The following is a 72,089-nucleotide window of genomic DNA, read 5'->3' as shown; positions in this document are numbered from 1 at the left end:
GGTACTATCTACTACACAAGTGCACCAACGGGCCCTTAGCTTAACTGTGACTGCGCAGTCACCCATTGACTCTCTGCAAGAGTGCGGGACATTGGGTGGGGATTCTCGGGACACTGGGTGGAATCACCTGGTGTTGGGGAAGCGTCCTGCGTGACGCAGTAGGTGTCTCCTCTAGAGAGGGACACAGGTTATATTGTGGTACTACCGTGATACGTTGTTTGCATGTTAGTAAAGTCCTTAGTTATTATACCTCACCGTGTATGTTATCATTGATTGTCCTGCGAGGAACCACTCCCTCTCTGGTGGGAGCCATCGCAGGTGGAGGCGCTGCATCATTGTAAGTATTATCCATAGTATAAGTGCCCCAGGTTCCCCGTGGCGGAAGCTCAGCCCTCCTGTGAGCCAACAGGTTATGCACCACACCTGAGTAACAATATATGTTCCTGCACCCACACAGTGTAATCTGCGATTGGGGGGGGGGAAACCCGTTACACACATATCCAGCCTGAAAATAACTTTTCGTAAAGAATGTAACATTCCTATTGTCTTCCCTAATGAAGTCTAACCATGCTAATAGCAAAGAAATCACAGTTTTAATTTGTTGGGGGGAAATTAGTTACCAATTACACTTTTTAAGGGCTTTAAATGGAGAAATGTTTGTCAATCAAGGGTTTTCTTTACCCTTATCCCATCCTGTCCTCATTAGAGATATGGGGAGCGGAGGAGAGAGGGGACTCTGTCTGTACAAAGTCTTGCTAAACAAAGTAATCAACAGACTAAAGAGAGCAGCGAGAGGAAATCAAACCCCCTCCCATGTCTCAGCTCCTCATGTTTACATAAAAAATTATGTAAATTGTAGTTTTCAAATTTAGGTAAAATAAAAAATGCATCAATCACCCAGATGTAACTCCTTAAACCACAGCTAGGTGGCACCGACGCATTGCCTGATACAAGGAATTTATTCCCAGTACAGAAGTACACTAACTTTGCCTTTACAGTAAATAAATAATTCATGTGTCCATCGATCCATCACGCTCTGTGTCTCCTACAACCATTTGCGTACCCGTCCATGTTATACATTGATGGAAAGCTCTTCGGACTTAAATTCCAGGAATGTTTCTAGTATATTTGAAGTATATAGAAGTGGGAGGATTTATTCATATTATTTTGTATTACTTTCCTAATATGTTGAAGGCAGACTTCAGTGCTGCGGCTTGCCTAATTTTACCGCAAAGGATCAAGCCCTTAAAGATAAAAATGTATGGAACTGGATGTGTATTTTTGGAAGGATGGTAACCACCTTCTACTGTTCTCAGCTCCTCTGTCAATGGCACAATATCAAATATATTTAAGTTAGCAAGTCGTCCTCCCTGGGAACTAGAGAGAGAAGCAGGAGGCATTCAGCTCAGAGTACACGGTGAAAATGAATGAAATTAGGAGCTAGGAGTTGCCTGATCTGGGGTTACCTTGTTGTGGCGTTTGATCCTCATGTCTTGTCTCCAACCAACATAAATATTTGAATTGTAAGGTTTATGTAATTGTAATGTCAACTGTAATATCAATATTAGTTTATTTGTCAAATAAAGCAAATTAAAAAAAAAAGTAATAATGTTAGCATGCTCATTTTTACCTTCTGAGCAGCACGTTTCTGGGAAAGGTTTCATATTCTGTGGCTTTCTTTGTCTGGGAAAATGGTTTGATTACTGGAAGGTCAAAGGGATGCCACATTTCATCTGTTAAAATATAGGACGGCATCGTCAGTTACCACAGGGGAGCGCAAACTTTTAGTGCTGCACCCCCCTGTCTCTCTCCACCCCGGCTCTCGCGCCTCCCCCCACCTATCTTCATCTGCGTCAGATGTCGCTGCGGGGTCATGTGACGTCACGTGACCCGCGGCATCATTTGACGCGTATGACGTCACTTCACATGGTGACGCAACACAGCCGGCTGAATCCCGGTAAGTAAACAGTTGCAGGGGGTCCCACGCGATCCCCCGGCATTTAATTTAAATGCCTGGGGGAAGAGCGCGGGGCCTCTGCAACTGCCCGTGCCCCCCCCCCAGCAAAATCTCCCGCTCCCCCCTGTGGATCACGCCCCCACTTTGCGCACTGCTGAGTTACCATACGAAAATGGCTATCACCATTTTGTGAGACATATGAATAGTGCCAATTTCAATGGAGGTTTCTGTCCGATAGTGCCCTGATCGGCACCATCACAGTTTAATGATTAACCCCATATTCATGTGACCATGAAACTCCACTTTCCTGACAGGGCATCCATTCATCACAATCCGGCAATAATACTTCAACAGAATCACCCATTCACCTACACCAGCGTTTCCCAAATGGGGTTCCGCGGAGCAGTCCCATGGGTTCCACCATGGCTCTCCTCCACCCCCCTCCCCACCAACCCCTCCAGCCCGCTCTCCGGTCAGCACGGCAAGATCGCACTCTAGCTGTGCAGCACTTCCAGTGCCTGCTAGAGCATGTGCGTGCAGCCCTGACTGCCCTGACCACCTCCTGCCGCCTCCTCTTTCCCCCATTGCTGCCTCCATGGCCCCCCACCGCCTCTTGCCCTGCTGCCTTCTGCACCACCACCTCCTCCCTTGCCGCCTCCTCCTCCTGCCCCGCTGCCTCCTGCCCCGCCGCCTCTGCCTTCGCCCCCCCCCGCCGCCATCAACTGCAGGGCAGGATATGAGGTAGGCATATAGGTGTGGGGGGGGGGAGATCTATGGTGGGGAGATCCATGGTGGTGGAGGGTGGGTGGGGAGATCCATGGTGGTGGAGGGTGGGTGGGGAGATCCATGGTGGCGGAGGCTGGGTGGGTGGGGAGATCCATGGTGGGGAAGGGTGGGGAGATCCATGGTGGTGGTGGAGGGTGGGTGGGGAGTGATGTGAGATGCAGGGGGGTATATGAGGATGATGAGGGGTGCAGGGGAGAAATATGATTATGATGAGGGGTGCTGTGGGAGATATGTATTTTAAAAATGTACTGGGGCAGTGGGGGACTTTTAAAAATGTACCTCTAGAACCTTCTGCGAAATGACACAGGTTTATTCTTGTAATAGTTGACTATGCAACAAGATATCCTGAGGCGTTTCCCCTGAGAACAGCAATGGCGAAGCAAGTAGCCAACAAGTTGTTGGAGCTGTTCTCACGGGTTGCACTTCCCCAGGTTATGTTGACAGACCAAGGTACAAATGTATTAGCTAAACTAATGCAAGATGTCTTAAAATTACTAGAGGTCAAGTCTGTTCGGACATCGGTCTACCATCCACAGACTGACGGATTGGTGGAAAGATTTAACCGAACTCTAAAAGGGATGCTGAGGAAATTTGTAAATTCAGAGATGAGAGCCTGGGATGAACTTCTCCCTTTTCTGCTGTTTGCAGTGCGGGAAGTTCCCCAGGCCTCCACGGGATTCTCTCCATTTGAACTGCTGTATGACCGCCAACCCCGGGGTATCCTAGACCTCCTAAAGGAGTCCTGGGAGGAACAGCGGTCCCCTTCTAAGAATAACCTGCAATATGTATTGGACCTTATGAAGCGCCTAGATGTGGTCGGGCATTTTGCTAGGGAGAATCTTAGATCAGCCCATGACAGTCAGGAGAGACATTACAATCAAAATGCTCGTATGAGAGTGTTTCACCCAGGAGATCAGGTGATGTTGTTGTTAGCCAATTGTGAGAGCAAACTCTTAGCCAAATGGCAGGGCCCATTCGAAGTACTCCGCCGCACGGGTGATGTGGATTACGAGATCGCTCAACCAGGGTCCAGGAAGAGTAAACAAATTTACCATGTGAACTTGCTGAAACCCTGGAAGATGCAGCGGTCTCTATTCAACCACCCGGTGGAGGAGGAAACGGACTTGGGTTCTCAGCCCCACGGGTGAACATCGTGGCTCACGATAAAATCCCAATGGGTAGACAGTTGTGCTCTGAACAAAAAGGGGACTTGTTAGAAATAATTACATAATTCCATGATGTTTTTTCTGATTTGCCAGGGCAAACTAATTTAATTTCACATGTGATCGAGACAGCACCTGGGGTAAAAGTACGTTCCCGTCCTTATAGGTTGCCTGAAAGTCGTAGGGCCCTGGTAGAGTAGGAGGTACAAGAAATGTTACACTTAGGAGTGATTGAGGAATCATGCAGTGAGTGGTGTAGTCCACTAGTTATGGTCCCTAAACCCAATGGGAAGGTAAGATTTTGTGTGGACCTCCGAAAGGTCAATGCGGTATCCAAGTTTAACGCATATCCGATGCCAAGGGTGGATGAGTTAATTGACGCCCTTGGTAACGCGGAATATATATCCAAGCTGGACTTAACAAAAGGATACTGGCAGATACCTTTAGAGGAAAAGTCCAAGTGCAAAACAGCCTTTGCCACTCCCTGGGTTTATACCAGTTTGTGACAATGGCATTTGGACTGCATGGAGCCCCAGCCACATTTCAGAGACTCATGGATAAAGTGCTGAGACCCCATAGGGCTTTTTGCCGCAGCCTACCTAGATGACATTGTCATTTATAGTAAACACTGGCGGGCCCATCTAAATGGGCTGAAAGCGGTCCTCAAATCCCTAAGAGAGGCAGGGCTCACAGCCAACCCTAAGAAATGTGCCTTAGGAAACCAAATACTTAGGGTATGCAGTGGGAGGTAGAAAAGTAAGGCCACTAGCCGACAAGGTAGTTGCCCTGAAAGAAGTTCCGACCCCCCAAACAAAAATGCAGGTACGCTCTCTGTTGGGTTTAGCAGGGTACTATCGGCGGTTCATCCCCAACTACTCAGAAGTTGCAGCCCCATTGACGGACCTCACAAAAAAGTGTGCCCCTACACAAGTGGTATGGTCCAGGGAGTGTCAGAGAGCCTTTGAGGACATAAAAAGGTGTCTATCAGAGGGTCCCATCCTTAGAAGCCCAGACTTCAACAGGCCTTTTGTAGTGCCAACCGATGCATCAGAGATAGGGCTAAGGGCAGTGTTGTCACAACAGTTTGAGGGAGTGGAACATCCGATTCTTTTTCTGAGTAGGAAATTGTTCCTGAGGAAAAAAAACTACTCAGTGATTGAGAAGGAGTGCCTCGCAGTAAAGTGGACAATCGAGGCTTTGAGGCATTACCTGGCAGGAGTCCATTTTACTCTGGTGACGGACCATGCTCCATTGAAGTGGTTAAATAGTATGAAGGACTCCAATGCTAGATTGACCAGGTGGTATATGGCCCTCCAACCCTTCTTATTTGAGATTCAGCACATGCCTGGAAAAGAAAATGCAAATGCTGACTTCTTTTCTAGAGAAGGGGTGGATGGTCCGGCTTCAGCCGTGCTTAGCCCCAGCCACACACTAACAGGGGAGGAATGTGACAGGGTGAATGAACTTCAACTGCCATATACTTGGCAAACCTATGTTTAGGCTTGCAGTGCAGCAGTGACGAGGTTGAGTTTCAGTTGAGAAGGGCTGCTTAATTAGTCTGACCCCAGCTGCATAATCAAGGTGTTTTAAAACACCCAGGCTGTACACACATGCAGGCTAGCTGGTCAGGAGACAGGACTGAAATACTGAAGAGATTACTGCTATAAGGTCTGTTTTTCAAAGTACATGTGTGATGAACTGCCTGTGTCCTGCATGCTGAAGAGAAGCTGCCTTGTTTTCTATGCTAAAGAGAAGCTATTTTGTTTTTGTCTGTTGAAGAGAATCTATTTTGTTTTTGTATGCTGAAGAGAAGCTATTTTGTTTTGTGTGCTGTATGTTTTTAAGGCTCAATTAAGAAGCCTTATCAAGAGTACCCGCGTGTGTGGTTGCATGAACCCTGCAACAACATAGTAACTTTAAAAAATGATGTAAAACTAATTGTAGTTGTCAAATTTGGAACAAATGTATCAATCACCCAGATGTAACTCCTTAAACCACAGGAAGGTGGCGCTGATGCATTGTCTGACAAAAGGAATTTGTTCCCAGTACAGAAGTACACTAACTTTGCCTAAAAATAAATAATTCATGTGTCCATCGATCCATCACGCTCTGTGTCTCCTACAACCATTTGCGTACCCGTCCATGTTATACATTGATGGAAAGCTCTTCGGACTTAAATTCCAGGAATGTTTCTAGTATATTTGAAGTATATAGAAGTGGGAGGATTTATTCATATTATTTTGTATTACTTTCCTAATATGTTGAAGGCAGACTTCAGTGCTGCGGCTTGCCTAATTTTACCGCAAAGGATCAAGCCCTTAAAGATAAAAATGTATGGAACTGGATGTGTATTTTTGGAAGGATGGTAACCACCTTCTACTGTTCTCAGCTCCTCTGTCAATGGCACAATATCAAATATATTTAAGTTAGCAAGTCTTCCTCCCTGGGAACTAGAGAGAGAAGCAGGAGGCATTCAGCTCAGAGGACACGGTGAAAATGAATGAAATTAGAAGCTAGGAGTTGCCTGATCTGGGGTTACCTTGTTGTGGCGTTTGATCCTCATGTCTTGTCTCCAACCAACATAAATATTTGAATTGTAAGGTTTATGTAATTGTAATGTCAACTGTAATATCAATATTAGTTTGTTTGTCAAATAAAGCAAATGAAAAAAAAAAGTAATAATGTTAGCATGCTCATTTTTACCTTCTGAGCAGCACGTTTCTGGGAAAGGTTTCATATTCTGTGGCTTTCTTTGTCTGGGAAAATGGTTTGATTACTGGAAGGTCAAAGGGATGCCACATTTCATCTGTTAAAATATAGGACGGCATCGTCAGTTACCACAGGGGAGCGCAAACTTTTAGTGCTGGACCCCCCTGTCTCTCTCCCCCCCGGCTCTCGCGCCTCCCCCCGCCTATCTTCATCTGCGTCAGATGTTGCTGCTATTTTGTTTTTGTCTGTTGAAGAGAATCTATTTTGTTTTTGTATGCTGAAGAGAAGCTATTTTGTTTTGTATGCTGTATGTTTTTAAGGCTCAATAAAGAAGCCTTATCAAGAGAACCCACGTGTGTGGTTGCATGAACCCTGCAACAACATAGTAACTTTAAAAAATGATGGAAAACTAATTATAGTTGTCAAATTTGGAACAAATGTATCAATCACCCAGATGTAACTCCTTAAACCACAGGAAGGTGGCGCTGATGCATTGTCTGACACAAGGAATTTGTTCCCAGTACAGAAGTACACTAACTTTAACTATATATAAATAATTCACGTGTCCATCCATCACGCTCTGTGTCTCCTGCAACCATATACGTACCCGGCCAAGTTATACATTAATGGAAAGCTCTTCGCTATTAAAATCCAGGAATGTGGGGCGCGTGCGTGACGTCGACGCAGATTCACGTGTGCTAGGGATGCTCCGTGCACTCTGCCGCAAAATACAGATATAAACCCCTGATCGGTGGTTTTCTTCGGCCCATGGGCCACAGCAATGGCCGGGGATCTGGCGGGGATGCTCCCTAAGAGGGATCTGAAGCCGGTGACCCCAGATTTGTCCCACTACAGCTGTGGACAGCCAGTGGCAGCAGACTCCAGGAAGAAAAACAAAGATGGCGCCGAGGTGAACGCTCGGGAGTGCACAGCATCGTGCTCATGCAAGGGAGCAGAGAGGCAAGTTGCAGAGAAGGAAGGGGACACAGAGCAGGGCAACTCTGAGAAACTCAGCAGAAAGAGCAATCACAGGAAAAGAGCCAGAGATGAGAGCTTTCACTGAAAGGGAGTATAGCATGGCAGAGGGGGATACAGTGATCACAAAGCAGGACCTCCGGAATATGCTTAAGGAAATGCAAGCTGGCTCTCAATCCGCTTTGGATGGAGCTGTAAAGGAATTTAAAGCAGAAGTCTCTTTACTGAGCTGGAAGATAAGATGGATGTTGCCTTACAAAATCAGGTGAATACTGATGACGAGGTCCTACGCCTCAACGAAGAGATAACAGCTATGAGAGACGGTATAGACGACCTGGAGAACAAGGAGCAAAGGCAGAATCTACGCATTCGCCATATCCCCGAGTAGGTGTCCGCGGAAGCCCTCCAACCATATCTTAAGAGACTTTTTTTTTCAAATGACCCCCAACTACAAGATGGTGATCTTCTAATGGATAGAGCCCATAGAGCCTTGGGTACGAGATTTGATGATCCCAAAATAAGCAGAGATGTGGTTCTGAGGCTGTATCAATATGCAACCAAAGAAAAGATTATAAAGGTTGCAGAAACACAGGCTTGATTGACTTTGAAAATTATTCTATTCAGATTTTCCAGGATCTGTTCAGGTTGACAACAGCTTATATGGATTAGTGGACCCATTTCTAAGCTTGTTTCTTGTTGCCTGGCAACCTCATAGGAGATGAAGAATGGAGGCTCCTGCTGATGATGACGTCACGCGCAGCCTTGCGTGGAGGGAGTAACGGGCGAAGAGTACCGCCCCACGCCTGGAACAGATGAAGAAAAGACAAGCGTCACCAGACTGGCAAAGTGGAGGAAGAAGGCGGCACGATAACGCAGTGAAGGGAACGCGATGACGTCACACACATTACGAGATCATAACGGCTGGAGGCATTCAACGATGACGTCTTGGATATAGCGAGATTTGGAGAAGGAAGTTATTGAGCAAATGGGGAAGGAAGATTCAGCCCAAAAGATCATTGTGAAGCGATGTATAGATGGTGACGGATGATGATGACATCATTCAGGGACAATTAAGGACACCTGCGGTGGGGTCTATATATGGGACTTTTATGTGCTTTTTATTTATTATGCAACTTGTTTTTGAGAAAGGCCCTTGAAGGCCGAAACGTCAACTTATGGCTATCATTAAATCACTTTTCTAGCAGAAACCCGTAGTGCCTAGGTCTTTCCTTACATACGTGTCCTCCTGCAAGACAATGACTTGTCACTAGTTCTACAGTCTATCCCTAACATGGTATGTCGTTGACCTCGCAACCTTAGGGATAGCCTGGTGCATAGTCATTTTCAACAAAGAACAACAAGGACATGGCTTGGTCCTAAACCATGCGGGTGATGTGCATGCGGACACTGCAAGGCCTGTTCATCTATCAAAGTTACTAAAAAATTCTCTGATTCCAGAAACTCGGTGAGCTATAAAATAAAAAGATTTATTAATTGTCTTACAACAGGTGTGATGTATCTCCCCCTCATGTCAGTGCGGGGAACAATATGTAGGAGAGATCCACAGACAATTAAAAGTCTGGATACTAGAGTATCATAGCTCTGTTTGTAATAAACTTGATACACCAATCGCTAGACATGTGAATGAGATGCACCTGGGAGATACTGCAGTCCTTCGATTCATGCGCATCGATCAAATACCTTGGGGTCCTCGTAAGGGTAACTGGGATCGCAGGTTATTACAATGTGAGTGTAGATGGATCCATACTCTTAAGAATATATACAGGGTTCCCCAGCACACAAAATAAGAAAAACAGATACAAATGTCAATGAAAAAAGGCAAGGATGTATTGAAAAATAATAGCAGCTACAAAGTCAACCCCAATACAGGGTCTGGAGAGTACCTCTCATGGAGAAAAACAACACACGGGGAAAGGAGGGGTGGAGGGGAAACAAGGGGAACGAAAGACTAAGAAAACAACGAGGGAGAGGGAAAACAACGTACAATACACGTAAAGACCGAGGTGATAAAAATGTAGGGGGGCATTTTTATCACCTTGATCTTTACGTGTATTGTACGAGCCAGCTGTGCTGAAGTAGGGATATCCTGAAAACTTGGCCTGTTTGCGGCCCTCGAGGACTGGAGTTGTGCAGGCCTGCCTCAGCACCACATGACTATGGGGGAGATCGCCGACCAGGTCTACAGACTGGCCTCCCTCCCCCGGCCCACGGATGCCAGTGAAGGCTTGTGCCGTCCTGCACAGTTGGCACCCAGCTTCAACCTACTAATTTGAACAGAACCGGCCCCATACCACAGCTTGCGCCTTCAGCCTGCCAATCAATTCTTGGGACTCTACCCGGGTCCAATCGATAAGTTGGAGCCCATTTCTTTGTACGTTCTATGCATCATTGAACTGGCTAACGCTGCAGTTTTGCTACCTGGATGCCCCACTAGGGAGACCTTAGTAATCCCCATGGTGAACGCACCCACCCTGAGCTGTGACTTTGCATAAACCCTCTTATGCCTGCGCCTGTAGGACCCGCCTTATATTGCTTATAAATATTCCCAAACCATTGTGTGACAGATGCATGTAATCCTTCCTGTGCCAGTTATCGCGATTCATCTTAATTTCTGGGGTGCTTTTGCACTTTTTCCCCGTAAGAAGAGAGGATGAATTGGCCTATGGCTTTGTTGAACTTGTTTTCTAGATTTTTCCATCCCTGCCCACCTCCATGTGAAACAAGTAATGATCTCGTACCAAATTATTGAGACATTATTCCATAATCTGACACAATCTGCCCGCATTGTGAAAATTAATTCTAAAGATTTGTGATTGGCCAGGTCGGTCCCATCTAAATACAGTACAAGAGGATAAAATTGGGCTTGCATCTGTAGCTTGCTAGGGCTACATCCAGTGTTACCAGCAGTTCCCCCAGCAAATAGCTCTGCTTCCCAGCCATCCCACATTCATCCTTTCTTCCAAACCCATTTGAGGGCCAAACCCTTGGACCCTTTCCCTGGCCCAATGCATGAATGGCCTTTAGCCAAACCTCCCGGTTTCTCGCGCTCTTGGCTGGTAGGAAGACAGAAAAGCATGTTAACATCACTTTATACATTTATGATGTCCTGTTCCTAGAACGTATGTACTTCCTAAAGGCATTGAATTTTCACCTTCCTAGTTTTTTATGTGCTCTGCTGTAGAGCCCTGTTCTGCCGGGGCTGTTGCGGCCCCAATCCTGAAAGAGTGCATACCAAGTGCCTTGGGACTCACGCCATGCACTAAGGCACCATGTGAGCACATTCTGAAATTGATACCTCGTGAGGGGGGCTATGTCCTGGTGGATGAGGAAATCCCCTCTCCCCCCGTTTTGGGCCTGATTTGGGCATATCTTATTGTTGTTATTTTTTCTGAGATGCACCCATGCCCCCCTTCTTACCGGATCAGTTTTTGACCTATGGATCCTACATGCCACTGACTTCCCATTTATGATGATGTTTGAACTAAGCAGGTCAGAATTCTCGCTAGTCTTTGATGTTGCCATTAGCTCACTGACTCTGCAAGCACTAAAAAAAGCAATTGCAATTGGTGCCCTGAATAAAGCGCTGTCGGCACTGCTTGCACATACTGACTTTGCTGCCTCAACCAGTGTCGCCAGCTTATCTATGGTTATTGGCTCTCTCTTGTCCAATTTCTTGACCTCTCCTCTAACCCATCCCACGAGTATTCTCCTTATAATGAAATCCTTGGTTACGTCTGTTTGCTTGTGGAATTTGAAAAATAAAAATAAAGATGACGACACACAGGTGCCATGCGCAGAGGTAAGTTTTCCAGGTGTGTGTATGTGGGGTGGGGGGGTAATGACCTCCATACCAGGTCCATTAGTCCAATTGTCCTATTTGCCAAAGGTGACGTGAGCATGTTAAAGCTGGTGCATCCAACACTGGGAGTGCTCGCTTAAAGGCTGACCAATTGAACCATGACAGAGCTTTGAAATGTATGTTATTCCGTGAAGAATACTTGACTTTTCTCTGGTCAGGACTGAATGAACATGCTCAACCTAGGGAGAATTTGGCCATCGCCCTGAGTTCACAAGGTCTCAGCAAACAGGCACAAAAAGCGCTCGGAGAAATGAAGATTTCAGACACAAAGCAGTTCTGCTTCTTCACTTCTAATTTTATTAAGGCTGCAAGCAGTTTTTATAGGTATTCACAAAGGAATTTCTAGGATATAACAGAGAATACAATCAGCATTATTTCTGGTGGAAACCAGAATTTAAGGTCTACGTGTTTTCCTTAGCTTGTTATTTGTAAAGAAGACCTTGTTTATGTCCACCTAGCTGGGGTCTTCAGCTGTGGCTTGTTTACTTAACAAACATCTCAAAAGAAAAGATAAGGCTTCTTGCTGAGTACAAAACTGGTTCAGAGTTCAGTTTTCTAAAAAAGGATTAAGGTAAAACTGGAACTTACAACAACACAAAATGGAAGACAGAGAACATGAAGGACAGATTAGTAATTTTAACCCTTTCAATCCGCATGCAAAGTAGAGGCCTGTTTACTCCAGTGGTTGCTCTTTCTAACCTGCTGAAGACTTTTTCCCATCAGTATGACCCTGCATGTGATGTTTAGGAGTCCCAGCAGCTCCTGCATCTGCTTAAGTGTAACTTTTTTGGCATCCTTCCACTCGCCATTAGCCTTTCAACTGTATCCTCAGACAGTCACGATTTATTGGCCACTGTATCGATTTCTATGCCCAGGAATGATAATGTGCTAACTGAGCCATCCGTTTTATTCCCTACTATGGGTAGCCTCATTTCTCGCACGAGTTCTACTCTGTTGTTTAAAAGCTTTTGGCATTCTGGTGAGCTGGGTAGACCCACTAGGAGGAAATCATCCAAGTAATGTGCTATTGTGTCTACCCCTGTTTTTTGCTCTATGCACCAGTGGATGAATGAGCTAAAGATCTTGAATTAAGAGCATGAGATGGCACAACCCATGGGAAGACATTTGTCTATGAAGTAAGAGCCCTGGAATTGGCAACCCATGAGCCTGAAACTGGCTGGGTCTAGAGACAGCAGCCGAAAAGCGGATTCAATGTCAAGTTTTGCCATCAGGGCCCCCCCCTGCTGCATTGTTTAATTATTTATATGGCCCTGTCAAATGGTTGATATTGAACCCGGCATGTTTGCTGGTTAATTGCATCATTAACAGACTTGCCCTTTGGGGAAGATAGATGTTGTTTCTGGTGCTTTTTCGGGTAACTACTCCCTATTGGTGAAATGACCAAATTGGATATTGGAGGTGTGTGGAAAGGTCCCGTCATGCGGACCAGCATCACTGCCTTATCTATTCCTTCTGAACTACCTGGCTTGTGTGGTAGTTGATTTCAGGTTGTCACCTTCCATGTGACTTGCACTTCGCCCTGCACTGGGATGGTAAAGCTGTCCTTGAAATCTCTCTCCAGGAAAACTGCCTTATCGGGATAGAGGGTAGATGTTGAACCATAACATCATGCTCTCGTCACGAGTGAGGCACAAGATACATTGAAGAGAGAGTTGGTTGATGCTTGCTGTTTTTCTTCCAGAGTAGAGGAGTAGCTATTTTAGTAAAGAGGGGAATCAATGGCAACTCAAAATATACTGATGATGAGGGCAGAGTAGTTACATTAGAACTCATGCTCTGCAAAGTGTATGCCCCAAGTATCTAGTATATGACAAGTTGTTTGTTTTTTGATGTATGTGATTGTTAAGTTGCAGCAATGTTCCTGTAATCCTGAGGAGACCTCAATTTAGTGGACGATCCAATGATGAACAAGTTGAGAAAAATGAGAGTACTCAAAAACAAAGTGGAAAAGCAGACATAGCTTTTTTTAAGTATATTAAAATGGCGTATGATCGACAGATTTTACTTGCCTGTCGATGTCAATCGACAATGTCTGGAATGTATTATATATTCAGTACACCCAGTAACAGATATTGTGGAAGTCTGCGCTCGCACTATCCCAAAATATAAACAAATGTAACTGCTATACTCTTGCTGCCATCCGCTTGGAGAACTCCACGGTCTCCTAGAAATGTTGGCTCCAAGAGGGCTTCTATGGCGGAGGTACATAGATGATATCCTTATCATATGAGAGGAGGATGAGATTTCTCTCCTAAACGATGTATCAAAACTAAATGATAATCTACGTAATCTCAAATTTAGTGGAGAGAATAGTGAGTAGATCATACACTATCTTGATCTTGAAATCTTTATAGAGAATAAACTCATGTGTACTAGAACATTCTTAAGGACACAAATGTTAATTCTTATATTCATTCTTCAAGTTGTCATTACAAGCCCCATGGGTTAATAATATACCATATAATTAATTCCTCAGGTTAAAGAGGAATTGCACCCATGAGGAACATTTCCAAAACCAAGTAATATTCCTAAAAGATCGATTCCTCCAGAAGGAGTACAAAGAGGAACTTATCAAAGAATCGATAAGTAGAGTCAACAAGAAAAAAACATGAAAGCCTATTAAAATATAAAAACAAAGTGAGGACAAAGGGGATGCCAACTATTGTGGCTGTTCCAGTACAAACAGAGGCCGCACTCAGTGGTGTTGCTACAATCCCTACAGTAACTACTCTTTCAAAAAGAACAAGCTAAATTGCAGCGTTTATTACACAATACAATGAAGTCCACCAAGCTATACAAAAGGCTTTGAATAAACACTAGAATATTCTTGCATTGGATTCAATTCTGGGATCTATATTGGATCCAAAACCGAAAGTAGTATATAAACATGCCCAGAATCTAAAGGGAATAAGCCCCAAGACTCCTTAAATCTGAGACCCAAAGCGCTGTAACTATTATATCTCATTTGGGGTTGGCAGGGAACTACAGATGTAACAAATGTAAAGCCTGCAAACAAATGTTGATTAGAAAACAGGCTACTTCTTTTGTTACTAAAAAAAGTTTTAAAATTACTAGTTTTATAAACTCTCTCACCACTCACGTGGTTTACCTCATCCAATGTGAATGCAGATTCCAATACATTGGTAAAACCAAGAGAAATGTAAAGATCCGCAAATTGGAACATATCAGAAACATTAAGAATATCTCAAAGTTAATAGAGAAAAATCAACCTCTCATCCATCTGCTTAGGCATGTTTTACAGACCCATAACTGTGACACCAATAAGTGTAAATTTATGGGCATTGAGATTACACCTGCCAATAAAAGATTAGGGAATAGATACCTCCAGTTAGAAAGAGAAAACATTACTGTATATATACATTTCAATCTAAATATCCTGGAAGTCTTAATGATTACATTGAACTTATTCAATTTCTCAGGGAATGAGCAATTACCCTTTAACTCATACAATGCAAGTTCACCATGCTGAGGTTCTGTTGTGGGTGACCTAATGGATCACTGTATTCCACTATGTATCATTGTAAGAGAGGTGTGCAGAGGTATACAAAATGGAGACCGTTTTTAGGGTGCAATTATATAAGGTTTTATTGCCTGTTCCTTTAAATAACACAGCAAACAAAAATATACATAAAACAACAAACACCTATCCCTGTGTACGGGCTAACTCACTCCCCAGTCCCTATCTGTAAGATTGGGGGGGAAAGCGCCTTACCAGTATACCACCCCAAAGTCTCAGCGGTACCTTAAAGCAGATGGCCCTTCAGGTCAGTGGTGTCCAGGTGTCTTTGTGTGTTGGAGGGTCCAGCCTCTGGCAGGTTCCTGGGTCCTGTATCCAGGAAAAGAGGTCTGGTCCCCTTCTGTCTAGTTTTCAATGCCCAGTCCTTCGGTGCACTCAAGACTTCTTTCCTCTTGTCAGCACCCTTGTGTACTGAGGAAAATCTCTTTCCTGTGTCTCACATGGCACTCTTTCACAGAGCTCTCATTAGGCAGGTGGAGTCTGGTCAATTGCCTGGCTGGATTTAGAGGCAGTTTCTTCAACAGGGAAAAGTCCCTGTTACAATCATACATTCAATACTTTCTAGCTTGTCTAGCAAAATATGGTGGCATTCAGTGAACTACAGGTTTTCTCACCAAATACATGTATGTAAATTGTATGTAAATTGTATGCCATGGATAGTAGACATATTATGTAGAACCCAACCAGTTAACCATTTTATTATTTAAATGATTAATTATGTATTAAACATGAGATAGGTATGTATGAATTGTTGTTATGATAATGTATGTTATAAATGGTTTACTGCCAATGCACATCACTCTAAGAAATTAAACACATGAGCACTTTTTCATTCATTTATTTATTTATATGTAACATTGTTACTCAAATTAATTTTCACATACACTTAAGTTTATATAATTATTTCATTTGATTACATTAATAAATAATTTCATAAATTCACTGTTAATAAGATCACATGTTATTTTAACATTTAGCACGTTCACTTGGTAGATATCAATTCTATGATGACTTTAAGTATGTGGTATTACACTGCCTCCTTGAACCAGCTGACAGTCATTCGCATCGGCAAAAAACCTGTGTGATTTTGAGTTTTTTCATTGACTGCTGTAGGATATTTAAACTAACGAGCAGCCCCCTTTCATGACCTCCTGACGAAGCACGTAGTGCGAAACGCGTTGAGGTCACGAGAGGCTGCGATGTGAGCGCCTACTGGTGGTGAGGGATACCGGCAGCGAGGAGGGTTTTCTAGCCTGACGGAGCATTATGGGTCCGGACCTGTATCATCTTTGCCCACGGCTTCACCTCCGGACCTCCCGGTTCCTGCCCACCACTCAGTTAGTTACAATTTCACTATTTTATGTCAATTGTATTTTATTATGTATTGTGTAGCCCACGCAGTGGGTCTTTTTATATTATAAATTTATACTGCTTCTCAGTGCACCTCTCCACTTTCTTTTCTTTATTGGGAACACCCTATCTTTTTACAAAGATTTCTGAGGCTAATATTGGTAACATTCTTTTCAGATCTCGTCACGAAAGGTTAAATAGCATAAAAGTTATACACCTCTATGTAGCCCTCTTTTTAGCCATCAGACATGATTATTAATGATGTGGGGGCCTGGTCTACAGTCTGACGGTAGGAAAAATGGAGACACCGTATACGCACAGTATAACGGGTTTAGTTCACTCTTAATAACCTGGGCAATCCTCGGCAGAGGATCACTACATGCAACATACAATAATAATACAGTTCCCAATAACAGTGAGTGGTGCGTTAGCCACCCAATGAGTATATATTGGCTATTTGTGATGGTGCCGGCACACAGTGGGAGCACTTTGTGTACTAACTGTTGCAGGCCTGAACTTTGAAATGGGTGCATCGGTACCGCTGTGCCTTGTAGCCGTTGAGGTTCTCCTCTGATGGCACCTGAACTCTCAATCACGTCCTGTAATGCTTGCGCTGCCCACGAACAAGTCAGGATCCCGGTATTGAGGTGGGAAAGTATAGAACTGCGCACCCACAGCAGCGGGGGGCACGCATGGAAAGTGGATTGTCAACGTAGCCGGTCTGGGTTGGAGAAAGTTGGTTAGTCCAGGTACTTGCCGAGGTCGGGGGGCGAAGCCAGCAGCGTAGTCGAAGTCCGTTGTGCCATGGTCAGGGGTTGGAGCCGGTGGGATAGTAGAATGTCCAATAGCCATGGACAGGAATGGAGAAGTGCGGGTAGCCAGTGGCAAGCAGGGGGCATTATCCAGAGAAGGTCCAATAGTCAAACTGGGTCGGTACACGGAGATCAACTGGAAGCAAGAATAGAAAAACACAATGCAAGGCACAGTAAAGCAGGAATGCAGGAACACAAGGCTACAAGAGTTTATGCTCAGCAAAGAGTGACTGAGCATGCAGGGTTTTATAGCAAGGCTGGAGCAATGAGTGCGAGAGGTGGAGCGGGGGCGCCACCCCTGCGGAAGCAGGGATTGGACAGAGGATGCGGAGACAGGTGAGCATTGTTAGTGCTATCAGAAAACTTGACATGCAGCTGGGGAGCGGTGCACGATCGTCGCGTGAGTGTGCCACGCGTGAGTGATGCGTGACGCGAGCGGGGGGCGAGACTTGGTTCTGGAGTTAACAGAAAGCCTCCGTGTACGCGCACGCTCTGTAAATGGTGCGGAGGGGACAGGAGCATTAGGTAAGGAGGGAACATGTCGCAAGGGACGTGTTCCCCAATTCCTTACACGTCCGGACTGTAATTCTCTGCTACTGCTGCAAATTGCACAATCTGCAATCCTCGAGCGAACCTGAAAGGGTTAAATAAATGAGTGATTTATCCAGTTTTTAATTGCACTAAATCACAAAAAGCACATGCTTCATTCATTTAACCCTTTCAGGGCACTTTCACATTTACTTGCCTGCCAATGTCAATCGACAATGTCTGGAATGTATTATATATTGGGCACAACCAACTCTTTTTACAAAGATTTCTGAGGCTAAAATTGATAACATTATTTTCAGATCTTGTCACTATCCTTATATATTTAATTTGGAAGAGAATTTGGGATAGTCCGTGAGTTGGCGGTTTCCCAGATATCTGACTAATGGTAATTTAATAGAAATAAACTTTGGGGGAAGGGAAACTTTGCTGCAACTGCACTGATATAAGGAGTATATCAAGTAAGGGGTGCAACCTGAGGATTATGGTAATTTAAACAATAGGAGGTAGCTGAGAGGAAATGTAAATTCTCTTGATTGGTGCACACCCTAGTTAATTGATTGGTATTGTGTAGGTAGTTTGTAAGTGAGTAAAATTGACCTTTTATATAGTCAATTAAAATAATTCAGCTACTTTAGAACAAATACACCCTAATGTGAAATTAGGTGAGAAATTGCACTTGTCACTGCATCTTTTATAACCAATTGCTTGGTGTGGTGATAAAGGTCTATATCACCTGTAATTTCTCAGACAAGCTAATAACATACACATGTAATGACATCGTGTTGTTATTAGTAAAAATTGTGTACCTGTAATGCTAAATTCACAAATATTATTTATTTTTTTGTTCACGGGAATAGAAAAATAATCAGAAAAATAATCAGTAAAATAATTCAGTGAAGTAAAGACTGACACTAAGGTGAATTAGCATAAAGGTATTATACGCCCTTGTGTCAGTCTGTGCTTCACTTTCCACTGAAGAGGTGGTGAGTGCTAACAGTGGTGACAGAACTAAAATAAATCTGTAAGTATTATTATTTTTCACTAGGGAATATGTGCACTCACAATTTCCCTTCATAATAAGGGTACTTTGTTACTACTGAACCCCCTGTGTGATGAAACCACACAGTCACACTGCCCCTGACAGGTTCCTCTCCAATGTGCTCTGAATATGTGACTGAAATGGACATGAGAGCAGCCAATAATAAAATCTGTGGAAGAAAAGGGGCTATGAGGGAGAGGAGCCTTTAAAAAGGGGGGCAGCCATGTTCAGTCACATCTGCGCGGGCCATCTGACCCTTTTACGTGAGCCATACATGATAACCCACCAGTTAAGTTATGCTTGAACCACAGCACCCACCCGTGTCAAGCCTGTGCTTGTCATAAACCCAATATATATTGTATTTTTAAACTCAGACTGTAGCTCATTAATCCCTTCAGCACCAAAGGGATTCAAATATCTGATCTCATGATATTATCATGATATCTTTTTTTTCTTAGTATATTTAGTAAAGTTAGGCTATTTTTTTATGATACTGTTCTCCTATGCGCTTCTTACATACTGTATATATGTATCATTATTAGCATGTAGTTAGTAGTCCACATGTGGCAGATCCACGATTGTAGTTGTGCTATGGGATCGGAGCACTCTATAACCTGGATGTGAAGACGCTGTATCACGTGCATGACGTAATCTGTGGGCAAGAATTGTAAAGGAACTTTTTCTTCCCAGAACATCACGACCCCCTGAAGAAGCTACAGCTCTAGTGAAAGACACAGGGCAGCATCAGAGGGGACAAGCCCGGCATAGACGCATCATGACTTTGCGCAGACAAGATGGTTACATCGGGAAAGCTGGAGAGGATTGAGGCTACAAGAAGCAAGTACATGAGTTCTAGCAGCGTGGATCTTTTGGACCCCTCCTGTGTGTCCTACATGCCTGATACCCATTTATGTTTGTGAGTTTTTAATTGTATTACATATACTGTATATCCTCAGTGAAACTTTTTTGAACTATGGGCCTCATGCAGTAAGCGTTGATAAGGGAAATATGGCCATGTTATAGCCAAAATTGGGTTTGAGATTCAGTAAGCGCCGATAAGTGCTTCATATCGCCAGGTTTCGGAGCCGATAATTTGGTTATGGCCAGTCGCCTGCCGATAAGCCTGTTTTCGACACTGATCGCCACTTTTTTAAATCGGCTGGATTCAACAAAAAAAAACAGCTTATCGGGGCTGATCGGCACTACGAAATTGAGATGTTATGGCCGATTTCTCCCGCCAACTAAAGTTGGCAGTTTGGACGGGAGAACGATCGCTAAGGCTGCCGGAACGTTCTGTACATCAATGGAAGTCAATGGAGCGGGGACGTATAACAGTATAGTACTGTTTATGTTTCATTGCTCACAATACAAGGGGGATTTGCATGACAGTGTGGGGGCATTCCCTGCATTGTGTCACAGCTGATGTGTCTTATTTGCATAACATTCGACTTTTACATGTTTTCAGCATTTGCGGGTCACATTACTCATCATGTGATGATGTGGCAAGGGAAAATACTATACTACACTCTTAAAGGAGAACCTCACATCATATCACACATTTTACTCAACTCAGCGACAATTATTTACATGATGTCACACATGTCACACATGTCACACATACACAGTATATTCATCTTCCTTTACATTACACAATGCTTGTAATGTGACACGCATCTTTAAACGTTCATGTACATCTGTCTTCTCATGTTTACATATACTTTTGGGTCCTCCCTATTTTCATGACGTCACTTATTGGACGCTCAATCACATTGCATGTTTACATTGTAACCGTAGCATTACAAGCACTTCAACCTAACTTATACACACATGTACAGTAATTCAGCATTGGGACACCTTGTAAACTCATTCTATACCAACTATCCTCCTTACACAAATGCATGCATATGCACACGACTATTCATTGTTGCCAACATGTCACAATAACATGGATAATTACACATGTTACACAAAACTTTTCCCACGTCAATCTCAGCCTTTTTGTCTCATTACATGACTGACTCTTGCGTTCACAAGTGTTACATGCATTGCACATGCAACTATTTATTTGCAAGCAATCTTTGTACAAAGCTTCACGTCACATCATTGCCAAATATCATCATTCCCTGCAGAATACACACAACAAATACTTAGAACAACAAGTGCACACAGCTTGCCACAGAAGTACTTTATTATGTTAATGTAACACCTTGCATTTTACTATGTCACCTGACATCATCACATACCTATTTAAAGGACGCACATTACCTGCTCATTCACAGCTACTCATTTCAAAATGTTGCGAATGTTTAGGAGACGCAGGAACATTCTTTTCTATGACATGCTTGATGATCAAGAGAATGATATAGGGCAAGGTAGGGACACACCGAGGGACAGTGACAGTGACGCGGATACGACAGGGACAGGGAGAGGGACAGGCCGAGGGACAGGTAGAGGGACAGGAGATCAGAGGAGAAGACAGAGGAGACAACTTGTGCCTCGTCCGCGTCTGTACAGGGAGAGAACCCTGTTAGATGGGATGAGTGAGGAGGAGATTGTAAGTCGCTATCGTTTGAGTTCAGCAGCAATCTTAGCTCTTTATCAGGAGATAAGGGGGGATTTAGATTTTTTCACAGCCAGAGGTCGTGCAGTCCCTGGGCTTGTTAAAATGCTGTGCTCATTACATTATCTTGCTTCCGCGTCATACCAGACAACTGTGGGCATAGTGGGCGGGGTCTCGCAATCTACATTCTCGCGGGCCTTGACCCAGTTTCTCTATGCACTCAATAGACGCGCTAGGAATTATATTCATTTTCCTACAGAGGCAACAGAGTGGCTGGAAGTCAGGACTGGCTTTTATAATATAGCAGGGATACCATCTGTGCTGGGTGCAATCGATTGCACACATGTTGCTTTGATTGCACCTAGTCAGAGTGAGCATGTGTACCGCAATCGGAAGCACTACCATTCACTCAATGTACAGGTGGTATGTGATGCCACGATGAGGATAATGCATGTGGTACCCAAGTTCCCTGGTTCCAGTCACGATTCCTCTATCCTGAGGAACTCTTCAGTCTTCCATGCGTTCGAAGAGGGACATTTTGAACCTGGTTGGCTGCTGGGTGAGTACATATTTACATGTTCTAACACAAAACACATGTTGATTTAGGAATGTTGGCATTGTACAATTTGATCACTAATGTCAGCTTATGTGTGCTCCATTCATTATAGGTGACTCAGGATACGGAATTAGGCCGTGGCTCTTGACTCCGGTGCTAAACCCTCAAACTGAAGCAGAGGACAGGTACAATGCAGCCCATATATCTACAAGATCTGTTATAGAGAGGACATTTGGCCTACTCAAGACCAGGTTTAGGTGTCTGGACAGAACTGGTGGGGCTCTTCTATACAAGCCTCAAAAAGTGTCTGATATTATCCTTGCCTGTTGCATTTTGCACAATGTTGCACTCAGGCACAATGTACAGTCAGACCTAGCTGAGGCTTTGGTAGACGAGCATCCCACCCATGTAGCTGCTGAAAATGAACAAACAGCCAGTGGTGGCCAGACACGACAGAATCTCATCAATTCATTTTTTTCTTGTAAGTACAAACTCATATGTTCCTAGTACTACTTTTATAGTTTAATTATGTTATATTAACAATAATGTTTCTTTATATAACCTTCTGTTAGGACACAGATGAATATGGGTTGCACACCTTTCTTTTCTCTGCTGTGTGCACAAAGGGATGTGGCACCGGTATGTTATTGTTGCACAGGTTATATAATCCCTCTTCAATTGTACTTTAGTTGTGTGTATGTGAATACAACTTGGGTAACAAAGCAATAATATTTTAGCATTGTGTTATTCCTTATGCTAAGACAAAACACATATTATGCCCATAATCATTCATGCTTCTAGTATGCTTACATACAATGTTATTGGTGCAGTGTAACATGTACATCCATATGATGTGTACACCAGGCAGATTTACATTTTGAATGTCATGAAATATACATGGTGTTGTACATTTAACACCAAATACACACTTTGCTGTGTTGTTTACGGTACTGAAGATGGCATGTCAATGTTTGCAATTTATATATTGTTCCTTTGCATTATAGGTATATCTCCAGTATGACTGATCATGGTATGTATATTTGCTGACATCTCTCATAAGATGTGGCTACCTCAATCTTCCTATAATTATTGGAACTAAAAACCCAACATATTGGTTTAAACACAAATGTTACATATATGTACTTTCTGTATCATGTATATGCATTTAGCTACTCTTGAGCTTTCATGTGCATTGTATTACAAAATGATTACTCACATTTCATCACATTTTATGTATGTTTCCTTATAATTTCCATTCATGTAATATAGAGGTGGTTGGAGAAAAGGGGATAACTGTACTTATTTGTTTACTTACGGGAGCACATTCATCACTAGCATAGACACACTTTTTAAGACAACTGTTTGTGTCTCTATCAATTGGTGTAGGATCCATGTATAACACCGACAAATGATAACACCAGCTTTATTATGGTAGCTTATATCATCATATTGACTATACTATGTATTTCTAAACGATTAATAAACACAGTAAACTATAGTTAGTTAGGTTAATGAAATATACACAGAAACGTACTTCATAACATGATGGTGATGTCATATTCAGAACATCATGCATTGGAGGGGACCATAACATCTGGCCAGTAACATTATTTGCTACAGTCCCAAACCATTTTATCTACATACCCATGTAACAAGAGATTTTAAAAATAAATGGCTACTTGGTTGTAAGTGTCCTTTACATTGGGAGAAGGAGTGGCTCAGTGAGTAAAGACACACACTGGCACTGATAGTTTGAAGCAGGGGAGTCTGGTTCAATTCCCGGTGTGGGCTCCTTGTGACCTTGGCCAAGTCACTTTATCTCCCTGTGCCTCATGCGGCAAAAAAACATTTGTACGTTCCACGGGCCAGGGACCTCAGGCTGAAACATGTGTCTGTAAATCGCTGCGTACAACTAGCAGCCCTATACATGAACATGCTCATATTATTATTATTATTGTTACATAGTTTCGACAGTCATACGTTCCATTACATATTAGAATACACAAATGTGTTAGCAGAGTGGGAATGGTTGTTATATATAAAACACACCATGTCATAAAATGTTAGTAGTCATTAAAGAACACTCAATAAAAATTCATGAGGCACTCTTTTGCAACATCATTATGTTAATTAAGTGCTTATGCAATATAGGCATAAGGGTATCACATTTTTAATTGTTTGTTAATAAGCGCTGCAAGCAATATAAAATTAGTTCCATATGTAGTATAGTAGTCGGTGGCTCCTCCTCACAATCATCTCATATAAAGGTAGACTCTTCTGAAATCATACATTGATCCGATTGTATCTTCCCCGACATCTCTGAAATACAGCAAACACATGATGGTCAAAGATGGCACCTTACTAGATATGCATCCGTGACAACGCGTTACGCAGCTCTATATGATTGTGTAGATACACACGTCAGTCACTTATATGTTAGAAGTAAAACTGTTCATCAGTATGTAATGTTTCTTTAAATTTGTAGCAGGCATAACTATGTATAAGAAGTGAACGTTGCCTGTATACTGAAAGATGTGCGCGCACATCTTTGTGTGCGCACGCACTTCACGCTTGGCTCCACTAACTGTTAGCGCATGCGCAAAACAAAGCGTACGTTGTGCGTTCAATACATGTTGAAAATACCAGTAAACATAACATCTTTATTTCAAATACAATGAAGACGAAACTACATTCGTTCTAAACGAGTACATCTGTATTCTTTTTAAACAGACGTGTTTGAACAGAAAGCACGGCCGATAACACAATGCGCAAATGCAATACGTGTGACGTCATGTTAAGCCAGCGTGAAACGCACGCTAACACTCCTCCCACTCAATTAACATTCGGCTAACGCCCAGGGTACGCCTACAAACACTGAGCCGCACGCATCACACACTGCAGTTACCGTTACTATAACAAAACATGACAGCCAATAGGCTTTGAGGCGCGCACGTCGCTTGGGGGCGGGACTTACATCACTAATCCTTTTTAAGGACGCCTTGGCCCATGACAAGGGTCCCACGTCATACGTGGTGGACCCGGTTTTCAATGTTGTAGATGTTGCATGATAACAAAACAGGTATGTGTTAGAGTAATGGTAAAATGTTGCTAATATGTTTAAAGGGATAGGAAAGTACGTATATTTATTCCGTCAGCAATGTGTACTACTCTTTCAGGTCCTACTATATTGTATTAGGAAACAATTTGTTTGTGATCGCTACATGTTATGCAGTCTGCAATGTTACGCTGTATCCACGCATTGAAAGTGAAAATGGTGGTTACAAAAAAAAAAAAAATTTAAACGCAGAGTCAACGCATAACGATTGTTATATTTACCATTCTTCTAGAATTAACTCTTCGCCTGGCTGCAACTGGTCGCTCCAGAAATGCAAGCCATTTTCATCCACGCTTAACCCAACCGCTGAATCCAGTATGGCACATATCTCCTCCAGGATGCGCTCATAGGAATCGCCACTGCTTTCTTCAAATAATTGGTCGGGAGGTAGGTTCATTTCTTCCGGTTCCCATTCCAATGCAATTTCAGCTGAAAGGCTTGGTACATAATCATAGTACTTTTGTTCTTGTACAATGTGGGTTTCAGGAATGGAGGCTGCAGATATTGCAGCACGTATCGATTCAAACGGATCAGTAGTAGCGGATACATTGCTATTGCCATTAGGAATAAATATGCCTTTCACGACAATATAAGTGCCGTCTTTCAGGAGAAATTGTTTTTCCGGGGCAATCTTCCAGAAACCATAGGTGTGTTGTAGCTTATCCTGGTCACGTTCAAAAAAGTCATTACTTGATAAAGTGAATCTTATTGAGGAATTAAAATTCCGTGCATGCTTACGGTCTTGGTAATAAGGATATTTTGCTCGAATGAAATCATCGATTTGGCGTGTGCTTGCTTTCTGTCCGCGACTGTTCAAGATGGCTTCACAGATCATGTACTTATACCCTAAAAGGGGATTAATATTGTTAACGAATTCATCAGCCATGTCTGAGTAGCACAAAAGCTGTGTGCAGGTCTGTGTTATTTGCTCATCAAAATGAATGTGCTGAATGGCTAACAAACTCCTGTTTTTCCTTGTCAAGGTCAACAAAACTAACTACTTTGACTCCTTCTTTCAAACGCCAATTGGATTTGTTTGTCTAATTGGGTTAACAGTTGTGGTTCGTGATATGGGACTGTGGGAGAAACATTTCTCCTTCTTTTATCTCGTTTGTGAAAAACATCCCTAGACTGTGAATGCGTTCACATAGTGTTTTTTTGAAAACTAACAAAGACCAGTGTGTGAAAATATTTCTTAGCCAGGCATATCAGTAAAAACACACCTGCAAAAAGAAATGTTTTTTCCCCGCTTACATTTCTGTGTGTATGTGAAAGTCTGGTTAACTCCCTGTCTGCATGAGTTTAAATACGTGTGTATATATATATATATATATATATATATATATATATATATATATATATATATATATATATATATATATATATAAAAATATATCTCTTATAAAAATATATATATATTTATATATAATATTTTTTTTTTTTTTATATTGCAGGAGTACACACAACATTGATGGCATTAAGTATACCTTGTATGAAACCTATTTAAATGGTGAGAAACATGATTGAATTAAGTAATAAACATTTGTTTAAGCACAATACTGTTAGAGTCTCATACTTAGGATATTTCTCAAACATTAGGCCTGTATTATTAAAATAGTGTTTTCACAAGGAAGCATGAAGTGTATTAGTTTGTGTATACCAGTTTATATAGTACTATATATATATATATATATATATATATATATATATATATATATACTCACACTCACACTCACACTCACACTCACACTCACTCAGTGTGTGTGTGTGTGTGTATATATATTATTATACATTCTGAGATGTTATAGAAACGAACACACAACTGATTAAAGGACAAAATTACAATGGCCAAGCAAGGCAAAGGTAAGTAATAATTTACACATAATCCTGCTGTACACGTACAAGAAAGATGTTTGCACTTACTTAGGTGTTTTAATAATTGCATGTGACTAATATGCATATGCAATTCTTTCATCAATTAACACACCCAAATGCAATGTTTTGCTGCAAAGTCAATGGCAGCTTCTCTAAACTTAGCAACTGGCTCCTGGTGGACCATTACTGAACAGACGATTACAACATAAATATTTATAACACAATTAATTATGAGTGTTAACATTTCCAAAACTTCACGTGTACAAGAACATAGTTGAAAGTTTGGAAACAACACAGTCTTCAGCATACATACAATAGTAATTAGATAATCTGAAGTCAACAAAACAAGGCCAAAGACATATTTTCTGAATTATAACATTTATTTTTTTTGTTCCTTTTGCGAGCGAGTAACAGGCCTGCTTGTTGTCTCTTGAATTTTCCTTTTTCTTTTGCCACCAACTTTAGGCACAACAGAGCCACTTTGAGTGGCCTCTGGCACTTCACGGGCAGGGCTTGTGGCCAGTGACTGTTCACCTACGGGGCTTGTGGCCAGTGACTCACCTACAGGGCTTGTGGGTAGTGACTGTTCACGGACAGGGCTTGTGCCCAGTGACACATGTGAGCAAGTTGGTAGACACTGCACAAGTGATGGTTGGTCTGTTTCATGTGTGTCTTGTTTTGTTTTTGTCGCCTCCTTTGTAGGTGTCTGCTGCTGAATTTGTACAGATGGCAGCGGTAGGATGTCATCAGGAACCTGCACAGCAATGTCTGCTACTTGACCGGTAACATTTGGGCCTGGTGAATGAATATCAGATGAATGTGGTGAAAACTGACCTGCATGAACAGATCCTGGCTGGGAGGTGTTGAATTGTGGTACATTAGTCATTCTCCAGTAATTAGCTTGTGTTTGCTGAACAACTAATGCTTCGAATGAGGTGTTGATTTTTTGCAACTGTTTAGGCACTTCAATGAAGACTCTGTGGAGATGTGCCAATTGTGATACTGTTTCTTCCTGCAGTCCAATCATCCTTTCCAGCACTGTCATCATGTCTGAATGGCGACGATTTTCTGCGTCCACTATTTTTCCCTCTGAAGCTACAATTGCATCGTATGTGGAAGTTGATGGACGATTTGGCGGTACAACAGTTTCTATTGGCACCTCTTCATGGTCACATGATTGTATTTCAGTCTCTTCTGTGGCGTCATCCTCATCATACTCATCATCCTCATCACCATGATGTTCTAAAAAGAAATGTACACATTATTAAATGGCATGTTAATGTATGCTGTGTTACTATGTAATTGTACTGTGTCCTAAGTAACACCTAACATGTTAGCATACGTTTTATAACCTCATTAAAAACTACCTTGACTTACGAATAATGTTTGGACTCAGTATGAAATATGAATGAATGAAAAGTTGCTCTAAACTCAGAAGTCCTACATGATAATTAACATCACTAACACAATACATGTTGCCTTACACTTAATTTTCACTGACACTAAGTAATCCTATTTAAAGAAGATGTGCAAAACAAATAATGCACATGACAACATAACATATAGAAGAGCACATATTATATGGCCAGCAAATGATACACTCACCTTCTAGTAGTGTTGAGCTGGCTGACCCAGGTGAAGACACTTGTTCCATCTCAGGTGACACATGTCCTCCAGGGGCAACTATATATAACAATAACATTAGTTTTACATTTACATGTGTAAATATTGAACAAACAGTTATTGTATGTTCTGTATTTATGAGTATCTAACAGCATCATTTCCTTAACCCAAAATGTGTGTGTGAAAGTGAACATAAATAGTTGTAATAACAATGTACATGCCTGTGTACTTAGAACTTTTGAGTTCCCTAATAACAATGTACATGCCTGTGTACTTAGAACTTTTGAGTTCCCTAACATACAACATACTATGGTTCTGCAGTAATGCGTGAGGAAAAATACATTAAATTTGTACCTAAAAATCATATGTTGTGTAGTGATATCAGTATCATAATGTACATAACTATCATGAGATGACCATTCACAATGGTTATCATGAAGGTGGTCATATTGCAAAAAGTGTTGTTTTTGGTAGAGGATATGTGTGGTACATTAATCGAAGATGTGGCACACCTGAATGTGGCTGTGACTCAACAAGACAACACATGCAGTGTGTGATAATGTGTCTTTCATAGTAGTTCAACTATAGATATGAGTGAACTAATGTGTGACGTACGCTTTGATAAGTAATGAGTTGTTGGGGCATTTAGTAGCTAGAGTTAAGCTTTCAAATGAGTGTGATTAACTTCAGTTGTGCTATTCAGGTTGTAAGAAAGGTATTCCCTTCCCCAAAAAGCCTAATCAGCCACACCTTTCAATGACTTGAAACAGGTGCAAATGGTGTGAACTAAGTTGACCGTGAAATGAGGCTGTAATTAGTGTGTGTGCTGAACCCCACCCCCTCTGTTGAAGTGTATGCTGTGATGAGATATTAATTGCAGCTGCTTTAACACAATGGTAGATGAGCTAAGTAGTCATCTGCAGTGTTTAAGTTATGAAAACAATGACATAACATATGATACGTGTGCCTCATTATGCTGTCTGTATATGACATAAAGCAAAAATGGACCTTTTCATAAGCAACTATAGATGTGTTAGTGCCAGTGATGTTTGTAGGCCGTTACATGCAATTTCTTTGATGCATGCTTAAAATAGGCAGTAATGTCATGTTTGTCGGAGTAAAATCAATAAAATACACAATAATATGATACATATTTCTGTTCTGTACCTGTAGCTACTAATAATTTCTCATGAACATGTGTTACACATGTGTACTACCCTGTTGTTCCCCATCTTCGCCCACCATCAATTGCTTCCACTGCAGCTATGCATTTTGGGAATTCACATGTAAATGAGCACGCAATGGCACGTGCTATATTAGTTACTGCTTTTAGTAGGACTACTACATATATGTCTATTTTGAGATATATATATACAGAATCAGACATATACATATATAGATGCAGGTATGCTTATATTGTGAAGACAGTATAAAAAGCAGTGTAACTATGCAAAATAACTGTAAGCAACGACACGCCTAGTACAGTAATATTTATCACCTGCTGGAAATTGTGACGGATAAATTCCAATGTCACGGTCACCAGCCAAGCCTTCCACGACGACGGTAAGTAATTTTGGCCGAAGCAGCTCCTCCAATGGAGTCAATATGAGACGTTGTGGTGTGGGCCCACCTCCAGTGCCAGTAGCATGCACGCGTTGGTCTTGTATTTTCTTTTTCAATTTGGACCTAATATCATCAAATCTTTTCCGACAATGATACTTGTCCCTGACACTATTCCCACAGGCATTGACACCAATGACTATTGTGTCCCACATTTCTTTTTTGCTTGCTGCACTTGTCCGCCCTTGAAAAACATATAAAAGATATGAGGTAAATTAATAATAATATAAGCACCAGTTTCCTACACTGCTAGCTGTTCCAAGAGATAGCAAACATGCTGTTTTATGTGTAATATGTGCAGCACATGAGCATTCACTACTAAACCTATACATGTAAGCAAGGTTGCATTCATATTGTATGCAGTTCTGGCAAATTGACCGCCTGTGTTTATTTGTCCTTGTAAGGCATGATAAAAAGCTGTGTTTCCACACTAATGAACATAGAAAGATATTGTGTACCCATATTTGCATATGAACAAAACTCAGATGACCTAGGATCACATGTATTTGAATAATAAATGTAAAGTTACACTTACCTACTAAATGTCCATAGAGACTGTCATAGTGCTCCAGAATGCCAGTGACAAGAGCCCTATTTTCCTGGTCATTGAAGCGAGGATTACGTGGCTTCTCCACACGTTTTTTCCGAGCAGGTTTAGGGTCAGAGCTTGGCTGGTGCTGACTGGACTCTCCTTCTTCCAATGGAAGAGCCTCCAAAAGCTGGCCACCAGCAAGCACGCCACCACCAGACACCCCATCAGCAACTGCGCCACCAGCAGCACTCCCAGCACCAGCACTCCCACTCCTAGCACCAGCACTCACACTCCTAGCACCAGCACTCACACTCCTAGCACCAGCACTCACACTCCTAGCACCAGCACTCACACTCCTAGCACCAGCACTCCCACTCCCAGCAACAGCACTCCCACTCCCAGCAACAGCACTCCCACTCCCAGCAACAGCACTCCCACTCCCAGCAACAGCACTCCCACTCCCAGCAACAGCACTCCCACTCCCAGCAACAGCACTCCCACTCCCAGCAACAGCACTCCCACTCCCAGCAACAGCACTCCCACTCCCAGCAACACCACTCGGTGCACCAGCAACATCACTCCCCTGAACAGTACGTTCACTCCGACGCGTACTCCCACGAGTAGCACTCCCACTCCCACCAGCATCACTCTTCCCACGCTTTGCGGGCATACTTCCAGCACTCACAAAAAACAGACAAGAAATGTACAGGCAATCACACGACCCACTTCCACATATAAAACAAGACAAAGATGTAAACAAAACAACAAAGGACAAAGCTCACCCAATACACAACAAGTCTCTCAGTCAATATGCAAATCTTCAATCGTCCAGCTCTGTGCGTCTCTCTCTCTCTCTCACTCCCAACAACACAGAGAATGATTAGCAGTACACGTTGCCTTTAAATATGGCGCGCAATCAAAAACATGCTTGTTTCGCCTGATTCAGCAAGATTTGTGATTGTGCAACCTAACAGCACCCCGCCACGCACGCCGATACACCTGTGTGTGATCGGCTCATCATCGTGAGAGTGGGCGGATTTGTTTTCAGGTTGATTTTGAATGTATTCGGCACTTACTGCATACGGAGAGGGAAAAACGCCAATAACATGACTAATCGATAAGCTTGCCGATTTCACATAATCGCCGCTTACTGCATGAGGCCCTATGTCTTTTCCTCTCTCGCTTTTGAAGTAATTTACCCCAGTGTTCTGTGATGGAGTTAGCAGGCTTGAATCATGTTTTGCTCAAAAAGGTGCAACCAAATGACTCCAAAAAGGTTCAACCAAATGTTGAAATGTCACCTGTATATTTTAGGCCAATTTGGTACAGTAGGTGTGCAGGAATTGCTTCTCTGTTTTCCGCTATGTAAGGTTTACAAAGTATTCTGGGAAGGTGGAAAGTTGGAAAAGGATTTCTGTTTCGCAAATGCTTTATATCTGATCCATAAATCAGTAAGAGACCCGAAGTCTACTGTTTCATGTGGGCCAATTTCTTTGCGAAATCTTGATTTACAATAACTTTTGGGTAGTAGACTAAAGCAAATGTTACTGGATACAAAGATCGAACAGAATTTGTAATTGGAACGTATTGAACTTCTAATATTAGGAAAATGTTGGTTATAATGCAATTATACGCATATCAAAAATTGGAAAGGTAGAAAAATAAAAATTGGTCAAACAGACCCAATTTTTATTCTTGGTTCAGATGAAAAAGCATTTGATATGGTCAAAACATGTAGTTTAGAAGGTACATTTTGGAGTTCTGTATTTAAGTCCTTCAGCATCTTTGATCACAAATGGTAGTTTTTATAAATAATTCCCTTTTGGGTAGTTGAACAAGGCAAAGATGTTCAATTTCTGCACTTCTATATAAATAAAGTTTTGTTAAACTAAATCCACATTTTTGGGTTGATGGAGCTAGATCTAGAAAAATATAGGATTGGGGAAGTTGACCAAATATTCCACCAATCTAGTAACAAACGTATTGCAGGAATGAAAGATTGAAAGCATTCATTCAATATTATGTACTGTAAGTGGAACCTTAACTTTCCAGACTTGGATAATGTGGATTTCCTTTTAGTTGCATTAATAACGTGACGAAAGCAGTAAGGGATCTAGTTTGAGCGAAACCAAATTTTGCATTATCCTTAGTGCCTATATTGCCAAAATCCAAGGCAAAATTTTAAAACCAAGGCAGATGGAAAATGCTTTAAGTGCAGAGGAGTTGATTCAGTTTTGAGACACCTGCTTTGGAAATACAGGAAGATCAAGACATATTAGCATAAAGTGACACGCAGAAGATCAGGTGGACTGCAATCTTAATCTCATATATATAAATGATGTGCTTAGCGATCATGTGAATCTCTGTTTGAGAGATACAAATACTGTTGACAGCTGCTAGATATTATATTGTTAGTTGCTCTAAAATATATTTTTAACAATTTGTTAAAGAAGAATTCCACCCCAATTAATCAGTGAGCAATTTGGAGTTATATCAACAGTGTTGGACTGGAACATCTAGGGTCCACCGGGGGCTTGATTGTAGACCCCCTCCTTCTCAGTTGTCAAGTGAGAGTTGAGGCACCTGCGGGTATTAAGCTGAGAGGTGGCCTGCAGGTGCCCATCTGAGGAAGAGAGCCCATTTGAATGCCAGTCTTTGCACCTCTACGTCTAAACAACACATGCTGAACACGTCTGTATTCTGCTTCTGAAAGGTTTGAAGAAGTGATCCGTTTTGGACAGTTTCACATCTGCCTACTGACTCCAGATCACTTTTGCCAATCATGGACTCCTGCTTAGTAAGTCCTTTTGAAAGACTACTAGCTGCTGTTGGTATGATAGAGTAAGATCTAAACCTGTGGTTCCCAACCCTTTTAAACTCAACCCCCGGAAAGCAATTTTTTTTCCTACGAGAACCCCATTCAGTGTTCAGTGCACAAAGGGAGATGACCTTGGTTTGAGAGATTGGGTCATCTAAAAGTCCCCTTGAAAATAATACAGATTGCACTTTAAATATTAAAGTGCAATATATATTAATTAGGTTACTAGTGCAGAAAAAACGCCCTTCTTTGTCTTTGTGATTCTCAGTCTCTCTGAGTCACGGTGTTCCTTTTTTTATACTATGCCAGTGGTATGATCTGTAACCAGCACCTGCATATTACTCTTCACGACCTGCAGCCTTACCTCTCGACAGCGTCTGTGCAGGCCTCTACACACCTGACCTGGAGTTACCTCCTACAAAGGCAGAGGGCCACAGGTAAATTCTCCACAGGCTGACTGCCTGTTGGCCACCAAATCTCTATGCCAGGAGTGGCCAACTGCAGTCCTCAAGGGCTACCAACAGGTCAGGTTTTAAGGATATCCCTGCTTCAGCACAGATGGCTCAATCTTGCGCTTACCCTCCTATCTCTGGGGCCCACCCAGAATAAGAATATTGGGCAACCTTAGAGCGGCCTGTCCCTAATGTTGGTAAACATTAAACATTAATGTCATGTAGACTGTATGATGTTTACATTCCCTTGCCTGAAACGTATAAATGTGCATAATGTTGTTAAGCAAATAATAAAAGATTTAATTTGTTAATGTTTTACTTTTCAAACATGTCCTGGGGTGCAAATCCAACCAGGGTAAATATGGGAATAAACACAGTATACAAATAGTACAATAAAGTTAAAAAAAAAACAGTATTTCCAGTAAATAAATAGTTTATACATTCACAAGTGCCGTTGATTTTCCAGCTTTTTAAAGATAATACTTTGCTTTGGGGTCTGTATGGTTGACCCTGTCCTCCTAAATTACTTCAAAAGCGAGAGAGGAAAAGACATAGTGCAAAAAAGTTTCACTGAGGATATATATGTAATACAATTAAAAACGCACAAACATAAATGGGTATCAGGCATATAGGACACACAGGAGGGGTCCAAAAGATCCACGCTGCTAGAACTCATGTACTGGCTTCTTGTAGCCTCAATCCTCTCCAGCTTTCCCGATGTAACCATCTTGTCTGCGCAAAGTCATGATGCGTCTATGCCGGGCTTGTCCCCTCTGATGCTGCCCTGTGTCTTTCACTAGCGCTGTAGCTTCTTCAGGGGGTCGTGATGTTCTGGGAAGAAAAAGTTCCTTTACAATTCTTGCCCACAGATTACGTCATGCACGTGATACAGCGTCTTCACATCCAGGTTATAGAGTGCTCCGATCCCATAGCACAACTACAATCGTGGATCTGCCACATGTGGACTACTAATTACATGCTAATAATGATACATATATACAGTATGTAAGAAGCGCATAGGAGAACAGTATCATAAAAAAATAGCCTAACTTTACTAAATATACTAAAAACAATGATATCATGATAATATCATGAGATCAGGTATTTTAATCCCTTTGGTGCTTAAGGGATTAATGAGCTACAGTCTGAGTTTAAAAATATAATATATATTGGGTTTATGACAAGCAAAGGCTTGACACTGGTGGGTGCTATGGTTCAAGCAGACCGTAACTGGTGGGTTATCATGTATGGCTCACGGAAAAGGGCCAGATGGGTTGTACAGTATTTGGCTGATAGTCGAGATAAGGGCAGTGTCTTGAGACGGGTGTAAAATATGACCCCTGTGACAACTTTCTGTAAATGTGGTCTCCTTACAGAAAGCTTCAAAGGCAGTCTCTAGATGGTTCTGCAAGGTTAAAGAGGTGTGGCTAAAAGTATTCAACATGAGTGACTTTATTAAAAAAATTAGAATATCCTGTGATGTTACCTCATCTGCATAATAAAAGTAACACATCTGTAACCGTGTCACTGAGGGGCACGTTCAGACACCACACACTGTATGTTTAAAAGATTATATGGAACAGATATTGATTTGTCACCTAGATTTGGGATTAAGATGATCATATTTACACTTGTTGCATCCACCATGAGTGCGTGAATGTATTGATGTGTCTCACGTGTGTGTAAGTATTACAGAAGTGCAGTTATGAGTACAAGGAGATATGGAGACAAGATACAAATGTCTTTGGAAGGAGTTTTTGTTTCTCGGTCGTAAAACCGTGGATCTCACAGTTGATTTACAACAGGGGCTGTGTTTAGGTTGTATTCAATGGGAAAGAATTGTATTACAGTCTGAGCAAGGATTATAATAATTAGATCTCAACAGGGGTGAAATTAGGACTAAATTCGTGATTTCTCATATTCGTGAACCAGTGGCCTCTCTGGGGAAAATCTATGGCATTTGGTAATGTATAGGATTTTCTGTTATGTTTTACCCTTTTATTTAAAGAAGCTGTTCTGCATTTTATTGTAATTGTATGTTTCTTGTAATACCTTTACTGTAACCTAAGCGCTGTATTTATATATATATATATACAGTGTTCGACAATTGTATACATTTACTCGCCCGTGGCGGGTGGATTTAACCCCCGGGCGAGTAACTATTGGCCCAAGCAGCACACGTGTTTTTTTTTTTAAATTCCCCCGTTCGCGCTGAAATTTCCCTACCTGACTCCTGATTGACGCGCGCTCCAGGCTTTGTGGGCGCGCGGCCAGGCTCTATATGAGCCCGCCCCCAACGAGCGGCCATTCTGCCTGGAGCTCTGTTGGAGGGTAAGTACTCTCCATGCTGCGGCCCCTCTGCTCCTTCCCTGCGATCCCCCTGGTCCCCACATGGCTCCCTACTCCCCACCGCGGAAGCTCTCCTGTCCCCTGCTCCTGTCCCATTCCCCTCCTCCTGTCCCCTGCTCCTGTCCCCTCCTCCTGTCCCCTCCTCCTGTCCCCTGCTCCCTTCCCCTCTTCCTGCTCCTGTCCCCTTCCCCTCGATCCACCGATCGATGTCAGGGGCGGGAGGTCCCCGCTGCTGCAGCCCGGTTGGCTTGCGGGGGGGGGGGGCTCGGCCCTCACCACGTGCCTCCCATGCGCCACCTACCTTCATGATGGTGGGGGGATGTCGGCCTGGCCCCCCCCCCCCGCCACGAGCATCATGCCGCCGCGGGCTGGGGGGGAAGAAGCAGCCTGCAGCTTGGCCAGGCACTGTGACATGCCGGCGAGGGGAGCAGGGCAGTGGCGGCCACGGCACGGCACGGCACGGCAGACTGTCACCTGGGGCGCCCAGTGGGGGATACCTCGCCACGTGCCTCCCACCCACCCTGCTGATTGGGGGGGGGGGATGTCGGCCTGCCCCCCACACGAGCGGGAGATGGGCGCGGGTGGGTGGGGGATTTGCGTGGTGCTGGTCGCGGCCTTTCCTCCCCTGTGTGTGTGTGAGAATGTGTATGTGTGTGTGTGTGTGAGAATGTGTATGTGTGTGTGTGTGTGTGGGAGAATGTGTGTGTGTGTGAATGAATGTATGTGTGTATGGGAGTATGTGTATGTGTGTGACACCAGAGGTCCCCCCCAGTCAGTAACCCCCCCAGTCAGTAACCCCCCCAGTCAGTAACCCCCCCAGTCAGTAACCCCCCCCCCCCAGTCAGTCACCCCCCCAGTTAGTAACCTTCCCCCCAGTCAGTCAGTCACCCCCCAACCCCAGTCAGTGTCAGTCACCCCTAGTCAGTGTCAGTCACCCCCCACCCCCAGTCAGTGTCAGTCACCCCCCACCCCCAGTCAGTGTCAGTCACCCCCCCACCCCCAGTCAGTGTCAGTCACCCCCCCACCCCCAGTCAGTGTCAGTCACCCCCCCACCCCCAGTCAGTGTCAGTCACCCCCCCCACCCCCAGTCAGTGTCAGTCACCCCCCCACCCCCATTCAGTGTCAGTCACCCCCCCACCCCCAGTCAGTGTCAGTCACCCCCCCACCCCCAGTCAGTGTCAGTCACCCCCCCTACCCCCAGTCAGTGTCAGTCACCCCCCCACCCCCAGTCAGTGTCAGTCACCCCCCCACCCCCAGTCAGTGTCAGTCACCCCCCCACCCCCAGTCAGTGTCAGTCACCCCCCCACCCCCAGTCAGTGTCAGTCACCCCCCAACCCCAGTCAGTGTCAGTCACCCCCCCACCCCCAGTCAGTGTCAGTCACCCCCCCACCCCCAGTCAGTGTCAGTCACCCCCCACCCCCAGTCAGTGTCAGTCACCCCCCCACCCCCAGTCAGTGTCAGTCACCCCCCCACCCCCAGTCAGTGTCAGTCACCCCCCCACCCCCAGTCAGTGTCAGTCACCCCCCCACCCCCAGTCAGTGTCAGTCACCCCCCCACCCCCAGTCAGTGTCAGTAACCCCCCCACCCCCAGTCAGTGTCAGTCACCCCCCCCCACCCCCAGTCAGTGTCAGTCACCCCCCCACCCCCAGTCAGTGTCAGTCACCCCCCCACCCCCAGTCAGTGTCAGTCACCCCCCCACCCCCAGTCAGTGTCAGTCACCCCCCCACCCCCAGTCAGTGTCAGTCACCCCCCCACCCCCAGTCAGTGTCAGTCACCCCCCCACCCCCAGTCAGTGTCAGTCACCCCCCCACCCCCAGTCAGTGTCAGTCACCCCCCCACCCCCAGTCAGTGTCAGTCACCCCCCCACCCCCAGTCAGTGTCAGTCACCCCCCCACCCCCAGTCAGTGTCAGTCACCCCCCCACCCCCAGTCAGTGTCAGTCACCCCCCACCCCCAGTCAGTGTCAGTCACTCACCGACCCAGTCACCCCTGCCCCACCCAGCCACTCACCCAGCAAACCACTCAACCAGCCAGTCACTCACCCAGCCTCTCTCTCTGTGTATCACCCACCCTCTGTGTGTGTCACCCACCGTTTCTCTCCTCTGTCTCCCCCACACTCTCTCTCCCCCCACACACTCTCTCTCCCCCCACACTCTCTCTCTCCCCCCCACACTCTCCCCCCCCCCACACTCTCTCTCTCCCCCCCACACTCTCTCTCTCCCCCCCACACGCTCTCTCTCCCCCCCACATGCTCTCTCTCCCCCCCACACTCTCTCTCTCCCACACACTCTCTCTCTCTCCCCCACACTCTCTCTCTCTCCCCCACACTCTCTCTCCCCCCCACACTCTCTCTTTCCCCAACACTCTCTCTCCCTCTCTCCCACACACTCTCTCTCCCTCTCTCCCCCACACTCTCTCTCCCTCTCTCCCCCACACACTCTCTCTCTCTCTCCCCCACACACTCTCTCTCTCCCCCACACACTCTCTCTCTCCCCCACACTCTCTCTCTCCCCCCCACTCTCTCTCTCTCCCCCCCACACTCTCTCTCTCCCCCCCCACACTCTCTCTCTCTCCCCCACACTCTCTCTCCCCCACACTCTCTCTCCCTCTCTCCCCCACACTCTCTCTCCCTCTCTCCCCCACACTCTCTCTCCCTCTCTCCCCCACACTCTCTCTCCCTCTCTCCCCCACACTCTCTCTCCCTCTCTCCCCCACACTCTCTCCCCCACACTCTCTCCCCCACACTCTCTCTCCCTCTCCCCCACACTCTCTCTCTCCCCCCCCCCCACTCTCTCTCTCTCTCCCCCACACTCTCTCTCTCTCTCCCCCACACTCTCTCTCCCTCTCTCCCCCACACTCTCTGTCCCTCTCTCCCCCACACTCTCTCTCCCTCTCTCCCCCACACTCTCTCTCCCTCTCTCCCCCATACGCTCTCTCCCTCTTCCCCACACTCTCTCTCTCTCTCTCTCCCCCACACTCTCTCTCTCTCCCCCACACTCTCTCTCTCTGTCACTCCCACACTCTCTCTCTCTGTCACTCACACTCTGGATCTCTTATTTACCCTATATATCTTAACTGCCCTATACTACACCGAAATCTTAACTACCCTATACTGCTTTCTTCCAGATCTGGCTCAAGCTTCACACGGAAGACATCGGAACCCCCCCCTAACCCAGAAGACAGGTAATGAACACCTCCCCAATGTATAACATTGTGGGAATGAGCGTACCTGGACATTGAGGGACTGCGGATCAGGTAAGATCCCAGGTGGGATTGCTGCTTTAGATATTGTGAAGCGGGGACATCCAGACATTGGTTAAGGGGTTCAGGAAACTAGTCATTCACACCTGGCTTTTATTTCTAGATCCGACATTTACACACACACATGTAACAAGGACTAATTGTAGTATAATGTAATACAATAAATACATTTATGTCAAAAACGAATGTTGTTCTGACTAGGAATTTATTAAATGTATTTTATTTATATATTTTATTTTAAAGCGGGGTTGGGGGCGGGACTAGGGGCGGGGTTGGGGGCGGGACTAGGGGCGGGGTTGGGGGCGGGACTAGGGGCAGGGTTGGGGGCGGGACTAGGTGGCGAGTAGATTTTTGGGTTGGGCGAGTAGATTTGTGGGTGATTTGTCGAACACTGTATATATATATATATATATATATATATTATATATTATAAACATTTAATAAGTAATTCTTTGGGCTCTGAATGAAATGTTGCACGCTCTGGGGAGAGTATTTACTTATTCGGACACATTTTGCTACAACTGATTTTGGTGTGTTAAAGTGCGTAGTTTTTTCTATAATACACAGGTACCTGGGCCCTGTCAAATATTAATTTGACACCTTGTTTGTATACCTACCTCAGGTGGTGGCAGTGGATATATATGATTTGCAATTGAGTAGGGGTTAATATTAACTCACTGGAGGTACCTTGCAGAGGAGAAAGGTGAGTTGGCTAGAGTAGCCGTGTGTATTAACCCTGGTTGCATATCTAAGTCACGTGCTCACTTGTGTGCTGTTTGTGGCAGTGGTATGTTGGGACAGATTCAGGAGAGATAGAACTCATTTGAGGGACCTTTGCGAAGGTGAAGAGTGGGGCAGCATGCGGGTTGTGTATTAATCCTTGCCCTGTAGAGAAGATATTGTCCATTTGATGGACCTCTACAGAGGTGAAAATTGGGAGCGCTTGCGGGCGTGAGTATTAACCCTTGTCCCGTATGCATGTCGCATGCTCGCATGGTGCCGTTCGTGACAAATGACGATTGCACTCAATAGGAGTGTCCAAAATAGTTTATCTGAGTACACAGTCCAGTGGCAGTGAGGCTCTGGGCTCCATTAATTCTCTGCAGGCTTGTTATTTAGAGGTTTTACAGGCTCCATTTGTAATGATGAAAATCCCACCTATTGGATCAGGGAGAGAGGATCAGCTGTGCTGGGCAGGTCTCTCACTTACACGCAGGCACAGACTTGGAGGCAGAAACCATGATGTCATTAGACTCCGTCCGGAACAGGCACCAAGCGACGTTTGTGGGACGCCAGCACAGGAGGGTGAGGGACCCCCAACACATGACAGAGGAACGCCACAAGAGCAGACTACCAACAGGCGGGATTTCCATCACTGCAAGTGGAGGCTACAAAACCTCTAACTAACAAGTCTGCAGAGAATTAATGAAGCCCACCCAGCCTCACTGGCATTGGACTGTGTACTCAGATAAGCTATGTTAGACACTCCTATTGAGTGCAATATTCATTGTTTTTAGTATATTATTAAATGTTTGGCTATTTTTTATGATCCTATGCGCTTCTATCATATTGTATATAGGCATCATTTGGAGGAGACTCAGGGGGTTCCCTCCTTCAATAAGTACCCAGCAGGCAGTAGGAGTTACTGTTCTCATTTATTTGGACTGAACCTTGTTTTATTATTTTTTATTGTAGTTCATTTCATATACACAACCACTGGAGCGCACTGTATCCATTTTTTTTCTCAAACGTTTTTATTAGGCAGGTTATATGGTTTACATACATTGAAATGCAACGGCAGCCTAATACAAAATGGGGTTTTCTTTTTAAGAGAGAGTGATAGATAGAGAAGAGTTTCGCCATAGGAGGCGAGACATCTGGTCCACATAATGGACCAGTGAGAGTAAGGCCAGAAAAAGAGAAGGAGGGGAAAGGAGGTGGCAGTGAAGGAGGGGGAGGGACGGGTGGGGGATCCCCCTTTCCGCTGTCGGGGCTCGTCTGCTCGGGTTGAAGGCCGTCTTTTGCGTCCAAGGCCAAATTAGGTGAGTTTTAAGTGGAGTCATTGGCTAAGTCAAGGCTCCCATATTTTATAAAAGCCCTCCGTCGAGCACGTAAGGAAGGCAGTCAGTCTCTCCATGAGCATAACTTCATTCACCCTTTTTTTAAAAACTATTTGTAGGGAGGGGGGTGACACCTTCTTCCAGGAGGACGCAACCGCACATCTTGCCGCGGTGAGGATGATGGAGATCAATTTCCTAGATGGTTGGTCAATTTCCTCTATTGGCCTAGCCAGTAGGTAGGTCAGTGGATCAATGGGTATCGTGAAGTCAGTTACCTCTTCTATTAAGGTTTGCATGGTAATCCAATATTTCTGGATTCCAGGACATGTCCACCAAATATTACCTATACCCTGGATGCGGTGGCCACTTGCGGGGTTCCGTAGATCGCTTCGAAGCTTCTTTGGGTGCGTGGCTCCTGGGGCCTGTGTTCTCTTCATTCCAGGAGGGCGGAGGAGACAAGCCAAGCGCATGGGTGAATTGGTACATATCTGCGGGGCATTTTAAGGTAAGAAATTTTCCGTTTTTGCAGGCGATCAACTTGAACGGAAATCCCCAGCGATACCTGACTCCCTTCTCGCGGAGGAGGGCAGTCAGAGGCCGGAGCTCACGGCGGCGGGCAATTGTGATTTTAGATAAATCATTAAATATCTGCAAGGACTCATTTTCAAATTGTATGCAGTCCTTCTCGCAGCAGGCTCCTATGAGTTTCTCCTTCGTGGAGTAACTGTGGAGGCGGATTATTACATCCCTCCTGCGGCGGGGATCATCTGATTTAGGGCCTAAGGCGCGGTGGGCCCGATCAATCTCCGCGTCCCTTTCTTCAATGTCCCCACAGATTGAGTTGAATAGTTTCTTTAAGTATGGCGGAGGAGGTCAGGAAGGACCGACTCAGGAATATTTCGGATTCTCAAGTTCTGGCGTCGGCCCCTATTTTCCTTATCCTCCAGCCCATCCTTCAGATAGGAGACTTCTTCACCCAGCTGGATGATTTACTCCTCTGCCTCCGATTGGCGATGTAAGGCCTCTCCTAACCTAGTTTCTAGTTTAGAAGTTCTCTCCGTGAGGCCCGTAATCTCCTGTTTCAGTTCTGTGACTGCGTTCCTCAGATCTGCTTGTAGGGAGGCATGGAGTTAGTCGTGCATGGCGGAGAAGAGCTTCTCCATATATGCCCGGGTGATTCCTCTTTCTGGCTCCGGACTTTCTTTTGATCGGTGTCCTTTGCCTCTCAGGGCTACAGGACCACGTGGGCTGACGCCATCTTGGTTTTCCTCGGCTGCCTCTGAGCTTCGCTGAGACGGAGGGAAATATTTCGTAACCCCTTGGGTTTGTTGTTGTTTTTTTAGCCTGTTGGACATTGCTGGTCGTTTGATTGTCCTAGGCAGCCTTGGGGTGGAAGACAAGTCGAGGGAAAAGAGCTGATTTTCACGTTTATATGAGAGGATCCGCGGAGCACTCTCCTCACACAGCCATACCAGGTGACGTCACCGGAAAACCCTGTATCCATTTCTTTTTATAAGGATACATACTATTACATAATAAAAGACTATAATAACAAAAACAAAAAGGTCTTAAAACTTGGAGCAGCCCTCCACTGGGGATGTATACACTTTTTTTTTAATACAGTATATTTGACACACCTTTTACATGATGTTGATTTACTGTGAGTCACTTGGGCTTATTTGTTTGCACTGTTGTCAATTTATTACTGCAAGTGTTTGCTAAACTTGAAAGACTGTAGATCTTCTTGTCACTGTGACTATAAATGTTGCAGCAGTGCAAGCCATCTGTAGTGTCTGGAAGGATTAAGAAGCTACACAATGGTAAGTCATTGCTCTGATAGACAGGAAAGACATGGGGCTAAAATACTCAAGCAGCATATCCGAAACGGAGAAATAAATTAAATTAATATGTTGATAAGAAACCTGTATGTATGTGTATATATCTATATATATATGCAAATGTAAATACAACTGTATGCTCATCTGCATGTCTTAGGCAGGTCTGCAACCCCGCCTTTCCCCATCATCACCCAGCACACAGCACTATATATATATATATATTTGTTGATTTGTTATTTATATGATTATGTCACTGTGAAGTGCTATGTACATTAATGGAACTATATAAATAAGGATATTTATATATGTGTATGTATGATATATATATATATATATATATATATATATATATATATATATATATCATACATACACATATATAAATATCCTTATTTATATAGTTCCATTAATGTACATAGCACTTCACAGTGACATAATCATATAAATAACAAATAATGAATAAATAATAAATAACAAATAATGCAATAACACACAATGGGGAGGAGCACTTCAGACATAAAAGTGACATTTAGGAAAAGGAGTCCCTGCCCCGAAGAGCTTACAATCTAATTGATAAGTAGGAAGAATGTACAGGCAGTAGGAAGGTGTTCTGGTACGTGCATCTGCAAGGGGCCAAGGTTTATGTACAGTATGAGGTGTAAAGTATCTGCCACGGAGCTATATATTTATTTAATTATTATTTTTAAAGTGTGTAACTATACTATGCATTTGTGTGGACACCATTTGGGACACTGAAAAACAATATATGCTCTCAATCATGTAAAAAAATTCTTTACAATACAATATCTGCTTCCAGAGAGGTCTGCAATGCATGACTTTGCAATGCGAAAGGGGTTAACAGTAATGGTTTATTCTGGAACATGAGACTAGCCTGACACTCAGGCCTGTCTCCTAATTAAACTAAAAATCTGACCAGTGGGAATTTAACTTTTCATGTTTATTTTTCAGGGCATTCCCGTCGTTTTTATTAGACCCTTAAACAAAAAACATTTGTATCGAAATAACAATAACGAATTAAGCTTTAAATAAAGAAATGCGGCGTAATAAGTTATGAGTAAGGAGTTTTTTTGGAATCTCTCAAAAAAAGGTTCCCTTGAGTTTCTCTACAAAAGTAACCCCATTAGAGCATGTTAATGTATAATTGTATAACTACTGGATTCAATTCAATGGGGATTATTAATTCCAGTCAATGGGAGTTGTAACCAATCTACACAATTGAGGTTTAATGGATAGCCCACTAATGAGTTTTTTCCTCCTGCTTACTTTGAATTATTGATTGAAACAAGGGGATGTCTCTTTCCATAACTACAGTAGTACAATATATTTCAGTTTTTAGAACATTATAACAATAGGGCTCATTTATCCAATTGTTCCCAGTGCAAAGAAAATGGCATCATGTGTCAATTTATAGAACCAGTATGATTTTGTCTTTACAAATTTAATGCTAGGTTTTAAAAAATGAATAAATGAATGCGACTTAATAAAAAAATGTTATAAACTAATCACAGCGCTACTAATATATTGAAAGTTTATTATATGTACGGGTGTGTAACTGCAAATCTTTTTCTTTCAGCTTTTCCGGAAGGTTATTTATGCCTGTGCTGCAGTGTGTGCTATACTCACAGTACAAGGCCATGCACAACGCTCTGTACAATTACCTAGCGTTGATCCTAATAATTTAGATGCGGTTCAAGAGGGTAAGAATGCACTTTATTCTTAGGTCAGAAAAAAACTACTTAGAACGGTCACAGCAAACATATGTTTGCAATTGCTGTGATACCTGCAAAAATAAGTTTGTGTGTGTGCGTGCGACAGTTATTTAAGAAAATGGTTAAACTTGATTTTTTACATTTCATGCATATTTCGAGGCAGGGAGTACACACGAGTTTTGCGAGAAATTGTCTCCTTATTTTGTTTCTCTTTCCTATATATGAGGGAGAATCCCTTTTAAAGAAGCAATCCTATCTGGGGCCGAATTAAACCGATCGATATGAGAATGTATGTCTTCAGTTGGTCAGGTTTCTGATGCCCGGTAACAGCATGAGTGTTCAACTCCAGTCCTCAAGGGCCACCAAGAGGGCAGGTTTTAAGGATATCCCTGCTTCAGCACAGGTGGCTCAGTCAAAATCACTGAGCCACCTGTGCTGAAGCAGGGATATCCCTGATACCTGGCCTGTTGGTGGCCCTTGATGACTGGAGTTTGCCACCCCTGCTTTACAGTGGCCTAATAATTTACCAAGTACGTCATGGACACTCGTTTTCTAATTGGGCTGACTACACTGGCGACACACTTTATTCGAGCTCGGCTAGTCCCACGAATTCGGGTATACCCGGGTGTATTGAGGTTTGTGACTGTTTTCTGCCCGAGTGCATTGAGTTATTTTCCAGGCAGGGATTGAAGCATTTTATTCCCGCTGGCTGCAATACTGCACAGTATATATATATATACTGCATTACAATTCATGAATTTATGCCATCTGGTAGACACGCGAAGCATTGCAGCCTATTAAATCCTAATCATTATCATTTAACAGATCAGCCGCCCATCAGCCAGGCATGAACCCAGGCTGGGAAGGCAAATGCAACGGGGCTTGTCAGAGGTGAGGAGCGGCGCATTCCAGGTATCTGCCAGGTACATACTGGGTATTTGCTCGAATAAAGTGTGTCGCAGCAGTATTTCAGTTTCCGCTGTCGAGGGCTTGGACGTGTCATGTGATCACTCCAGGAACAGTCAGATGACGCAGAAGTGACGGACGCCCGCTTGCACTCTGGTGCCGTCAAACCCTCGGCACTGTAAAGATTAGGAAGGACTTTTTCTTTTCTTTTACTATATACTTTAATTTCTTCTACGGTGTCTCTTGGCCACGGTTTCTCTCTTTCTCATTTACTGGGCTAGCATCAGAAATAAGTAAGTAGAAACTAGGTTTTGATGGTGCACCTGGCAACCAGTAAAGGGTTAAAAGCCATCAAGCAAATAACAAAACCTTGCAAATCATTTTATACTGTGTGCTACCCCACGTCTTTCCCTGACCTGATAATTGCTATGTTCCAGTACAGGGGTGGCCAATTCCAATCCTCAAGGGCTACCAACAGGTCCGGTGCCAAGGATATCCTAGCTTATGCACAGGTGGCTCAATCAGTAGCTCAGTCGAAAACTAAGGCTTAATCCATAGACACTTCGCCCTGGCCTTAGAGCGTGCGCCGTCCGTGGGCGTGGCTGGGGGCGGGCCAGTGACGTCCCGGAGCTGGTTTGCCCTCATTGGGCGAACCGCTCACGTGACCGGCCAAGCGCTCCGGCGAGCTCTGAAACTTAACATTTGTTAAGACACACGCTTCCGCAGGCGTGCGGAAGCGTGCGCGAGCCCCTGCTAAAGCCGCTCTCATTGCGGCTGCAGGGGCTCAGTGCCGAGCAGCAGCGCGCCTCAGCACGTGTCAGCGCCTAAGCGCTGACCATGCTCGAGGCCTAAGACCTTATTTGACTGAACTACTGATTGAGCAACCTGTGCTGAAGCAGGGATATCCTTAAAATCTGACATGGTGGCGGCCCTTGAGGACAGGAGTTGGCCATTAAATATTAATTGTGAAATCTAAACAAATAGATAGCTGAATGTTATTAGAAGAAAAAAGTAGCAAAGTTTTGTGTTAAAATGCTCCCATACTGCATGCAGTTTCTGTCTCCGTGTCTTGCAGTAGATAAGCAAGGGATGAGGTGCTTAACGCTAAGACATTTGTTTTATTTTTTTAATTGGTATCTGTTTTTATTTTTTTTCTGTAATACAAAAGTGCACATACTTTTTGTTTGTGCGCCTATGCAAGGGGGACACGTGTGCGCAGAAGCAAGGGGACACACAAACACACACCATTTCTTGTACAGGTATAATAGCATTATGTAAAAAAAAAGAACGAAAGAAAGGCAATCTGCAATGAAAAAGAGACGATTAATATATATTGGATCATAGCGACTTTGGTTGTAATAAATTATTGTATGTAGAGTAATAGAAAACATATTTAAATGTTTGTTAAAGTAGATAGGTGTAGCCCTTTTTCTGAACCCTCCCAAAGGAACTACTGGTCACTGTACGACACCTGCGGCTCCAGGAGATCTGAGCCTCCGCTAGCTGGGAGCCTGGGGTAACACTCATACACTTACTTAGCGCAGCGCCTCCACTTACCCAGGATCCCCGTGACGTAAGATTCCCCTGGGCAAGAAACATACAACACCTTATGATTGTAACTGTTTTTTACTGTAATAATGGAACGTAGCAATAACACATAACATGTACTTATACTCTAACGGTATAACCTTAGTGGCTGCCCACTCATCAGGAGCAACGTCTCCGTCCCCTCACCGCGTGCCCCACACACCGTGTCCATGTATAGTATATTGTATAGGCTCAGTTCTTTAACCACTCGCTCAGTGTTCCTAAAGAGTTTAGCCTAAGGCGGGATCAGCGCCTGTTGACCGGTGTTGGTGCACTTGTTGTTATAGTACCTTCCGGTCACGGCGGTGACCGGTACCTCTTCGCAAAGGGTCAGATGAATTAGCGGTCTGCCACCTGGGTCTCAATGTCCAGCCATCTGGTCCCAGACGACTCGCCAGCAAGCCTGCTCCGCACGCTCGTCCCTTTGTCCCTAGCTGTCTACACAGTAAGGGTGATGCTCGCTACCACTCTGGCCGTCCCTGCAGCACCGCAACCTTTGGTGACTTGAGGGAACACTCCTAGGGGCCTACGGGGTAGCCTGTCCTATGCAGGTGGGTCACTGACCCCTGCACCCACACTACCTCTCCCTTCACCTCCTGGATCCCCTCTCACTAACTCAGCCTAACACCTGCAGTAAACACACTGCACTCACACAGTACCTGCAGCAACCGCACTAGACTCAACCGCACTGCCTGCAGCAACCGCACTGCACTCAACCGGTACCTGCAGCAACCCACTGCACTCACACCGTATCTGCAGCAACCCACTACACTCACACCGTACCTGCAGCAACCCACTGCACTCAACCGGGTACCTGCCTCAACCGTGCTGCACACACACACTGTGCCTACTTGTCAGCGCTCACAGCACTGCCAGCCTTGACACTGACAAGACTGCACACTCACAATTAAGGGCAGGGTCCCTAACCTAGGGGCCGTCCCTCAGTACTTACCCCCTACCCTGGTGGGGATTGGGGCCTGCCTGGGATCTGGGGATGCCTTACCTGGTGTAGGAGCCACTTGCTCCCTACACCCTTCCTGCTCCCAGCTCCAACTGCCGTTCCTCAGCCCGCGAATTATATCTCTTTCTCCCTGCCTGAGAATCCTGGCCTCTCATTGGTTCTTTACATCAGGTGACTGCCCAGGAGCTCATGGGAGTTGTAGTTTCTCCACGGAGCCTCTCTGCCTTAATCTGCACAGACACACAGCTCAGCTATTGCATCAGCCACTGCCTGTCTCACTCTGCTCTGGCACACTGCAACACTGTTGCAGACACTCCACATGCCTCTCACTGAACAGAATCAAACACCAACTGAACACACATATGAGGTTCCTACCACATCCTTACATAGGTAAGACATTAACAAGCAATTTACATGTATCCACGTCATTCCCCAATTATTGCATTACCTAAGCAAAAACTAAAACCAATGATGAGTAATACAAGCCCAACAACTTCCACAACTTGACACAAAAATCTTTTTAATTGGTCTTCAATAACAAAGATTAGTGTGTCAATTTTTGAAAATTGACAGAGGCAATTTGTAAGGTCCGATTACGGCAGCATTTCTATATTAGAACCGGTTGAATAGTAGATAATCACTGGTAGATTTTAAAAAGCAAATGTTAAAACAGTAAGCACGTTCTAAGCAAAACTTCTTTGTGTTTTGTCACTGAAATTATATTTTGATGTTTTTGATTGAATGAAAAATGTTGGACAGTATAATTACAATTTCAGTGACAAAACACAAACAAGTCACTTAGAACGTGCTTACACTCTTAACATTTCCTTGTTAAAATCTACCAGCGATTATCTACTATTCAACCGTTTCTAATATAGAACACACACCCTTTTTTGCATGGGTGTACAGTAGATGTGTGTACATATGTTTAAGTATTTGAAACTTCTTCCTGGAGCATAACCTGCTGGGGACTCAGTGAGCTATTAAAGGCTTCTAGTACTCACAAGCATTACTAGTTAGTCAGCTCAGGTGCTGGGCCTGGAGGCTAACAGTCTGATGCTCGATTATTGGCGTTCTCTATGTCTGCCTATTTTTTCTTGGGAACACACTGCTAAAGTAAATAATAATTTATAATGATTTGAGACCGCATCCAAGTCTACGACTGAATATTGAATCCTCTTGCACTACCCAAAATGTTTTATTTAATTTGTTTTTTAAACATGATCTGAACAGTGGGTGCCTTAGAGGTGAACTGAGACACATACAGCAACAAGCACCCCCTAGTATCATAAGGGCCGGCCCGTCATTAGGCGAACCTAGGCGGTCGCCAAAGGCGCAAAGGTCCTAGGGGCGCATTAATAATTATAATAATATTTTGTTCCTCTTATTATTTTTTATTTATTTATCTTTTTTTAATTATTTTTCTTTTTTTTGCCAGGTATTTTGGCACCCTTTAATTTTAATAGTAAGTGTTTAAAGCAGTAATATCTGAGAAACTAGTCTTCATCACTCCCACAGTATAGTCTGGACTAGCCTTGTTTGGATAATCTGGAAAACCTTAAAACAAGTCATGTTTTTTAGGGTGCAAGGAAGATGATGGAACAGAGCACAAATATGGTGAAACGTGGACCAAAAACTGCAATGAATGCTCTTGTAGAGAACCTGGTACCATTATCTGTTACAGTAGGTGAGTTTGCAAATAAAGGGATCTCAGAGCTGTGCCAAAGTGGGGAAGACGGCTTTCCTTAAACGTTCCCTAATCGCAAGTAAGTGCAAGGAGGGTAGAACAGGTTTGAGAAAGCCCCCATTATTTACAATGATGGTGGAAGCAACCACGGTACCCTTGGGAACCCTGAGAGTATCAGAAGGGTGCGAGGATATCCCTGATCTGGCAGGGCAGGATACTGCAGAAGGGCTGCTCGGGGCTGGGCAGTGTCCTCCATCCTGATTGGCTGCACTACCCAGGAGGAGATATCAGCAGTATGTGTCTGGGGGGCGGGGATCAAGCACACGAGGAGGAAACAGCATGGACAGAAGAGGGGTATGTGCAGAGAAAGGGCGAGAAGTGCTATCTGTCCAGTGTGTATCTGTTCTGTTATGTGTGTGTGTGTGCATGTGTGTGTGCATGCGTGTGTGTGTGTGTCATTTGTATTATTTTGCGGATGCATCAGCAACTGATCGTTATGAATAGGGGTGCAGCCAGAGAATAAAAGGTTGATAGATCCACTGACAGAGGCACCTTTTTTATTTTGGTTTATTCCACTACGTGGCATATAAAAGTAATGGCACGGTACCTGGTTTAAAAAAAATATCTTTATTTATTCACCATTGCTAAAAGTTTTAAGTAATATTTAGGCTTTGCAAATAGGAATAGGGAGAGATTTAAAAAATAAATAAAACCCTGTTTATTTTAAAAACAAAGTGGAACTGTCAGTTTATAAACAAAAAATTAATGTTATAGGCGTGAAAATTAAAATATAACACTCTATGGCAGGGGGTTTCAAACTTTTCCTACGTGTGGGCCACTTTAGTGTTAATTGTGCAGAGGATCATTAGACTTGCTTAGCTCCTATTTGTATTAATAATGATAGTGTATCTCAGTGGTAATGTCACTGCCTTTGAAGTGGGTGGCAGAATTAAATCTCAGTGATCTCTATTTGTGACATTGGCCAAGTCACTCCCCCCCCCCCCTTGGGGATATGGCAGACAATGTACCCAGTGTACAGTAGGCACCTGATTTTGGTATCGGAGGCTCAAGGAGATGAAGTTGCCCAAGGTCACAAGGAGAGAGACACTGGGATTGGAACTACTATGCTACGCCTTTTAATAAATACATCTGATATGTTTATCTAAATGAATGGGCCAGTGTCTGAAAAGCAGGAAGTCTCAAATCAACCTTCAGCACCAATCTGCTAATAGTGAAGGTAAATGCCATAGGTTGCAGGAGAGAGGTGCATTACATTTTATTTATTTATAAAATGTTTTACCAGGAAGTAATACATTGAGAGTTACCTCTCGTTTTCAAGTATGTCCTGGGCATAGTTAAGACAAATAATACATGGTTACAAATACACTTACATAAACAGGGCATACATTATATACAAGACATTGCATGCACAGTTAAAGAAAATATATATTATAGGCTTATGAAACATGTGTAGCCAGGTCCCCCTTCCTTACCTCCGCTCCTCCGGCAGCCTGAATGAAAGTTGCGGTGGTCATCTTGGATTGGCTCTGCATACAACAAGCAGGAAATACAACTCCAAGAAGCCTCGGGTTGGGGACAGGTCACATGGGTCATCCCAGCCAATGATTTGCGAGCGGCCATTTTAGAGACTCTGGATATCCTCCGCGGCGCAGGAAGCACGCAGTTAGTCCTGAGGGAGCCAGCGAAGAGGACAAACATGTCCAGGGAGCAAGTAAGCCCCTGGACTAGGCCAGAACTTTGCCCTAAGGCCCCAGTTATGTCTCGATCCCTGTTTGAGCATAGTATTGCAGAGAAGGCACTAGATAGGGACCCTCCCTCATAGAGTTGCAACCCGCACTACCACGCCGGCGGATGTCAGACTTGCAGTCTGGATAGAGCTGTGTAGTGGCAGCAGAGGTGGAATGCTCCGGCTGGAGATTTGCACCGCGAACCGCATCCTGGATAAGGTGTGAGGGGAGTTGTGTTGGAGACACCGCTGCGTGGGAGCTGATCCAGCGTCCTCCTCTCCTTATTCCGTGGTCTGGCTTGTGACCAGGAAGGTACCAACGTGCACCTATACATCACAGGGGGGTAGCGCTACCTCACACAGGTGGGATTGCTTGTGCGGACACTGGGGTTATAGGTGCCTCAGGCACCCTTAGTACTTTGGGGGAACCACTCAGGATGTTATATTATTGTATTGGTGTATTATACTGTGTGTGATTTATGGTTATATTGTGTACAGTAATGACGCGTTACATATATATGTATATATATCTGGTGTGATATTGTTATTACTGATTGTATTGGTTCCTATGAGGAGTCATCCCGCCAACGCTGGGATCTCTCATAGGTGGAGGCGCTGCACTAAAAGAGAGAGCGCTCACACCAGGCTCCCAGAAGCGGAGGCTTAGGTCTCCTGTGAGCGTACAGGTAACAGCAGCAGGCATAATCGTCCACGGTTTCCCTTAGGCAGAGGGGAAAGGGGGTTACACATGAATGTCAGGGGTGTTGAGGGCAACCACAGAGGTCAGGAGATAACTGGTGGTTCTGGGACCATAGTGTGAGAATCAGTGCTCTATTGTATTCAAAGCAGGAATCCTGCTGAATCATATTTTAACATTATCCACACCAGGACTGTACAGTGCACCACCCAGTAAAATACAAAATAAATAGGGATGGCAGCAGTCACCACTATATCTATGCCGGGGTTCCCCAAACATATCCTTGGGGGTCACTGGCCACACCATAGTTTTGGAATAACCAATATATCCCATCCAGATTCAAGATTCACGCATTTTCAGTGAGTCTTGCTTATTGGGAGTTGATTACACCTATTATTGGCATTGGCGCTATCATAGTCTTATTAGTATGCTACCCCGCTTATATTCAGTATGACTAGAAGACGTGGGGTACAAAAAGATGCTGTCACATCCATTCTTTGAATAGAGGTTAATTAATTGTTAACTGCGTGTTACCCTACATTTTGAATATGGGTCACATGCTTCAATAGAGTCTGAATTATTGACTTCAGTGCTTTTCTATATTAAAAAAAATGTTTGCCTTTCACCCCAAAATCTCACTTATTTGAACTTTGGAAAGTTGGTGCCACTTTACTAGGTGTGTGCGTTACTAAACCCTGAGGTGGTTGGGCAGCTTTAAGGATAGGCCAAGAAACTATTACTCTATGTAATCTGCTGTGGAATGTGCTTGCCTTTATAGCAATGATATTTATATTGTGCATTGTACCCCTTTTCAGCGTGGCAACACCAGTTGGCTATGATGAAGAGTCATGCAAAAAAGAGTTTGATGAGAAATCCTGCAGCTTCAGCGTTGTCAAAAAGGACAATCCATTAGAAATCTGCGAGGTTTCAGAATATATCGGCTAAACAAGACTTGAAGCATTCTCTGGTTACAGTTTTCTAGTCCCTTAATGTAAATTTATAATAGTTCCAGAGATACTGCAGGAAGGTGACATTACACTATAGTAACTGCTATTTAACATATACAAATACACGTTTGTTTTTCAACAAATCTACATTATTTAACAGCAGAAAAAAAGTTATGTCTCCATGATTAATAAATCATGTGTCTTCTGATTGAATTAATAAAGTAATCTGAATGTCACTCTATTCTTGTCTCTTTCATTGGGACTTACAAAGGATTCATTGTTGTGCAAATGTCCTGAAACTTGCTTTGTGAACATTTTCACTTGTCCTTACATTTTCCAAAAATGTTTCATTTGGTCAATTTTGCTTAAAATTCACACTTTTTGCCAGAAAGCAAAAATGGCAAGGTCTAAAGGGCCATGTGACCTTGCACACTGACATTTACAGCTTACCTTTTTTTTGCGAACCTTGTGGGAAAAAAGCAAATTTGAGCAAGAAATGTTGCACATATCTGCTGTTGTGCATGGTTTTAAGAAATGTCAGACCTGTTATACACTGGGCTGTAGCTCTGTGGACCTAATTTTAGTGGGTTTATGTAATATGTACAGTATGTTGGAAAACAGGAAGGGAGCTTTTAAAATTATTATGTTTTTATTACCCTAGGTTTATAAATGAAAGCAATGTTGAATACCTAAAACCCCAGCAGCAGAGATTTAATATGGAGAGATAATGCCAAACAAATCTTATGTGATTAGGAAAGGGTGGATCAGCAGATGTAGATTACTTAGACCGGGGTCTGCAACCTTTTCTGTAACGAGAGCTACTTCTGATCAATGAAAATGATTCAGAGCGACTAAAACAATACCCACCCACACAATACCTTCACAAACCACCCTTCAATATCCCAACAATACATACAGTTACTTTGGGGGGATGCATTCGGTGCAGCGCCAATCCCGCAGGCCCAACTTCCGGCATGGACCGGCAGGGCAGAGAGGCGCAACAGGGGAGAGGCAGGAGAGAGAGTCCCACCCGGCAGCCTGATGCAGAAGTTGGATCTCACCTCTGGCAAGGGGTCCAACTTCCAGCACCGGCTGGCCGGGCCCCCTCCGCTGCTACTTACTGGCAGCTGACGAGCTACCGGGTGGAGACCCCTGACTTAGACATTACAGATAGTCTGAAAGGGAAAGTATGTATTTTTTCAGATTACAAAGATCTGTAATAGGGTTGACACTCCAAAGGGGTGAGGGACGTAAACAACATGATTAATCATTAATCATTTAGGACCAATGGGTGAATGCAACAAAAGGTAAGTTTTGAGATTGCTAAGACTGTGTACGTCAGAATGGAGGAATGGTCAAGTGTAGCGACTCCAATTTACAGATATATTTGACTAAACAGTGCTATACCTTAGTGCACTTTAAGTCACATTCACGGGCAATGATGGCTTTGTGGGCTCTAGGCAAAAATGTTAAAGGTGCTATCCCCATTTTTTATGTTCCTATTATAGAACAGTATTTTTTCTTGTATATTGCACATTATTCATTTCAACTTTATTACAGTATATAGATAGAACATACTTTTTTTTTTTTACCACCTCCTGGTGCTGTTCTACAACGAAACTCCAAACTGCTCACATCTGTCATTTCTTCGGCACTAGTTGGGAGACAAGACCAACTTTTGTTTTCCCCCTCTACTTCCTGGACTATTTCATGTGCCTTTTCGCTTTCATGTGTCCACCTTATAGCATACCTGTTTTTAGGTTTCTCTTCATCCTTTATTAGTTTTTAACTCTTCTCTATCTCCCTTGTCCCCTTCTCTATTTCTCGCATGACCTTTGGTCTTCTCTCGTGTCCACTTCTTTCTGCCCCTTGTTTTACAGTCTGTTCATATATTGTTTATTTATATGGCTGTCATCAATTATAATACAATTAGCTGTACCCAGTTTAACATACACTCATCTAGGAGATCTGAAAGGTTATTAAACATTACTCTTTGTTTACATCCCTCCCTGTAAGGCCTTGCTGTCTCTTATCCCCTCTTCCCCACCTTACTCTCTTCCCCATCATGCCCGAATCTTTGCACTCTCTCCTCCCCTCTCTTTGCACTCCGTGCAGAGAGTCGGCAGTAGGTGCTTGTTGCAGAGTACATTCAACTAATCACGCGGGTTCTTTGTGTAAGGATGTGTTAATACACCGTATATGTGTGCATTTGTACGGCGGGTTCCGCGACGGCAAGTTGGAACAGGGCGCCGCCATGTTGTTGCGCAATGTTGCCGAGGTCACTGGTCCAGAGAAGAGGTTGCGCATGCGCTCTGGAAGCGAGCGAACAACGAGCCAATGAGAAAGGGCTCTGTAATGAACTATAACCCCCGCGAACCCCAGAGGAGTTAGCTGACGCTAGGAGCCAATGGACAGGCTGGGTTTGGAGGGGAGGAGAACAGGAAGCGTGGGGGAGAGGCCACGCTAGCAGAAGCGAGTGGGACAGTGCTGAGAGAGGTAGTGCGAGTGCCGGGGGTCCGTGACCCGCCTGCCTAGGCCAGATACTACCCCCAGGTCCATAGGAGTATTCCCCGCGTCACCATAGGTTGCGGTACTGTAGGGACGCCCGTAGTGGACAGACATTGTCACCTTAGGTAGGCATCAAGCGCACGGAGTTGTGGACGGATACTGCTGTCTGGGCTCAGACGGTGGAGCCGCGCGACATTGGAAGGTCAGGGCCGGATGCGACGGACCCTTTGAGAAGAGGTGCGGTCACTGCCGTGACCGGGAGGTACTTTGTAAACAGCAAGTGCACCGACACCGGTCATCAGGCGCTGATCCCGCCTTAGGATTAACTGTGACAGACACTAGCAAGTGGCTAGCGGATAGAACATATCTTACATAAGTTTCACAAGGACATACTCTATGAGAGCGTGGCGGAGCCACGGCTGTACAGGACGATATTCCCCTCGGGGTGTGGCCGAGCCACTCTAGTATAAGAGCCAGTTATTATGAGGTGTTATGTGTTATGAGTGATGTCAATGTTATGATATACATATATATATATATGCATGTTATGCGAACAGTGGGGCACCACTTATAAACACAGTAAAGATTGGTATCTCTCGCAATGTATGGTATGTTTCTTGCCCAGGGTAAATCTTTCATAATGGGGATCCTGGGTAAGTGGAGGCGCTGCGCTATGTAAATGTGTGTGTATTACCCCAGGCTCCCAGCTAGCGGAGGCTCAGCTCTCCTGAGCCACAGGTGTTAGACAGTCACCCGTAGTCCCTTAGGAAGGTGTTCAGAAAAAGGGCTACATTTGGAGGCGCTGCTGAGAACTTAGACCTGGGGTGCCCCAATTATTTTTTTTCTCAATTGTGCACGAGCTTTACACATCATGTCTGTGCCCTCACCGCTCGAGGTGCGCAAGTGGGCCCAGCGGCATGAGGTTCCCCTGAACCGTGTTTTCGGCCTGGGGCATGTCCCCGCCGCTATCTCCCTAGGCACTGTGACTGACCATGTCAGGAAACTCCCACTCATGGACACTGCCCGAGTACAAGATCATTTTTACGACCAGGACCAGATGTGGCGCAGGATCTTATACGTCACTGAACGGGATATATGTCCCGAAGCACTGCCCCGGATACTATTGCTGCCTGAGGCTCCTGGCGTACACTGTCCCATAGTGCAAGTGGACCCCACTGAACCGCTGGCCGCTTCCACCCCACAGAGGGAGTACCTGCCCGCGTTAAGTGCCGTTGCCAGTGGCCCCGACCTCACCCCTGACAGTAGTCTGAACCCTCGATGGCCTGCTGCCCTGAGCCTGGGCCCTTCATTCACCCCCTCCGCCCTGAGGCCCGCGCTGAATAGACTCAGTATGTCAAGATTAGACGCCTACCCCTCAGTTGGAGGTAGTCTACAGGACGATGCCTCTATTCCAGCGGTTGCCACAGCCATTCACCACTCCACCCAGTACCGGAAGTTAAAGGCGTTCTCAGGTGATAAACCCACGCCTCAAGGAGAAGTTGGGATAGAAGAATGGCTGGATCACACGGAACAGGTACTGCCTGAGTGGACCTGCACGGACGCGGTCCGGAGGCAGCGTATCGTTGAGTGTCTGCGACCCCCAGCGTCCCACATGGTACACTACTACCGGGACGACCACCCGGATGCTGATGCGGCGGACCTCGTTTACTGCCTGACCAAGGCCTATGGGGCCCCTGTGGATACCTATGCGCTGATGGCAACATTTCATGCTCTGGCTCAGAAAGAGGGAGAGATGGTGTCCAACTTCCTCAGACGTCTGCATCTGGACCTGTGGGCTATGGTGAGAAAGGGCGTGGTACCGAAGGTGGATGCCGATGGACTGCTTTACTACCCAGCTGTTAAGGGGGCTCCTGCCCCTGCATCCAGTGTCCGTACGTGTCGGTGGCTGCCTAACGCCCGGACAAGCCTTGACGTTCCATGATCTAATGGACCGTGTCCAAGCGCACGAGACAGTGCTGTTGGGGCGTGACCTAACTCCAGGGAAAAAGGCCTCGCAGGGAAGCAAGGATGTCAAAAAGTCGGAACCGAAAACCGAAGTGTCCGAGAATGGGGATCCTGACACCGATGACTCAGGGGCGCCGTAAGCGGCCCGGCCTCGCCCTATGCCGGGGCGAAGCTCACCGCCCAGGCGAAATGATACCTACCTCAGCCAACTCCAGTGCTATGCTTGCGGGAAGATGGGACACCTTCGGGCCCGCTGTCCCTCCCTACGGAAAACGACGTCTCGGCCAGCTCAATCGATGCCGTGCACCCCCCAGGACGGCGGCGCCGGAGCCCAGCCTTCCACGAACAATCGAATTGGACCCGCCGCCATCGTTCGTGTAGTCATTGAAGGTATCTACGCCTCGGCATTGATGGACACGGGGTCCCAGGTGACCATAGTGTATCGGCCCTTCTATGATCAACACTTACACCGGTTGCCGTTGTTATCCGCTGATGTCTTACGTTTAAGGGGGTTGAGTCACGAAGATTATCCCATCGATGGAGTAGTGAAGGTACATTTGGACATCCCACAGCTGAACACTGGTAAACATCACCCCATGGAAGTGGAAGCCCTAGTGTGTCCCGAACCTCAAGATCACCCCAGCGCTCCGATAATCCTGGGGACCAACACCGATATTGTGCGCGCGGTGATCCGCATGTACTTGCAAGAAGCGCTGCTACACCCTCGCTACGTGTCCAGTACTACAAGAGGCTTGCGGTAAAATCGCGACTGAAGAGGAGCATGGGATGCTATATAGTCAAGAGTGGGGACTGACTCAAATTCCCCCCGGAGAAGGAAGGATGATGATCGCGGCCTGCCATTACCCGGATCGATGCCCGGAGGATCAGTTTTTCTCTTTGGAAAGTGTGACCCAAGATGAACAGCGGCTGGGCTACGAGGTGTTAGCCTCTGTAAAGAAATGGCCGGAGAAAATTCCGAACAGAACCTGGGTGTATGTGCAGAATATCTACCCGTATTCCATGAGCATTGATCGCCGACAGCCACTGGGTAGAATATACCCCGTAATACCCGAGGAGAAGGCCCCGAAGGGACGGCCAGCGGACACTACCCCTGCTACCGACTCCCCATTGGATTTTGACTTTGGAGATTCCCCGCTCACGGAAGAATGGAGAGATAGACTGCAGGCCCAGCTACAAGAACGACGAAGAGTATTCTCCACAAGTGATATGGATGTGGGGTGCAGTCGCAGTGCCCGTCATACCATTCGAATGAGTGACGCTACCCCATTCCGGGAACGCTCCCGCCGCCTAGCCCCCCGAGACGTGGAAGAGGTGAGAAGGTTACTAGCCGAAATGGAGGGAGCTGGTATCGTACAAGGATCCCATAGCCCTTACGCCTCGCCCATCGTGGTAGTCCGTAAGAAGAATGGGACGGTCCGTCTGTGTGTGGATTACAGAACACTGAACAACCGCACGGTCCCCGATCAGTATACGCTGCCACGCATTGAGGACCTTCTGAACGCCTTGACGGGAAGTAAATGGTTCAGTGTGCTCGATTTGAGGTCAGGGTACTACCAAGTGCCAATGGATCTGGAAGACCAGGAGAAGACGGCCTTCATCTGTCCATTAGGGTTCTACCAGTTTACCCGCATGCCACAAGGGATCTGCGGAGCCCCCGCCACCTTCCAGAGGCTGATGGAACGGACCCTGGGAGACATGAACCCGCAAGAATGCCTAGTGTACTTGGATGACATTATAGTGTTCGGGAAGACCTTGGAGGAGCACGAGGAACGATTGATGAAGGTGTTGGATCGACTTCAGAAGGAGGGCCTCAATCTGTCCTTGGACAAATGCAAGTTTTGTCGCCCGTCCGTGACCTACGTGGGCCACATTGTGTCCGCTGAAGGGGTGTCCACCGATCCAGGGAAGATAGAGCCTGTAGTGAATTGGCCCAGGCCCCGCAACGTCCAAGAACTGCGATCCTTTTTGGGATTTTGTGGCTATTACCGGCGCTTCGTGGAGGGCTACTCAAGTAAAGCCAAACTCCTGAATAACCTTTTAAAAGTTTATCCTGAGGATACGGACCGGAAAAGGGTCAAGGCACAAATGCCTCTTGGAGAAAAGTGGACCCCTGCTTGTGAACAAGCGTTCCTGAAGTTGAAAGCCAGTCTCACCCAGGCCCCAGTACTGGCCTATGCTGATCCTGATCGTGAATACGTGCTACACGTGGATGCCAGTCTTAGCGGACTAGGAGCAGTGCTGCACCAGAAATACGACACCGGGCTCCGCCCCGTGGCGTACGCGAGCCGAAGCTTGACCCCCAGTGAACAGAACTATCCTATCCACAAGCTGGAGTTTTTGGCACTCAAATGGGTGGTGGTGGACAAATTACACGACTACTTGCATGGAGTAAAGTTTGAGATGTGGACTGACAATAACCCAATGACCTACATTAACACGTCCGCCAAATTAGACGCAACCGGACACCGGTAGCTGGCGGCCCTGGCCAACTATAGTTTCAACCTCAAGTATAAACCCGGGCCCACCAACGTGGGGGCCGATGCTCTGTCACGGAGGCCGGGGCTTCAATCCACCACGGATGAGGAAGTATGGGAGGAAATTGCGGGGCCTGGAATACGTGCCCTATGCTCAGTAGCAGCCGTAGTTAACGATCAGGTGGCGTTCTCAGAGCTAAGAGTCGCTGATTCATTAGGGTGCCAATCCCGAGCCATTCCCCGGGCCTACCAAGGTCGAGAAGGAATGAACATTACCGAAGATAAAATCATTTCCTGGAGAGAATTGGTGCAACACCAGATCCAAGACCCAGTAGTGGAACTAGCTCGTCAAGCTGTGCAGCAAGAGAACCCCTCTATCCTTAAGCAAGCCCCCAGAGAACTGGTGAAGCTATTGTTGAACGAGTTCGGGAAGTTCGAACTGGACAATTGCCTATTGTACCGGGTAGTTCCATACCACAATCATCCCGACCGGCGACAACTATTCTTGCCTGAACGTCTGAGAAATATGGTTCTCCGGGCCCTTCACGATGATCATGGCCATCTGGGCGTTGACAAGACATTCGGGCTACTTTGGGACCGGTTCTATTGGCCAAGAATGAGAGAGTCAGTGGAAAGGCACTGCCGGAGGTGTACCCGCTGCCTACAGAGGAAAACACTCCCCACAAGAGCGGTTCCCATGGCCCATCTGAAAAGTTCCGGTCCAATGGATTTGGTGTGCATGGATTTTTTGTGTATTGAGCCCGATACCAGAGGCATCGGTAACGTGCTAGTGATTACAGTCCACTATACAAGGTACGCACAAGCGTACCCTACCAAAGATCAACGGGCGGTGACCGTGGCCAGAGTCTTATGGGAAAAATACTTCATTCATTATGGATTACCGAAACGACTCCACTCTGATCAAGGCAGAGATTTCGAGAGTACTCTCATTAAGGAACTGCTAAAGTTGCTAAACATAGCTAAGTCACGGACCACCCCGTACCACCCAGAGGGGAATGCTATGCCCGAACGGTTCAACCGCACACTGCTGGACAAGTTGGGGACCTTAAAAGGCTCCCAGAAAACATAATGGAGCAAGAATGTAGAGACGTTGGTACATGCTTATAACTGTACCCGACATGAGTCTACCGGGTATACGCCGTACTTCCTAATGTTCGGGAGATAAGCCCGATTACCTGTGGATGTGCGACTGCGGATATCTACCGATGGGGTATCCAACAGAACGCACTTTCGTTATGTACAGAGGTTGCGGGACAGCCTACAGCAGGCCTATAAATTGGCTGAAAGGGCGGCGGCACAACTAAATGCGGGTAACAAGAGACGCTATGACCACAAAGTGCGACATAAGGAAATCCGCCCGGGGGATGCTGTTCTCCTTTGTAATCTAGGCATCCCCGGAAAGCATAAACTGGCTGATCGATGGAGAGAAGGGGTCTATGAGGTAGAGTCACAGATGCCTGGCCTCCCGGTATACCGTATCAAGGACTCCGAAGGCCGGGTGAAGGTGTGGCATAGGAATCATCTACTCCCCATACCTCAAGTAGGGGACCACGAATTGGAGGTACCCACTGTATCAATGGATGGAGAAACTGAAAACACAGAGGATGGCCTAGAGACTGTAATAAATGCCACCTCTGAGAATCCTATGGAGGGAACCTCTCAAAGGGGCCTTCCGGCCGCTTGGTCCAACGACAGATACACTGACTCCAATGAGCCAGCCATTAGACCCGCAGAGCCCGTGCTTTGTACCATAGAGAGACTTTGTAGATCCAAGGAACCCCTCAAGGGCAGAAATGGAAAGGCCAGTTGAGACTGGATACTCCTCAGAGGAAGCAGATGAAGAACAACCTCGGCGAAGCCAAAGAACTAGTCATCCTCCAATGAGAATGGCTTACGATCAATTCGGGGCACCCCATTATGAGGCTCAGCAGTGGGCTCGGCATAGAATGCATTCAGTAGTGGTAAAGTTCAATGAAATGTGCAATTTAATATAGGACCGAGGGGATGTACTGTGATACGTTATTTGTATATACAGTATGTTATGTAGTATAGCCAAGCGGGGACGTTGGATTCTGGAGAGAATGTAAGGATGTGTTAATACACCGTACTGCACCGACACACTTTATTCGAGCAAATACCCAGTATGTACCTGGCAGATACCTGGAATGCGCCGCTCCTCACCTCTGACAAGCCCCGTTGTGTTTGCCTTCCCAGCCTGGGTTCATGCCTGGCTGACGGGCGGCTGATCTGTTAAATGATAATGATTAGGATTTAATAGGCTGCAATGCTTCGCGTGTCTACCAGATGGCATAAATTCATGAATTGTAATGCAGTATATATATATATACTGTGCAGTATTGCAGCCAGCGGGAATAAAATGCTTCAATCCCTGCTTGGAAAATACCTCAATGCACTCGGGCAGAAAACAGTCACAAACCTCAATACACCCGGGTATACCCGAATTCGTGGGACTAGCCGAGCTCGAATAAAGTGTGTCGCCAGTGTATATGTGTGCATTTGTACGGCGGGTTCCGCGACGGCAAGTTGGTACAGGGCGCCGCCATGTTGTTGCGCAATGTTGCCGAGGTCACTGGTCCAGAGAAGAGGTTGCGCATGCGCTCTGGAAGCGCGCGAACAACGAGCCAATGAGAAAGGGCTCTGTAATGAACTATAACCCCCGCGAACCCCGGAGGAGTTAGCTGACGCTAGGAGCCAATGGACAGGCTGGGTTTGGAGGGGAGGAGAACAGGAAGCGTGGGGGAGAGGCCACGCTAGCAGAAGCGAGTGGGACAGTGCTGAGAGAGGTAGTGCGAGTGCCGGGGGTCCGTGACCCGCCTGCCTAGGCCAGATACTACCCCCAGGTCCATAGGAGTATTCCCCGCGTGGGGCAAGTTCAGAAACATCCACAGAGGCTCTAAACATAATAAATCAAATTATAGCATAACTTAAAAACAATCCTATCATAGGATATACTGAATGCATACACCCTCGAAACATATGCTCCTGATAATCTTAAAGAAAACAACGTAGATCCCAGTCAGTATTAAGTCCGTTGGGCTGTAGAGAGTTTAGTGTATAAATCCAATGGGCCTCTCTCTGATGCAAGATCTTAATTCTATCACCTCCCCGGGGGGTAACGCAATATGTTCAATGGCACAACATTGAAAATTCTCCACAGAACCCAACGGACATACATTGAAATGTATAGGAACCGGATGTGTCATGTTGTGATTCTTAATTAATCTAAAGTGTTCCATGATGCGGATTTTAAGAGCTCTACTTGTTAGCCCTACATATTGTTTATTACATCCGCATTTTAGTAAATAAATCACAAAATTAGTCTGACATGATATAAAGGTTCTAATAGGGAATCTACGTGTTTCATCATGATTTGAAAAGTGTTTTGTCTTAAGCATATTCGTACAGATTTTACAATGTCCACATTTGAATGAACGGATTAATTTTGGAAATAGGGACAGTTTTGTTCTGTTGCGGTTAGATGGTTTTAGCATACTGGGTGCCAAAAAGTTACCAAGTGTAGCTGCCTTACGAAACACTACTTTGGGGCCTACACAGACCATCTTGCGCAGCAAGGGGTCCAAAGATAGTGTGGCCCAGTGTTTGTGTATTATTGCTTTAATGCAATTGGCTTGCTCACTAAAGTTCGTGACAAAAAAGGGGGTTTCAGTGTCCTCGACTAGAGTGCCCTGTTTTTTCCGGCTAACATTCATATTTATGAGCCGATGCCCTGTCTGTATCTAACGCATTCTGATATGCCAGATCTAAATCTTTGATGTCATATCCCCTTGACAGGAATCTCTCCCTCATCTCGTTCGCCCTGTGGACAAAGGACTCCAAAGTGGAGCAGTTCCTGCGTAACCGCAGGAACTGCCCCTTCGGAATACCCCTGACCAGAGGGCGAGCGTGACAGCTGTTTGCGTGAAGCAATGAATTCCTGGCATTTTCTTTCCTGAAAATATCTGATTGGATTTTGTTCTCTAAATCAACATACAAATTCAAATCCAAAAATTGTATTTGGTGTTTGTCATATGTGTGAGTAAATCTCAGATTAGTGTATTGTTAGCCAGGTATTCAAAAAACTTCAAAAGTTCTGCCTCCCCACCGCTCCAGATCAAGATCAGATCATCAATGTAGTGCTTGTAAAATGCCACATGATGTCTGAAAGGGTTAGAATCTCCAAACACGTGGGACATCTCCCACCAACCCATAAATAGGTTGGCGTAGGAGGGGGCAAATGACATCCCCATGGCTGTCCCACGTGTTTGGAGATAAAACTGGTGATCAAACAGAAAATAATTGTGCGTGAGTGAAAACTTGATGCTGTCTAAAAGAAAAGCTACATGTGCTGGGGAAAGGGTGGAGTGATAGTGCAGAAAGAATTCAGTGGCAGTAAGGCCATGTTCGTGCTTAATGATGTTGTATAAAGAAGCTGCATCTAGGGTAACCCAGATGTAGTGTGAGTGCCAGGTGATAGGTGTTAGAAGTGATAATATGTGTTTAGTGTCTATGATGTGTGAAGGTAATGAGTGAACAAGTGGTTGTAAATAATGATCTATATATTGTGAAAGGTGTTCACCAAGTGAGCCTATACTAGAGATAATGGGTCTACCCGGGGGTGCAACCAGTGTCTTGTGGATTTTGGGTAAGTGGTGGAAGATGGGTATGATGGGATCTGGAGTGGTGAGGAAGTCTCGCTCATTGGGTGAGAGAACATGTATTGTATTGTATGTCTTTATTATTATAGCGCCATTAGTGTACATAGTGCTTCACAGTAGTAATACATGTGGTAATCAAATAAATAACAGATAATATAAATAACAGATCATGGGAATAAGTGCTTTAGACATAAAAGTAACATTTCGGAAGAGGAGTCCCTGCCCCGAGGAGCTTACAGTCTAATTGGTAGGTAGGTAGAACGTACAGAGACAGTAGGAGGGATTTCTGGTAAGTGCGTCTGCAGGGGGCCAATCTTTATGTATCCTGTGTTCAGAATATCCACAGTGCTATTCATATGCTTCTTTAAGCAAGTGTGTCTTAAGGTGGGTCTTAAAGGTGGATAGAGAGGGTGCTAGTCGGGTACTGAGGGGAAGGGCATTCCAGAGGTGTGGGGCAGTCAGTGAAAAAAGTTTAAGGCGGGAGAGGGCTTTAGATACAAAGGGGGTAGAAAGAAGACATCCTTGAGAAGAACGCAAGAGTCTGGATGGTGCATAGCGAGAAATTAGGGATGAGGTGTAAGGAGGGGCAGAAGAATGTAAAGCTTTAAAAGTGAGGAGAAGAATGGAGTGTGAGATGCGGGATTTGATCGGAAGCCAGGAGAGGGATTTCAGGAGGGGAGATGCTGAGACAGATCTAGGAAAGAGTAGCGTGATTCTGGCAGCAGCATTTAGGATAGATTGTAGGGGAGACAGGTGAGAGGCAGGAAGGCCAGATAGCAGGAGGTTACAGTAATCAAGACGGGAGAGAATGAGGGCCTGAGTCAGAGTTTTAGCAGTCGAACAACAGAGGAAAGGGCGTATCTTAGTTATATTGCGGAGGAAAAAGCGACAAGTTTTAGAAATGTTTTGAATGTGAGGGGCGAATGTGAGAGAGGAGTCGAGTGTGACCCCTAGGCAGCGTGCTTGGGCTACTGGGTGAATGATTGTAGTTCCAACAGTAATGTGGAAGGAGGTAGTAGGGCCAGGTTTGGGAGGAAGTATGAGGAGCTCTGTTTTAGCCATGTTGAGTTTAAGGCGTCGGAGGGCCATCCAGGATGATATAGCAGAGAGACATTCAGAAACTTTGGTTTGTACAGCAGGTGTAAGGTCAGGTGTTGAAAAGTATATTTGTGTGTCATCGGCATAGAGGTGATAATTAAACCCAAAAGATGTTATTAGGTCACCTAGAGAGAGTGTGTACAGAGAAAAGAGAAGAGGTCCCAGGACAGAGCCCTGGGGTACCCCCACAGAGAGATCAATAGAGGAGGAGGAGGTGTTAGCAGAAGAGACACTAAAAGTACGATGGGAGAGGTAGGATGAGATCCAGGATAGAGCTTTGTTCCGAATACCTAGAGTATGGAGAATGTGGAGGAGAAGAGGGTGGTCCACTGTGTCAAATGCTGCAGAGAGGTCGAGTAATATGAGCAGAGTGTAATGACCTCTGTCTTTGGCAGCATGGAGGTCGTCAGTTATTTTAGTGAGGGCTGTTTCGGTGGAGTGAGCAGTGCGGAAGCCAGATTGTAGAGGGTCTAGGAGAGAATAGGTGTTGAGAAAATGGAGCAAGCGAGAGAATACAAGACGTTCAAGGAGTTTAGAGGCAAAAGGCAGGAGGGAGACAGGTCGATAGTTAGAAAGACAGGTAGGGTCAAGCTTGCTGTTTTTGAGTAATGGTATGACTGTTGCATGTTTGAAGGAGGATGGAAAGGTTCCAGAGCAGAGGGAGGAGTTAAAAATGTGTGTAAGCGTAGGGATTATAGTAGGAGCTAGAGGTTTTAGGAGATGGGAGGGAATGGGGTCAAGAGGGCAAGTGGTAGAGGGAGAAGAGGCGATCAACAGCGACACATCCTCCTCTGAGACAGTGGAAAAAGAGTCAAGGAAGGCAGGAGGAGAGTTAGGAAGAGGTGTAGGATGGGGGGAAGAAACAGAGGGGATGTACTGCCGTATGGATTCCACCTTTTCCTTAAAATAGTCAGCAAAGTCCTGAGCGGAGATGGAGGAAGGAGAGGCAGCTGAGGGTGGTTTGAGTAGAGTATCAAAGACAGAGAACAGTCGGCGTGGGTTAGACTTGTGCATGTTGATTAGTGCAGAAAAGTAGGCTTGTTTAGCTTGCGAGAGGGCAGAGTTGAAACAGGATAGCATAAATTTGTAGTGAAGGAAGTCTGCGAGAGTGTGAGACTTCCTCCAGAGGCGTTCAGAGGAACGAGTGGAGGAACGCAGCATGCGCGTGTGGGAATTTAGCCAGGGTCTAGGGTTAGAAGGGCGAGGGCGGCAGAGAGAAAGCGGGGCATGTAGATCAAGAGACGAGGACAAGACAGAGTTGTACTTTCTGACCAGGTTGTCAGGGTCTGTAGCAGAGCTGAGAGAGGAGAGGGAGCAGCGTAAAGTGGACTCAAAGTCAGGTAAGTGAATAGAGCACAGGTTTCTGCAGAACCGGGGGGTAGATGGAGGTGGAGAAGGGGAGAAGCGAGATAAAGAGAATGAGATGAGATGATGGTCAGAGAGAGGAAAAGGGGAAATGGAGAAATCAGAGAGAAAGAAGTTTTTAGTGAAAACCAGGTCTAAGTAGTGGCCATCCTTGTCGGTGCTGGCTGCAGTCCACTGTTGAAGGCCAAAAGAAGAGGTAAGAGAAAGAAAGCGGGAAGCCCAAGAGAGAGAGGGGTCATCAATGTGGCAATTGAAGTCCCCAAGGAGAAGAACAGGGGAGTCTGAGGAGAGAAAGAAAGAGAGCCAGGATTCAAAGTGAGAGAGAAAGGCAGAAGGGGGATGAGTAGAGGTAGGTGGGCGATAGATGACCGCCACATGAACAGGGAGAGGAGAGAAGATCTGGACAGTGTGAGCCTCAAAGGAGGGAAAAGCAAGAGAGGGGGGAATAGAAAGGGTTCGGTAATGGCAGAGAGAGGAGAGCAGGAGCCCCATGCCTCCACCCCTGCCATCAGTGCGTGGAGTGTGGGAGAAGGAAAGGCCGCCATAGGAGAGGGCAGCTTCCAGAGCAGAGTCAGATTGAGTGAGCCAGGTCTCAGTTATAGCAAAGAGAAGCAGGGAGTGAGAGAGAAAGAAGTCATGCACAGAGAGGAACTTGTTAGAGAGGGAGCGAGCATTCCAAAGGGCACAGGAGAAAGGGAGAGAGGAGGGAGGGTGGCAGGGGATGGGTATGAGGTTGGAGGGGTTGACACCAGAAGGAGTAGAAGTTGCATGTGGGAGGCGAGGACGAGAGCAAGTAGAAATAAGACAGGGACCAGGATTGGGAGAGATATCCCCAGAAGCAAGGAGGAGAAGCATAGATAGAAAGAGGATGTGTGAGGATAATTTGTAGGGGTGTTTTTTAGTGCAGGGGATATAGCTGTGTGGTGTCAGAGGACGCAGGTAAGAAAGGAGTTCATGTGAACTGAGAAGTGGGGAAGGAAGGAGAGATGGAGATATATGAATAGAGTTTGAGACATACTGAGGCTGGTAGAAAGAAGTGCATAATTTGAGAAGAAGTGAAGTCACAGCAAAAATAAATGGTAAAGGCAGCATCACAGCAGTAATGATGCAGTCTGGTATTGATGATATCCTCCTTTCCAGCGTAGTTCAAATGCAGGAATCAGGGCCAGATGGGGTGTCCACTTCTTCCTCACTTCTTTTGAACTTCCTTTTAAACTTCAGTTGTTCAGTAGACATGCCACTTATAATGGGCCACTTCCTTTTAAACTTCAGTTGTTCAGTAGACATGCCACTTATAATGGGCCACTTCCTTTTAAACTTCAGTTGTTCAGTAGACATGCCACTTATAATGGGCCACTTGGATATGGGCTGCAAGCAGACTAGCTGTTCTGACTGGGTTTATATAGGCCTAAAAGTCACCTGACAGTGTTGTTCTGTCTGCTTAATTAGCACATCTGAGGCACATTCAAACAAATGGTTTTCTACACAGGTTGTTCCCTGCCTAGGTGGCAACACTTAATTTGATTAGGGGTAGACAGAAAATAGCATTCAAATATGGTTTTTACCTAGCATTGGATCACTTGCATATACTATATAATACACACAGCAGAGGCATCTCATGTAGCATCTCACCTTCATCCAAGAGATCCAAAAACTCTGTGCTGAATAAGGGGGTGGGATCCCCGTCAAGGGTACGATAGGCTTCCGGGTCATCCAGCTGACGCTGCGCCTCTGCTACATAATATTCTCTGTCGAGCACCACAGTAGCGCCACCTTTGTCCGCCTTTCTAACAAGAATAGAATCATTGTCCATTAGTGATTTTAAAGCTGCCCTTTGTTCCACAGTTAAATTATCCCGCTGAAATCCCCTGGTTCCTATGCCTTTGGCCAGGAGCGACAGATCTCTTTCAATGCCTTTCTGGAAGATATCAATGTACTGCCCCCTCATAAATGAGGGGTAGAACACGGATTTCTTTTTGAACCCAGAATTGGTACTACCCAGAAAATCTATCGGGTCATCAATATTATTATTTTCATTGAAGAGGTCTATGAGATCCTGCTCTCTGTACTGGTCTTCAAAACCTAGGGGAATAGAGACAGCAGGGTTAGTATCAAATATGGGTAACATTGTATTGGGATTGTTGTTCCTAGAGGAGAAAAATCTTTCAAGGTTAATTTACGTGTGAATTTAAACACGTCCACCATAGTTGAGAACAAATTAAATTGAGTGATGGGTGCAAAGGATAGTCCAAGGTGCAAAATGGACAGTTCTGATTGTGTCAGTTCATGTTTCGAGATGTTAATCACATTACTGGTCTCCACATTTAAATCTTTAATCTTTTGGACGCCATCCCAATACACGTTCTTTCTCCTGCCTCTTCTCGTCCTTCCCCGTTTTTTGAGGACTTTTGCGTGGCTGGTCTGGTCGAATGGGTCATCTCTCTGGATCCCGCCATCTCATCGCCTGATGAAGGGTTGAAGTCACTCTCAGAGAACGAAAAGGATACAGCATGTGAGGTTGATTCACTGACTTTGTTCCCCTTAAGGATGGATTTCTCCTGAGCCACAGGTGTTAGACAGTCACCTGTAGTCCCTTAGGAAGGTGTTCAGAAAAAGGGCTACATTTGAATAAGGGTTATTTATTTTAGCCTTAAAACATACAGCACACCAAAAACAAATAACTTCTCATCAGCAAACAAAAGAAAAATAGCTTTTTTTTAGCAGGTAGAGCAAAATAGTTTCTCTTTAGCAGACAGAGCAAAAATAAGGTTCTCTTTAGCAGACAGAGCAAAAATAAGGCAGCTACTCTTTTGCATGCAGCAGCCAGACAGTTCATAAACCATGTACTTTGCAAACAGACCTTGTATCAGTAATCTCTTCAGTAACTCAATCCTGTCTCCTGACCAGCTAGCTGCGTGTGTGCACATCCTGGAGTTTTTAACACACCTTGATTAGGCAGCTGGGATTCAACTAATTGCCATGAGCTTCCCAGCTGAAGTTAACCTCATCACTGCTGCACTGCAGACTAAACATATGTCTGCCAGGCATATAGCTGGTGGCTTTTATTCACCCTGTCACAGTGCTGAACAAGCTTCACTCCCAGCAGCTTTCCATTCCCTCTCTGATATGCCCCGCCCTTCTATTAATCTCAGAAGTTGAAAGAGGAGGAAGGAGGAGCAGTTTTAGGCTATGGCCCCAGTGCTCACGGCTGCACGTGCACCAGAGTGTCTGGCAGCACATGCTCCTGAGCAGGAGATCCGACGGGCAGGGCGGAGGCCTGCCTTGGCATCACGCTGCTGGTTTGCCCTCATTGGCTGAAACGCCGCTGTGACATGGCCAATGCTCAGCCGCCATGCCAAAAGACCAAAATCTTGTCTTTTGGCCAAGGCGGTCACGCATCGTGGCTTGTGCGCTCACACACACCAACTAGGGCCTTCCCCATAGAGGGCTGTGCCTTGTGAGCGGTGCGCACACCATCGTGGGTGCTGCCATGGCCACTGGGGACCTAACCTTAGATGAGGAGGTGACACTTTCCCTGGTCTAGATAAGCATTGGATTCAGCAGAGACCCAGCAAAAGGCTGACTGCAATCTATAGCCATAGACAGCTACATGAGGTTTCTTAAGATGTGGGGCACTAGGCGTTCACCTATTGGGAGATCAAGTTTTAAGCATTTAAGAGAGGCTAGAATTTGATGCCATTTAGTAAATATGGCCCTGTGTCTTGTACAATTATACAGGAAGGGCCAGTGTTCTGGGTTTTTCCTGGCAAGAGTACAGGCCCCAGTTGTGGCACTCTGACATGTGGTGCCCAAGTTTCTTAAGATTGCTACATTAATCTTATTAAGGTTTGAAGAAAAGCTGTAGCCAGCTCTGTGTCTTCTGCTATCTGTTAAGGGCAAAACAATTAAGGAAGGGGGTTGCGGTCACCTAAAGATTACAAGGTCATGATAGAGTAGAAGAAGAAAGGAACATGAGGAATGGCACAGAACAAACAGCAAACTAGACCTTAGGAGAATTATGATGCACAGTCAAAGTAATAGTTACATACAATCCAAAGAGTTTAGCAACACAAGAGACAGGATAGCACAGCTTAGTAAATATGGGCCAAAAGGACATGTCAGGTAGAGCTGACATTGGGATTCTATCCCACTTCAAAAGCAGATCATGCTACAACATGGTTGAGTATTTAGAGGGAACACAGCTACAATGAACTAGCCTGGTATAAGCATTGAGCCCTAGGCTAGCTTCAGCATGAATAATA

The 72,089-nt window shown here is 44.9% G+C and overlaps 2 protein-coding genes across 3 annotated transcripts; one reads left to right on the top strand and one right to left on the bottom strand.

Moving 5' to 3' along the window:
• The first annotated feature begins 19,673 nt into the window (after window positions 1–19,673).
• Window positions 19,674–53,935, top strand: LOC142501234 (beta-microseminoprotein A1-like). Of its 2 annotated transcripts, none has more exons than XM_075610825.1 (4): window positions 19,674–19,695; window positions 45,032–45,155; window positions 50,203–50,308; window positions 53,568–53,935. In XM_075610825.1, the coding sequence occupies exons 1-4, from the start codon at window positions 19,690–19,692 to the stop codon at window positions 53,695–53,697; spliced, it is 366 nt and encodes a 121-aa protein (XP_075466940.1). In that variant the 5' UTR covers window positions 19,674–19,689; the 3' UTR covers window positions 53,698–53,935. The 2 variants fall into 2 exon arrangements, with proteins under 2 accessions (XP_075466940.1, XP_075466941.1); XM_075610826.1 differs by lacking the exon at window positions 19,674–19,695 and adding an exon at window positions 43,298–43,419.
• LOC142500905 (uncharacterized) lies at window positions 27,198–30,316 on the bottom strand. Its single transcript, XM_075610178.1, has 3 exons — window positions 30,007–30,316; window positions 28,491–28,568; window positions 27,198–28,127 (listed from the first exon to the last, which is right to left on the bottom strand). Exons 1-3 carry the CDS (start codon window positions 30,281–30,283, stop codon window positions 27,265–27,267), a joined length of 1,218 nt encoding a protein of 405 aa, XP_075466293.1. The 5' UTR covers window positions 30,284–30,316; the 3' UTR covers window positions 27,198–27,264.
• Window positions 53,936–72,089: the final 18,154 nt, after the last annotated feature.

Source organism: Ascaphus truei, chromosome 8, assembly GCF_040206685.1.
Source record: "Ascaphus truei isolate aAscTru1 chromosome 8, aAscTru1.hap1, whole genome shotgun sequence".
Classification (NCBI taxonomy): domain Eukaryota; kingdom Metazoa; phylum Chordata; class Amphibia; order Anura; family Ascaphidae; genus Ascaphus; species Ascaphus truei.
The sequence above is the reverse complement of the archived record's forward strand: the minus strand, read 5'-3'. Positions and strand labels throughout refer to the sequence as shown.

What these genes read in the sequence shown, in the direction of transcription:
- LOC142500905 (XM_075610178.1), bottom strand. Translation starts at nt 30,283, where the DNA reads ATGTGGGACACAATAGTCATTGGTGTCAATGCCTGTGGGAATAGTGTC. An exon ending in TCCGTCACAATTTCCAGCAG is followed by an intron (nt 28,569 to 30,006) that starts GTGATAAATATT and finishes TGTTATATATAG; the next exon opens with TTGCCCCTGGAGGACATGTG. An exon ending in CAGCTCAACACTACTAGAAG is followed by an intron (nt 28,128 to 28,490) that starts GTGAGTGTATCA and finishes ATTTCTTTTTAG; the next exon opens with AACATCATGGTGATGAGGAT.
- LOC142501234 (XM_075610825.1), top strand. An exon ending in TTTAGATGCGGTTCAAGAGG is followed by an intron (nt 45,156 to 50,202) that starts GTAAGAATGCAC and finishes CATGTTTTTTAG; the next exon opens with GGTGCAAGGAAGATGATGGA. An exon ending in ACCATTATCTGTTACAGTAG is followed by an intron (nt 50,309 to 53,567) that starts GTGAGTTTGCAA and finishes ACCCCTTTTCAG; the next exon opens with CGTGGCAACACCAGTTGGCT.